This window comes from Phaseolus vulgaris, chromosome 4 (genome assembly GCF_051622355.1).
Source record: "Phaseolus vulgaris cultivar YP4 chromosome 4, ASM5162235v1, whole genome shotgun sequence".
NCBI lineage: Eukaryota > Viridiplantae > Streptophyta > Magnoliopsida > Fabales > Fabaceae > Phaseolus > Phaseolus vulgaris.
The window spans coordinates 37496772-37568860 of NC_143501.1; the positions used below are offsets into that span (position 1 = coordinate 37496772).

The 72089-nt window shown below is 34.2% G+C and overlaps 5 protein-coding genes, 1 non-coding gene and 2 pseudogenes across 6 annotated transcripts; 3 read left to right on the forward strand and 5 right to left on the reverse strand.

Moving 5' to 3' along the window:
• Positions 1-9013: 9013 nt before the first annotated feature.
• On the reverse strand, positions 9014-9086 carry TRNAR-ACG (transfer RNA arginine (anticodon ACG)). The gene has a single exon. It is a non-coding gene; the product is annotated as a tRNA-Arg (tRNA).
• Positions 9087-11677: 2591 nt separating this feature from the next.
• On the reverse strand, positions 11678-14676 carry LOC137838672 (cation/H(+) antiporter 3). Its single transcript, XM_068647905.1, has 3 exons — positions 14455-14676; positions 13060-14085; positions 11678-12805 (listed from the first exon to the last, which is right to left on the reverse strand). Exons 1-3 carry the CDS (start codon positions 14674-14676, stop codon positions 11678-11680), a joined length of 2376 nt encoding a protein of 791 aa, XP_068504006.1.
• Positions 14677-20221: 5545 nt separating this feature from the next.
• Positions 20222-21809, forward strand: LOC150028041 (uncharacterized). The gene is made up of 4 exons (XM_090301025.1): positions 20222-20269; positions 20355-20978; positions 21080-21214; positions 21312-21809. The coding sequence occupies exons 1-4, from the start codon at positions 20222-20224 to the stop codon at positions 21807-21809; spliced, it is 1305 nt and encodes a 434-aa protein (XP_090157151.1).
• A 2574-nt stretch (positions 21810-24383) lies between these two features.
• Positions 24384-27117, reverse strand: LOC137838671 (protein FAR1-RELATED SEQUENCE 4-like; annotated as a pseudogene).
• Positions 27118-28280: 1163 nt separating this feature from the next.
• On the forward strand, positions 28281-29357 carry LOC137838669 (uncharacterized). Its single transcript, XM_068647901.1, has 6 exons — positions 28281-28524; positions 28600-28736; positions 28816-28899; positions 28991-29056; positions 29126-29207; positions 29302-29357. Exons 1-6 carry the CDS (start codon positions 28281-28283, stop codon positions 29355-29357), a joined length of 669 nt encoding a protein of 222 aa, XP_068504002.1.
• A 2734-nt stretch (positions 29358-32091) lies between these two features.
• LOC137836478 (uncharacterized) lies at positions 32092-37732 on the reverse strand. The gene is made up of 12 exons (XM_068645171.2): positions 37312-37732; positions 34947-35012; positions 34226-34855; positions 34008-34133; positions 33546-33922; positions 33368-33449; positions 33202-33291; positions 33014-33127; positions 32797-32925; positions 32598-32701; positions 32423-32513; positions 32092-32340 (listed from the first exon to the last, which is right to left on the reverse strand). The coding sequence occupies exons 2-12, from the start codon at positions 34992-34994 to the stop codon at positions 32230-32232; spliced, it is 1902 nt and encodes a 633-aa protein (XP_068501272.1). The 5' UTR covers positions 34995-35012; positions 37312-37732; the 3' UTR covers positions 32092-32229.
• Positions 37733-38297: 565 nt separating this feature from the next.
• LOC137837535 (protein SGT1 homolog A) lies at positions 38298-43672 on the reverse strand. Its single transcript, XM_068646554.2, has 10 exons — positions 43300-43672; positions 42925-42994; positions 41850-41974; positions 41530-41656; positions 40569-40665; positions 40374-40439; positions 39955-40093; positions 38907-38989; positions 38734-38838; positions 38298-38621 (listed from the first exon to the last, which is right to left on the reverse strand). The coding sequence occupies exons 1-10, from the start codon at positions 43457-43459 to the stop codon at positions 38514-38516; spliced, it is 1080 nt and encodes a 359-aa protein (XP_068502655.1). The 5' UTR covers positions 43460-43672; the 3' UTR covers positions 38298-38513.
• Positions 43673-50663: 6991 nt separating this feature from the next.
• On the forward strand, positions 50664-52277 carry LOC150028042 (uncharacterized; annotated as a pseudogene).
• The last annotated feature ends 19812 nt before the right edge of the window (positions 52278-72089 follow it).

Below are 72089 nucleotides of genomic sequence, written 5' to 3' on the forward strand. Positions count from 1 at the left end.
CAGTAGCACTCCCAGCAGGAGGACTCACACGTAGAAACGTCCCCAGGTGGGCCGAAGCACCCCCAGATGGGGTCATGGCGTCGTGAGGCCCTCCACGTGTACGACAGCCATGCCGGAATAGAAACACCCTCTAGTCAGGTGCCAGGTAATTAAAGATATTCAATACAGTTTCCCTTTTGAGCATTCAGGTACTATTATGGCTCCCGAGCGTTTCAACGTCTTAAATGTGCTACGTTTCGTAATTAAGCGCTTTAATGAGTGCGTTACGTTTGTGAGTAAAAGCGCTTTAAGGCGCTTTAAATGCTGGGGCAGTTTAAATAGCGCTGAGAATGTCGGAAAAAGGGTTGGAACCTTTAGCAAATTTACGAGAAACTCTCTGGTGGCTTGCCCGTGCTTTAAGATTACGTACAAGTGACTGGAGAATATTTTTGCCTGAAGGAGACAACACACACACATATACACAGTTCTTTTACCACCTTCAGAATGCCACACGCGGTGCTCAGATACGTGGGTGGACAGTTTTTTGGTGTTTCTTGCTGGCTGACTTGAGCGTCGGAGTGCACACGGCCGCTAGGGCGCCTCTTTGTCCTCTTTTTTGCAGGAATCCGCGGGTAACCAGCGGGAAGGAGACCCCAGCTGACGATTGAGGTCGTGCACGAAGACGTCCCGGTCAACCGGACGGAACAGGTGATTTTTTAAACAATTAACTATATTAAAATTTAGTTATAAATGTATCTTTTCATACATTCCTTTTTTTTTTATAATCAATTTAGATGTTTTCTCAATATTATGTAATCTATGATGAACTAGTGAAAACACAACAAATCACAAAGAACACATGATTATCTTATTTTATTGAAATAGCTAGCTTTAGCTAATAATTTTAAAAATTAACATTTTTAAATATTAATTGCAATAAAATAGACACTATGAATATCGGTTTATCATGCTATCGCAATATGTATGATTTTCCCAAAGCATGATGTTCTTACAAGGACCAGGTTCGGCTCAATCTTTGATGTTTGATATTCCTCTGCTATTGTTGGTCCACCTTTTCCTATATGATGTTCAATCTATATGTTATTGGCCTTCCGGTCAATGTCCTTTCGTTTTTTCAGTCAACATGTTCTCGGTTTTCTGATTGCTTTCTTCTCGGCCAGATGAAGGGGAGGGTACGTGCAAAGATACTACAACGCTTTAGTCAGTCTATGAGTGTTTAAATGGTTCATAAATGCTATTTCACCTACCTTTTACCTGTTGCTTGAACTTCTATTTATACCCAATCATGATGGGCCTTCTTAATGGATTATGAACAATGTTGGGCCTTCACTTGGGTATGTGATGTGAGTTGATTTTAGGAATGCACATTTCATTGGTTGCTCTTTGTTTAAGATTTTTGAATTAGCAATTTAAGGTGAGAACCCTAAGAAGATTCTCACTGGACACGAACTTAACCAAGTGATTAAGTATGTGTGAAGGTTCACTTCGGAAGGGCAAAAGGAAAATATAATTATAAGGTGACAAATGATGCAACGGAATTAGAGATAAGGAACAACTAAAGAGAACCAACAATTTAAAGACAACATGAAGGAACATAGAGGAAGGGGAATGGAAGGCGCAAAAAGGAATTGAAAAGGGGAAGAGATGAAGAGAACTTATGGGGAGAAAGGAAATCGTGCCCCTTGGAGTAGAGGGTCTCCAAGATGAGTGATGCAAGAGCCGCCACTTGAGATATTACCCACCCAAGATAAGACCTAGAGCTGTCACTTGGGATATTACCCACCTAAGATAAGATCCAACATGAGCTCACAAGTCTGACAAAATTAGTCCTGCAGAGTTTCTTTACTTAAAATTTCAATGTGTAAATACATGGAGGAAGGCACCCTTTATATAGGAAGGAGTGACTTGGAGGGTAAGATGAGTGAGGGGTAGAAAAGGAAGGGGAGAGTGTTGAACCAAGTGGTGTTCAAGCTTTGAAGAATCCAAACCCTTTGAAGGATGTTGAAGTCTTGACTGTGCTTGGTGTTGCTGAGCTGGTTTAGTATAGTTCTGGGGTAGTTTGAGTTTTGTAATCCACCCTTTGATTAAATCTAAAGCATAAGCATCTCAATCTTTGTGAAAGTAAAATGTTTTCAAACTAAGTTAAAACAACCGATTGTTTTGTTGAAACAACCGATTGTTTATACTTAGGTGTTTTGAGAAAAAGATTGAAAACTGTTTTTCAAATGGTTGAACTGTTAAGAACCAAAACAACCGATTGATTCGAGGAAACAACCGATTGATTCGAGGAAACAACCGATTGTTTATTTTGGGACCATAACAGAAAAACTGTTTTATCTTTGACTGAGCTTTAAATGATTTAACTGCTTACGCTCCAGTCATTAAATGCTTTGACCAATCTTTTAATGCAATTTAAGAGTTTGTTAAGATTTGATAACAAACTACATCTTTGAATAAATTCAGAATAACAGATTTGAGAATCAATCTTTGACAAGTTTTTACTAAGAGTTTTTTAGTTTTTCAAAGAGCTGAGATTGCTAAGAGTTTGTGATTGATTAACAAGTGTAATCCTTGTACTCTGAAAAACAAGTTTCGTTTCTGTGTTTGCTAAGATTGGCTGTGTGTTCTTGAGGGGATCAAGATTAGCAATCTTGGTGTTGGTGTGTTGGCCAAGGAGAGTGTGTTTCTTGAGGTGTTTAAGGTCATTCTCTTGGTTGTTGTGTAAGTGATCAAGTTGTGATTGCTTAATGGATTTCCTCAGGGTTCTGAGAAAACTGGATGTAGCTCTGGGTTTGGAGTGAACCAGTATAAACATCTGTGTACAATCTCTCTATCTCTAACTCTTTAAATTCAGTTTTATTTGTTGTTTGCTAGTATAAACAACCGATTGTTTTTCTGGTTGTGCTGATTTTGTTTGCTGTTTTTGGTAAACTGAATTTCTTATCAATAGTTTCCTGAGATAAATTCATTCTTGTTTTAAAAGTTTACGAAAATCCTCTTTAAACAATTCACCCCCCCTCCCTCTAGTTTAAAGCCATCCATTCTAACAGAGAGGGGCTGCTTAGGGTGTTGATCATGGTCAAAACCATCCCTTACGCATAGCTTCTAGAAGCTAGGGCTACATTCTAACCATAATGGACTAGGCACAAGCTAAAATGATAAATACACCCCTTATTATGCTAAATGAACCTACTCTGGCCTATTCTACTATTTGGACCCCTAAAGTGAGTCCAAATTATTTACATAACTTTTCTTTGGTGGAAAGAAAAGAAGGAAAAACTTCTGATATTCTGGTTTATAGCTGGTTCTTCTTCTATTGATGCTCTCTCGAGGTTTGGTAGGATTTGGCTTTGTATACTGAAATGACTGATCTTTTTGTGAAGTGCTTGATGTGTCCTTAGTCATCTGATGATTGTTGTGGTTTGTATCAGTATGGGTGTTCTCACTGGCCCATATTGGTATTTTATTTGATTATTCTATCTTAAGTGTATGCACAGGTAATCCGTGAGACATGATTGTCGTTTGTAGGTCCATCCTAGCAGAGATGTTGAGACATGCTTGGCCAGGCGAGTTATATATTCAAATATAACTTTGAGCTGAGAGGTTGAAAGGATGAACGATACATATGATTTACAAGTTTAACTTTTTATTCACGGTTAAACATAATTCCAAATAAATAAACTAACTATATTTTTTATTGACTTTTATCACTCCCACCATCCTAAATCACCTTTTTAACTTTTATTTCTTCAAACAAATTAATCAATAAATCATTATCTCCATTAAGGATTATGACAAACTTAACTCCATTCTATAGAGTTCTATTATGTAGGAGCTCAACAAATTTGTTCATAATTCATAAAGAACTGTATGACTTCCCTTCTCAATGTAGTTGGATCGTCCACCCATTTATACTGTACCTTTAGTCTGATGAACTTATTCTTATGTCTTTTCCACTTCACCATTGAATGGAAGTACCTAGAAATGTTATCCCTCCGGACTTTTGTTTAAAAATAACTTATACATAGTTAAAGTCCACAATTGTTCTTACATTTCATTTTTCTTTTTACATTCCTCATTAGTAAGTCTATTTGTCCAACTCTTTTTATCCAACTTGTTTAAACTATCATCCACTTCCATATCTCTTTGGGCAACATTTCCAAAATCCACATTTATTCCATTCTCTAAACATGTTTTTTAACATCTTCAATTTTTCTTTGAATACGTATGCTCTTCAGCCATACACCTCTAGCTTTGATCAAGCTCCCTTGAAATGGTTTAAACCTTTTGTGTTCCAACCAACAATTAAGGACCTAAAAAGGTAATGATTGAGAAGGTTTTTTCCAACACTTTTTTATGCTTTTATTTCATATCTTCAACTATTCTTTTATCACTGTGATTTTGTAAATTATGCTTCTATTTTTTTCATCCGGCTTATAAAATGAGATTTTTCTATCCACTAAAGAAATATCCATGAGCTCCATTAGTGAACTCATTAAACCTCTTATTCTTTTATTATTGTCTCCTTTCTACTTATATCTTATCTCTCATGTTGTCATCTTATCCGACTGAAATCAATTGTTGTGTACCAATCTCTAGTGTTTGAGATGTACTTTCTCATTTTTACTTTTTCCCACATTCTTTCATTCTTCTTCAAGTCATGTGAAGCATTTCCATTAATAACGAATACGTTTATTTCCACTTCCCTCCATATGCCTTCAACCTCTAAAAAATATTTACCTATAAAAAATTGTATTTGCATACTTCTCACTCTTCATTCTTCTCATACCTATTATCTTCCTCATTTGGTGTGATAAAAACCTAAGTAGACGTCTTATAGATGTGATCCTTGTCAAATGTAGGATAATATACTTTTGATAATTGACAATGACTTCTTCCTTCTAACTGATTCTTCTACTTCCAACCTCATTTTCACTACCATTCTCACTTTCCTCCAGTAAGGGCTACTCATACTTCTATTTACAATAATAACAAGACTACCATGTTACTTCTTTTTCCATTCTTACGCTATAAATATCTCTTTCAATTCTTTAACGAGAGTGGTAAGATATAGAATCAATGCAAAAACTTTCACAAGCATCATTGCTACATCAATACACTTAAAGTATTTAGTATCCTTATTTAGGGATATATAGGTGCCAAACACACTCATAAGCTTTTCAAATAGCTTTTGCTCTAAGGACTAAAAGGTAATCTAGTTCATGTGAATGCAAGTTTATTCTCTGACACTACAAGAAAACCATGAAATAGAAACCAATTTTTAGAGACCAAAATAATTAGTTGTAATAGTAACTAAATTAGAGAACATTGTAGAAACTAAAAAAAAAATTGGTTTCTAAATTAGTTCTTATTATTGTTAAATAATTTCTAAATTGATATCTAATTAACAACCAATGTTTTAACTACCAATTATTTAGTTTCTAAATTTGGTAGCAAAAACTTTGGTTGCTAATTACATACCAATTTAGAAACTATTTAACAATAATAGAAACTAATTTAGAAACCAATTTTTTTTTTAGTTTCTAAAATTGTCTCTAATTTAGTTACTATTGCAACTAATTATTTTGGTCTCTAAAAATTAGTTTTTATTTTATGATTTTCTTACAGTGTAAGATGGATTTTGGGCTTGATATTTTGACTAACTAAAACAAATATGATAGTTTTCCATTGAATGAACAAAAAATCTCTTCTACCTAAACCTTATTCACCCGATCTCTTAACATCATATCATTTCCTATGTGTTCGAACTTCACATCCTTCCTTTTACTCAACAATAATCATTCTCTTATTATATGATAAGTTCATTTAACTATCACTCCCAATAGTTTGATAATTGTAACTTTAGTTCAACATTGATTATTATGTCCCTCCCTTTTCACATGTCCTAGAGATACTCCCCTCATTTTTTTTTCCATCTTCAATATTCATCTACATTTTAGGTTTTGAGTTAGTTACATAGGTCAAACGATGTCTTCTTAATTTCTTATAAAATAAAATTATTTTATGTCTCATATATTTAGTGTCTGGTATAAGAATATTATTATTCAAAGTTGTCTTCTTAATTCTTATTACATTCAACTCCATTTCTAACCTTCTAACATTCTTGGAAATCTCCCACATTCTCCTCCATTCTAGAAATACTTTGCATAGGTCTTACTCAATATTGAAATTCTAGAAAAGAAAAAATTGTAATATTTTTTTTCAATTCCCATTATCTACCGTTTCTTTATGCCAAACATGCATACATCATTATCTCTCCCACTTCTCATCATTATTTGACCTGTTTGTTTTCAGGTGAAGAAAACCACAATGGAAACATAAAATGATTTAAAATCACGAAAAATAATGTATTTTTATTCCTTCAAACTTTCTTTGTTGTTTTAAAGAGATTTGGAAGAAAGTGTTTTTTTTAATTAATTATAAATAAAAGTTATGTTTTAATGTAAATATATGTATAATGCTTAATATATATTTTTATATTATAATAAAATGAATAATTAAAATAATAAATAAAAAAGTAATTTAAAATTAATTATTAATATGTATTTTTATAATTATTTATTGATTTTTAATTTTTAATTTATTTTTATTTTAATTTATATTTCTAAATTTTTTATAATTATTTTAAATTTATTATATTTATCAAATCACTCACGAACTTTCATTTCACTTTCTACCTTCTTTCCCTTAATTCCAACCATCACTTTTCACTCTTTTTTCTTTCTTTTTCACTCCCTCAAACTATGTAACGACACTTTAAAAAAAAAAGAGCAGAAAGAGCGTGCCCACACTATCACTTTCTTCTTCATTCTTCCAAATCACTTTCTCTCTCTACCAACTTCTCTCCTCTCCCTTCTCTCTTAATTTCTCACTTCATACCTCATCTATTTTAGAATCTGATCATACCACGCTGTAGCAGAGGAGTTAAGGAACATTTCTACCCGATCAAATTTTCAAACAAAGTAAGTTCATTTTTACTCTAAATATCCTTTGTTCTCTGTTTTTCCTTAGGATTTAATCATCAATCTTGGTGGGGTCAAATGAGAAGTTTAATCCTCTCAACTTATTCTATTATATACTGAAATTTTGTTCTATTTGGATAATTTGCATTAGGCCCGTAAATCTTGAAGCTTATCCAAACGGTGGGGAATAAAATTCTAAAAGTTGCTTGGAAAGCAAGCAATTGAGGTAAGGGAAGCTAAATTTAATTTTTAATAACACCCTAGGATAGAAGATCTGAATGCGGAAGGGACGTGGTCCCAATATTCAATTTTTCTTACAGGGATGTTGTGTGTTATATATATTGGGTTGTTTGTTTATATATTATTTAAATTTGTAAAAATATTATATTTTGATGGTTTAATATTTAAGTGTTGTTTTCTTTATTTTAATTACGTTTTTTAATGTTGTGGATCGTGTTTGGAATGATATTGTATGACGGAATGGTATGGAATTGAATTCATACATTTGGGATAATGTATGGACTGATGTTTGCTGTGTATTAAGTATTGATGCCTATGTGGTAACAGAGATCTCCGAGCTTCACTGATGATCTAAGTCACATAGACTAAGATATCAGGTGGTGAGAAGCTGATGGGGAAGTTCATGCACATCGTGACATATGAGATGCACGGCTTGGGTTGTATTGAACTTACCCTGATCCTTTCTGTTGGATTCGCTGGTAATCTTTGGATAAGGTGTTAGTCTCTGGTAGGACTTACTTAATACGGGTCTTCCGGAAGACGTTGTTTGTTGAATATCTTGGATGTGTAGATCCATGTGAGATCTATGTGATTGTTTTAATGTTGGGATTTGAAGAAGATTGTATAATTTGAGAAATTGATCATGTAACTTGGTTTTCTCTTTTGATTTAATTGCGTATATTATAAAATTCTATTTTCACTAGCTTACCCTTGCTTTTCTTGTTGTGTTTGAACTGCGATGATTGTACTACGTACACAAGCAGATGATCTTACAGGTGTCTGAGGATCAGAAGAGTTTTAAGGCGTTGATTTTGAAACTTATATTGTAAATATTTGTATTTCTATATGTCCTAATCACGTATTAGGAATGTTTTGAAAAACTGTAAGCTTGTATAAAAATATGTAGAATCGGTATTGTAATAGTTATATGTAAATTATGGGGTGTTACAAACTATCCTTTCATCCAAACAAAGCACATGTCACTCCTTTATTTCTATTAATTTTGGTTAAGAAAACTCTATCAACAAATTTATTAGTCCAAATACTAAACTATAATTTTTAGTAAGATTTTGGTTTTAGTTTTATAAATGAAAATATATAATTGGAAGAGACCTTTCAAAAAAAAATAGTTAATCAATTTTCCTAACAAAATTTAAGTATTGACAAACCTTACATATATCACCCTCATGGAATAAAAGAAAATAGAAACCAATGATAATATGGTGAAGCAATAAATATTTTGAACACCATTAATGAATATAGTGAGCTTTTGAGGCACACTTATCCTAAGGGGAACTCTTGTGCCATGTGACTTTCAAAAGCATGGACCAATAATTGGTATTCATCTTTTTAGTTTTAAATGATTGGGCCATACCTGCTCTCTCACATGCATTATAAATTCACACTGTCTAGAACACTTAGTTGTCTTTGTTTATTTTTTATTTTTTGTCTTTTATTTGTGATGTATGAGTAAAGTGTTACTATAACAAGATAATTATTATTCCAAGACTTAATAACCATATTATACATGATTTATAGTTGAATGAAAAATAGAAAATTATTCAGTAATGTGAGTACATAACCTATTTTTTATAAACTAAACTCATATATAGGATTAATTGTGATTGCAATAATGCTAAAATATCTATTTTAAAAGGGAATTATATCTTCAATTTAAAATTTAAATTAAATTTAATGAAATATCTATTTATTAAGTGTAAATTTTCTTATTATATAAGTTCTTTTTTAAGTTTTATAAGTTCTTGTGAAAATATATTATTATTAAAAAACGACTTCACTGGGGATCGAACCCAGAATCTCTGGTTCCGTAGACCAGCGCCTTATCCATTGGGCCATGAAGTCCTTGTGATGGGTTATTACATATTAATAAAATAAAATATAGCTTAACTCATCCAGGATATTTTTTGCAATGGCAACAAATAATAAAAACAATATAAAAAAAATAAATGCTGATAAAATGAACTTCTTGTAACCACTACAAAAAATATTTATTTTCCTATATTAAAGGTAGCAAAAGATGCCAATTCCATCCATTTTTAGCCAACTATCATAAACATGTCAAAAACGGACTATGATTGGTAGAAAATCATGATCCATTATACTTATGCATGTCAAAAAATGAAAAATAAAATAAAATTCTAATTTCACTAAAGTAATCTAAATTGACAAATTTAATTAGATAACATAAAATATATTAATAACTTAGTTTATATTTTTAAATACATACTTTTTTTATTAATATTAGACGAACTGAGTTTATAAAAAAAATATAATCACAGTAATAAGCAAATATTTTATTTTAAAATATAAAAACATAGAGAAATTATACAGAATCCTGTGTTCTAACATTTGTTAAATTTATATTCTTATTAGTGCTGAATCTCGTGCACCATATCAATTCAAATTTGCACCCACCACCCAACACATTGGTGTGAAATATTCGTTTTGTCTTTAATAATTTAAAAGATTTTGTCTTCCGGATATTTATATCAATAAGTTAAATCACAAAGTTAGGGATATACAAGTCCGGAACTAATATGTCACTTCTGGATTTGACCATCTGGAAGCTTACTTGAATAACATAAATGACTTTTCGGATGCCAAGATCCATAAGTAAACATAAATGAGTTCTTGATCTTGATCTTCAACACCATTTACAATACACTATTCTAGACATGGAAATCTGAAAATCTGGAACTCATAACTCACTTTCGGATATGGTCATCCTGAAACTTAAATGAAACACGAAAATGACCTTCTGGATATCTAAATCCAGAGTATATAACAACCACTTCCGGATTTCTACATCTATAAACAAACATGATGGTAATGCTGAATTTTGAATTTTATATTAGGTGCATATTAAATTATATGCTGTAGGAAGAAATTGCCTCTTCTTAAAAGCGTGACCCAATCTGCCATATTTATCAAGACATTTCTTCCTCCACCTCCCTATTTTTTATTTTCCTCCTCCACCTCATATATATGTAAATTCTATTCCACCTCCCTATTTTCTATTTTATGTACTTTATAAATATTAAATTTTATTTTTGATTTCTTTATCACACAATCTAAAAGTTATTTTTACAAAAAAACTATTAAATTACATAATTTGAAATTTATTTTTGATTTTTGAATTATACAATTTGAAAAATGATTTTCCTTCAAAAGATAAAATTGTTTTTTAAAAAGTAAATAATGTTTAAATTATATAATTTTAAAATTAAAAGTGATTTTTGGATTGTAAAAAAATCAAAAGGATAAAATGAATTTTTTTTTATAATTATGGAAGTGTGGCACAATATATATGGAGGTGGAAGAAGAAATGTGATTCGTGAGACTTTCATGCAATTCATAGTGTCACTACTAACATAATAGGCTATTTGTTTTTTGCTTTTGTTAAAAAGTTATTTATTTTATCTTATCGTAAAATTTGATTTCAGTTTGCTTTGGATTTGAATTTATTCAAATATAATATTAAACCTGTGCTATTTTAATTAAAAACGGTTTAAAATTGAATTACATCTGATTTAATTTTTAAAATTTTCTTTTTATTTAATTAGAAAATGACATAAAAATCTTATTTTATTACCTCTTTGACCCTTTTAGTTAATTTTTTTTATAAACAATACACAATGTATTTAACATAAAAAGGTACGATAACTATTTTTAATTGATTCAAAACAAGCGAGCTTATAAATTCGTAAAAATAATAACATATATTCCTTGAAAAAGTAAAAGATTATGTGATTTAGTGATTAAAGTTAAGTTATTAAAAATAAAAGTTATTTAATAATCACATTACTACTTAGAAAAGTCACATTATTATTATTATTATTATTATTATTATTATTATTATTTTGTGATAGTATTCCTTTATTTAATCATAAGCATTGAAATAAAATACAATGCCCTCACTTAAATTTGTTATTTAATCTTAATTATTTATATATAATTATATGGTTAAGATTATTAATTTACACCTTCTCCTACAAACACTTTTGTCACTTAATAGGCCTCACACAAACAAATATATACTATCCACATCATCCCAACAATATGTAATTTTATTTAACTTATTTCACTTAAAATAATTTCTTGATATTGAATTTCTTTAATTCAACAGCTGGTTTGAAAGGATCCATTATGTATACAAAAGTTTATATAATTAATTAAAAATTAATAAAAACCAAAAAAGTTCAATTTCAGAACACAGCTTTTCATTTACAAAATGGAATGACATAGTTGACAACTAACTTCATCTTTTGAATATAAGATCAGAAATTTGATCTTCTATGCAGTTCAACTGTATGAAAAAATTACACTTGAAAAAAAATAATCATGCATGCACTTCACTCTACCAAGCTTCAAAGATTAATCTTTTTCAGCAACAAAAAATTCCATCCACACCAAACCAAAACCAAAATTTCTCTTTAAGCATCCCTGGCTGTTCTTTGTTGCTGCATCACAAACACAGAAGCCTTGCCAGCAGCATCAGTTGAAGCCAACAAATCACCAAGCACCCCAAGTTCTGGATACTCACTCCACTGCAACAACCCAGAAGTTTGAGGAGTTTCAATCCCAGCTTGTCTTCCAACAATGATCAAATCATACTCAGTCACCAAATTCCGAATCACCAAAGCCGTGTCAGGTCCGTCTTTCACACTCTTCTCTATGTAATTCACATAAGCCTCACCCACCTTCTTGTTCACCTTTATATCATTCAGAATCTCAGAGTCAAGCAATTCCTGGAAATCCCTTTTCTCCGAGTCATTGTTAGCAGCCAAAAACCTAACCACAGTGAGTCTAACATGTGGATTCTTGGTCATCCTCTTGGCAAAGAAAAGGGCTTCTCTATCATCTTTCCCTCCAATGAAAAGCATGCAAACAGTGTAAGGCGTCTCGGGGGAGAAAATATGAGTCATTTGCATTCTCTCAATCAATATCCCAACTGAACATGGAGCTCTCAGCATGACACGAAAGTTCAACTCTCTCAAGGACTCATCTTCTGTCTCAATGCAGTTCCCATCAGAAGACCACTTTTTATGAAAAGGAAGAACAATGAGTGAGGTGAACTTGTTCAACGCCAAAGTGCAAATATCATCGTACATCATCTCAGTTGGAGAGATTGATGTGAAGGTGTTCACCACCAGTGCATCCTTGAACTCTTGCTCGAAGTTTTCGAAGGCATCGATGAGTTTATCTGCCATGGAGGCGTTTGAGTCGTGTTCTTTCTTGGAATGGAGTTGGTGAGAGATGAAGAGAGGGGCAGCTCTTCCGATGAGTTCTATGAGCTGGAGGACGTAGACGCAGAGAGGGTTGTCTTTGGTAGGGAAGGTGGCTTCGAGAAGGTTGATGGTAGGGGGAATGTTGTCGGGTCTGTGAATGCATGTGAGGACTCGAAGCTCAGTGTTGCTTTTGAGGTCGAAGATGTTTCGCTTGGTGTAGTTTCCTGCATATTTCTTCATGGGGTCGTAGAGATATGCCAGAAGCATTGGCATCACTGTGGCATTCAGAATTATGCACACTATCACCAATGCCAACACGTTGGCTGGCATGCCCTGCATTACAAACATAACGAACACACACAAGCAAAGAAAATTTTCATATGATTATCTCATAGGGTAAAAAACAAGATATTGAAAGTAATTTGATATAATGATGAGAATGCAATGTTTGCAAAAAAGTTATTGAAGATTTATTTGTTTTATATCCTAGAATCATGATTCATTTGTTTTTGCTGTCAAACTTGTTTACAATGAGGATGTAACTAGAGAGGTGGAGTAATTAAGAAGATATGAAATGGAGTGCTCACCATGAGATCTCTGACTATAGAGAATCCAGCCAATTCGACAACGCCCTTGCAATTCATAATCAAGGAGAGAGACACTGCATCATTCAAGGGCATGTTGTTGTACAAAGGAAGTATAATGCACGCAACAAATTTGACAAAGCTAGTTACTACAATAATAATCAGGGCTTGCACCATGAACTGGTCAATTCCTCCACCCGTTCCGTTTCTCCAATTCATGAAGTCTCTGAGGTCCACCCTCATTACACATGTGGTCACAAAAAGAGGCATGAACATCCAGTTAACAAAAATGTCAATTTTTTTAATAATGGCAGTGCCTAATGGAGGCCCTTCTGGGGTAGCCATGCCCAATACAAAAGGGCCAAAGAGAGCCAAAAATCCAATGCGATGTGTGACATAGGATGCCAACAAAGCCATTGTGAGTATGAAATACACATAGTGATCACTAACAGGAGAACCCTCTGGGGTCTGTTTTATGATCCAAAACATGGCAGGGCGATAGATGAACACAACCAATAGCACAAACGAAGCTGCAATTATGAGACAAACCCAGGCTCTTGATGGATCTACAGACACAATTTTGGAGATAGTAAGGACTGTTGTCAAGATCACATTGAACAGCTCAGTAACCAAAGCTGCGGACTGGCCTAATCTTCCTAGCTCCGAATTCAGAATCTTGAGATCACTTAAAACTATGCAAATATTAGGGAAAGGGGTCACAGAGAACACTCCAGAGATAACTCTAATTTTTTCTGCCTGATCATAGTCTAGGTATTTTGTGGAGTAAAAATGCACAACAGCCAAGCTGCATATAAAGGGAGCCATTATGGCAATAGACCCTATGTTGGCGGCACTACTTTTGGTCCTGTGGATCACACTCATGTCTGTTTTCACCCCTGTGTAGAACAGGAAAAGCATGTAGCCAAAAACTGAGAGCAACCCCAGATTTGCCTGAGAGTCAAAAAAGAACAACTCTCTACACTTCTGAGCCCATTCTTCAGTGAAGCTGGTTGCAAATATTAGGCCAACCTGCTCAAAACATCCACCACCATATGTTAGTTAATATTCAAACAGTAACAATGAAGCATGCTATGTCATAGAGCAATTCTTACACCAGCACAATGCCTGTGATTTTGTAGACACGATCAACTAAAACTCTTAAAGATGCATTAAATAAACAGTATAAAAAATCATGAACTAAAAATGAATAAGTAAAATAAAACACCATGATATTCTTGCCATAAAAACGTATTTAAACCAAATAACAATAAATACCTCCAAGAAAGTGCATGTTAGTATTATCTTAATCTTATCATTGGTTCGTACTCATGCAGAAGTAGTTTGAAATTGACAAGCCTTGGCAAGATTAATATATCTGTTGAAGGGAAAAGGACTTACAATGCTCATGGAAGTGAATCTGGGCATTCCTAGACGACCCAGAATGGCGTGTAAGAGAAAGGTTGCAAGAAAGATAACACATATCTGCATCTGCAGCATTGGTAAAGCATTTTTTGGAAGCATGCCATCTATGGTGCACCATGGTGTCTCTGAATTCACCAGAGGGGGCAAGTACGTGCATGATGTAGCATAAAACTCTTTATCTTTCAATTCTGTTGTCATGCTCTATATATAACTGTGCTCTATGGAACGCTTATCTTCTTCTGGTTTTCCCCCCTGCAAGCATACGAATTCAGAAAGAATAGAACTCAAGAGAAAAACAATGAAGAGAAACTAGCACAACAATGGAGGCTCAATTGGCAGAAATTAAGAAGTTCACAATAGATATTTGTTAAGTTTTTATTTCCTGAATTTTCAAAGGCCAAAGATATAAATTTGAAGCCAATGGTAGAAGTCCTTTTGTATGATCATTGAAAACTAACAGGTTATTAGTCCTTGCAGTTTCCAGTTTCCATTCTAATAATACAAAATTGATATGTGTATTCTGCTGTTTGTACATTGTAATTGTTACTGTCAAATTATTATCGTTAATAAAACAAATCTTCTAAATTTAGATAAGATGAGGTAAACTAAACAACTGTTTTTAATAAAAAAACAATAACAGGGTGTACGATACTGTCACATAAATTCCAAGTCAAATCAATTAATTTTATCTCTACTTTTTCAAAATATAAATAAATTTTAATTAATTTAATGAAACAGTCTTTAAAATATTTTTCGTATAATTGAGATTGTATTTTCTAGAGAAAAGTTTTAAAATAAAATTAACGAAATCAAACCATGTTAACATTCTTAATTAGCGTAATCTTTTTACAAAGGATATTAGAGTGCCACTTAATATGTTGACAATTTTATTGGAGAAATTGTAGGTATATACCTTAATCACTACCACTTAATTTGTTAAGATGAGAAGTTTCACTTTTGCTAGATTTATCTTAAAAAAATGACTTGGTTTTTGTCTAACATGCTCAAATAGAACCTCGTAAGAGAAATTTGGTAACAATTGTTAGAACCAAAGAAGGGTGCATTGTTTAAATCTTTAAATGTTTGATGATAAATAAAATTAGTTATTAAAATTTGAAACTTAATTGTGTGTCATGAATATAAGAAAACCCGTGCCCAAAACATTATATATAGAAAGCGCCGGTTCTATATACAATAAATATTTTTGCAAAACTGAGTTCAAAACACTATTTTACATATAAAAAAAAGTTTAATTACTTTTTTCGTCCCTATATTTATAGCCAATAGTCAATTTGGTACAGTGGTTATTAAAAAATTTAATTTGGTCCCTAAGTTTTTTAAAATGTATTCAAAATGGTCATTTCTGTTAAATATCACCAAACGGCGTTAAGTGGTGCTTATGTGGCAGACACGTGTAAGTTACGTGGATTGTGCTTACATTACTTTGGTGAATACTGAATTAGGGTTTAGGTTATTCAAATTGGGGATTTCGAATTTCTGATTTAGGGTTTCTAATACGAGGATTGCTCCCCTGGTTGGATTATGTAGTGCGCTTCCTTGCTTCGATTCCATTCGGAGGTGTGCTCCCCTCATTCGATTATGTGGTGCGATCGTGAGTTACGATGGTGAGCTGCGTTCCCATGGTCGATTTGGAGGAACGATTATGTGGTGCGGTCCAGAGGTGGTGAACGGGCAGCGATTGCGATCTAGACCGTGGTGTCGTTTTGTGGTTGCTCCTTTATAAGGTTAGTAATTTTTGACTTAGTTTCAGAGTGGTTCTGTTCTGTTTTTTATTACTTTTAGAGAACATATACAGTTGTTTATGATGTAGGTCCACCATGTACAACATTTTTTTTATGTGTGGTCCAACATTTGGTCTCTGACATAATTTTGTGATGTGTGGTCCAACATTTAAATGAAGGTTTGGTTTGTAATTTGTTTGTTATTTGTGGTCAACCACAGAATCGAATGAGGGGAACACACGTGTCTGCCACATAAGCATCACTTAACGCCGTTTGGTGATATTTAACATAAAGGACCATTTTGAATACATTTTAAAAAACATAGAAACCAAATTGAATTTTTTAAAAACCACTGTACCAAATTGACTATTGGCTATAAATATAGGGACGAAAAAGGTAATTAAACCTAAAAAAAACATTCATACAACTTAAAACATTTTTTTTTACTAAAAAAAATCATTCATTATAAACTAATTTTAAAAATTAAAAATAATTAATTCAATTAAATAGTATTTTAAAAATTAAAAAAAATATTAATATATAAATTAATTTATACTATGGATAAATAGTTTTTAAATTAGTGTATCTACTTAGCTATTAAACTTTTAGGTAATATTTAGATTCTAAAATTGGTAACTAAAATCTTGATAATAAATTAGATACCAATTTAAAAACTATTTAATAATAGAAACTAATTTTGATATAAATAATATTTTTAATTCCTAAAATAGTATCTAAATATAAAAACTAATTATTTTTTTCTCTAATGATTTTGTTGTTGTGAGTGTACAAATCAAATCTAACTTAACTTGTATAATTGTTTAGTATTTCCTTAATTCCAAAACTATAGTTATGTTAGATTGTACACATTTATTAAAAAATATTAAATTTTACATTTATACACTTATTTAATTTAATATCTTCGAAAAATTTACTGCTTTAGTATATATAATTAAAGATATAACTGAAAAAAATTACTAATTTTATCTTAGATTTATAAAACAATTATAGTTTTGGAATGGAGTAAAATCCTAAAGTAGACTAAACTCTATGAATGTTTTGATAACAAAAATGTTCTAAGCCATGTCCAAACATATGCTAAAGAAATTCTTTGATATGTTATAATGTTCAATATATTTACATTTATTAAAAGATCACTTTTTTTTTTTTTAATTTGTCTAAGTACTCGTTTGAAACAAAGTAGTCAATTAATCAAGAGAAATTTAAATAAAGAGAACAAAAGAGGAAAATATCCTAACTAACAATAGCATGTTTGTGAAAGAAAATATATCACCAATCAGTTAATTTTCTAATATCTTCAAGTCTTTCATCAAAGTAGTGTATTGTTAGTTTCATCAGATGGCATGAAGAATTGTACATGCCTTCAAGGTTGACTAGAACTGATATCCAAAACCTATGAAAAACATCAACATTCTTGAGAAACTTATATATTCACTCAATCAAGTAGTTATATAGAAGTCTGATAAAAGTTCATCTTTTCAGAAATTGACTAGACGTTATATGAGACAAACTATTTACTTACATAATTTACAATTTATAAGTTATCTTATAATTGTTCTATAACTTATTTTCACTCTTTTTAAATTGATTTTGCAAACATTTTTTCTTGTCAAAAGTTGAGAGGCTTAGTGAACGAACAATATAGTTGGATAAGCAATTTTGGGTATAAAATTGTTCTCAAACACTTTTATGGTAGAAGGGATTGGAAGTTGATATTATATGATAAACCATTATAAAAGAAATTGGAATTGTTTTTTCTATTATGACGTGAGCCAAAAAACCTTATGTCTATATTTGAAAAGTTTTTGGAAAGTCTTAGCATACAAACATTGAACCTCTCTCGTATAATTTTTTCCTTCAATAATTATGGGCTATCTTCCACGATTATGTAGTAAAATTGGTTCAGTTGTATTAATATAAAGGACAAATTCTCTCAGCACCTCCATATTTTTCTTCTGCATCTTCATAATTATTTTTATTTTCAACAATACATTTATTTCTAAGTATAGTACAAAATATCATGACTTTTTCATTTCAAGTTACTTTTTCCATTTTCTTATTTAGACGGAACAAAACAAATTACTTACTTTTTGAATGCAATTTGTTTTAGAGTTATTGTATGCAATTTATTTGAGTTAGGAAAATGATATTTAGACACCCCAATTATTTTTTGCGCCAGAATACATCTGGATGACCTGGATGGATTGCTTACGTGGCATGGGTGTTTTTGTAAAATGACAATGAAAATTTGAATTTTGTTTCAGAACTTCCTGCGTTTCAAAACGTGCTGTATCTAGTGTGGAGTGTGGGTGTTTGCTCAAACAGAAGGAGACGGAGAGCGAAGCGATTGCGGACGAAGTGGTAGGAGTTTTTTTGGTCGTTGACGGAGTGCGAAGCGATTGCGGACGAAGTGGTAGGAGCGACGGGAAGGTGAGTGAAATTTTTTTGGTCGTTTTTTGAATGCATTGGTGTTGTGGGCGTTTTTGGTTTTCGAGTTTTTGGTTATATTGTGTGACTGTTTGAGTCTATGGTGGGTCGGCGAGATCACCGGCAAGGTCGGCCACAACTCACGAGGAAATCCTATACCCCGCCTCCGAAATTAGGGTTCACCAGGAGTGGATAAACGGCCAATGGATTTGCTCCAATTGATCAATTTACGTTTCAATTGATGAATTCGTGCAAGGAATCGTGGATAGATTTCTTGTTGTGGGTTTTAATTTGAATCTGTTAGAGAATGGAAGATGTGAACTGTGTCTTTTGTTGTTTATACATTTAATTGTACTTCCATTTGCTTATTCTGCTGATTCAAGTCCAACCTCAATTTCATTCTTGTCTTTTAATTGTGTTCTTTTATCTTAATCTTGGTGGGTTAGTTTCTTTGACTGTGTTCGTTTGTATGTGTGGTTTATTGAAAATCAAATTTCAAGGGAAAGAAAGAGAAAAACTGCAACGTTGCACAGTGTTTTGACCTTTTGGTTATATTGTGTGACTGTTTGGTTATATGTTTGTGGTTTAGGATTTCTATTTGAGTTTGAATTTTATGGGTTATTTAGGGTTCCGTTTTGTGTTTTGATTTTAGGGTATTGTTTTGGGTTTTGATTTTAGGGTATTGTTTAGGGTATTGTTTTGATTCTAGTTTGATTCATAAAAGAATAATGGTTCTCTGCTTTTGTAAACTATTTATTTTCATTGTTTAAAATAAAAAATTGTGGCAAAAGTTTTGAAAGATATATTGAAAAACTCAACACTTATTTTGATTGAATGTGTTAAGAGAGATCTGAAGAAGCAGAAAACATAGTAATTGATAGTTTGATAATCCAAATTCAATGATGGTGGTATAACAAGTCTCAGAGTGTACACCGAGGTATCATAAATAGGTCGAAATAGGAAATGACATAAGTTTTGAAGGGTTTGAGCAGAATTAATCAGCAGCAGCCATTAATGTACATTTCTTTCTCTAGATTTGGTGTTAGGGTATAGCTGCATCTGGCATAAAGGGAATTCACTCCCCTTAATTATCATCTTCTCAAATCCATTGTCCATGCAAGTTTCCCACACCTTGTAGTGCCAAATGTTGTTGCTGTAATACATAGATAACAAGTCAAATAATAGAAAGAGAGACAAAAATGGAGGTCATAATGCTAATATATGTATTAAGATAAGAGAGAGACAATAATGATTGCCTTTAATTTTGGAACATGACACAAGTTTGTCTTATTAGATTTATTTATATGAAAACTATAAAACTCAACTTGTTCCATATGATTAGGTTCCGTAATATATACGAAGGGAAAGTAAAATAACATATCCTATTCAATGCATGTTAAGTATGGTAAAAATAAAAGAAATAGAGAAGAAATAAACCCGGTTTCTTTAGGTGGATAAATAGTGAGGGCAGACACCACCTAGGCAGAAGTTATATATATGAAAAATCAATGTTTCTTTAGGTGGATAAATACATGTTTTTTTTTCAGGATATAATGGAGGGAGATGCAGGTCAAGTCGATGATTTGGTTATGGAGCACAAGGTCTGATTCAACAAAATCATAATTTGTGCACAACGCACACTGATTTTTGTTTTTTGATGATTTCTTTTTTCGATTTCATATGTAGGTGTTTCGACATTATTGTAGAACAACTTTTCTGGGTGTGGTGAATAAGAGGTTAACTGATGAACAAAAGACTTTCATTCAATCAACCCCATTTGCATGGGTAATGTTGTTGGGTGACAAGGTAAAAATGAGTCGAACCCTACTTAGGGAGTTGTGTTCAAGATGGGTGGAGAGAAGACAAAGTTTCCTCATAAGGTGTGAAGTTGTCCCGTTGTCCTTAGTAGATGTTTGTTTAGGTTTGTGGTTCAGAGTTGTGGGAGAAAAAATAGACTTGCACAAAGCAGCAAACGAAAGTCATACTAAGACTTTATTTCAAAGTAATAATGTCAATGTCAAGATGATTTTTGAAGAAATTATGAAGTTTGACAATGATGGTTGCATTGAGGACTTTTGTAGATTGTACATATTGTTAGGGCTTTCTGAGTTTTTACTACCAAATAGAATGGGTATTGTTCATTCTGGGTTGTTTAGCGTTTTGGATGATTTAGGGCAACTAAAAAAGTTTAATTGGGGTTTAGTAGTTTATGAGTACTTAGTAAATAGTTTGTGTTCAGCTTCGATGTCTATTACAAACGAATCAAGTACATCACATATCCACATTGCTGGATGTGTATACTTATTACAGGTACTTTGAAATGTTTATGTTTATATAATTTAGTTCATATGTGTAATTTATTTCATATTTTATTGAGCATGATTGAAATTTTTAATATTGATGGTATATAGATATGGGCATTGGAGCATTTGTTCTCATACAAGACAAAAGTGCATCCCAGAAGAATAAAATTTCCTAGAATTTTGAATTGGATGGACTTTAAATTGGGGGACCATGAAATTGCATATGCGTTGGAAAAGAATTTGGTAAGGCATCATTTTAATTCAAATATGTAGGGCAATATTGTTGTTGATGATGTAGTAATGCATTGATTTATGTTTTCACTGTTATTTACATAATCAGGTTATTATTCATTTGCCTGTGTCGAAGGAAGAGTTTGAGAATGTAATTGTAAAAGAAGCCTTTGAAGAAGGTCGACGTGCATATAACATCCTGAAACCAACAAAAGATGATATTGGTAAAATGCTTAAAGAAACTGCAGCAATGGTTCATCGAGCTAAGGAACAAGATTATTTGATTACCAATGTTGAGAATGTTGTGAAGCAGTTAAAGCAATGCATAAGTGAAATGCACAAGTCTGTTCCAGAAGATTGTCCTTCACCTCTACTTGAACCACTATCAGTGGATTATACATATAGGGAAAAGAATGAGTTGAATGATATTAATGCAGGACAACATGAACAAGAAGATGGGGGAAATAAAAAAGATGAAGAAAATGTGCCAAATGAAGAAAGTAACATGATATCACGCATGAAACGTGAACCCAGAATTCGGGTCAAGGCTCCTATTTTGAAAACACCTTGGATGACGTATTCCAGGAAAAGATGGAAGCGTTTGTAGTTGTATATGACTGATTATGTTATTGTTAATTTTAGTATGCTTTTGGGACATTCGACTATTACACAATAAATATTGTATGTTTTAACTGATATTCATAATTTGAACAAGTACAAAATTTAGCAACATTACCGTATTAGTCATTACAAATTCATTGTCTATTAATATTTATTTTGATGTTAATGTAAAATTGTATATTTATTTACATGTCATATGTTTATGTTGTTTTATAAGCTATGACAAATATATTGTATGCATAATTTTTAACTGTCACAGTGCTCATAGTTTTTGGTGATTACTGTCTACATAAGTGGTGATCACAGTATAATTTTCTGCCCCATGCACGAATTGTGGATTTTTTTAACTTGGTATATTTTGGAAAACCAGGATGAATTGTTGGACATGTGGGAGGTGGGTGGATGGTCCCAAGGTTATTTTTGCATTCCCAGTTGGTCATGGGTAATGTGGTGGTCATTTGGGTTTTGATCCATAAAAAGTGGGGATGAGGGCACCAATAAGTGGTGATTTCAGTAATAGTTTCTGCACACCGAACCAAGTGTTTCTGAATTTCACTTAAATTGGTTTAGGCTTGACTTTTTTAACTGTCACAGTGCTCAGAGTATGTGGTGATTACTGTCTACATAAGTGGTGATCACAGTATAATTTTCTGCCCCATGCACGAATTGTGGATTTTTTTAAGGGGGTATATTTTGGAAAACCAGGATGAATTGTTGGACATGTGGGAGGTGGGTGGATGGTCCCAAGGTTATTTTTGCATTCCCAATTGGTCATGGGTGATATGGTGGTCATTTGGGTTTTCATCCATAAAAAGTGGGGATGAGGGCACCAATAAGTGGTGATTTCAGTAATAGTTTCTGCACACAGGACCTAGTGTTCCTGAATTTCACTTAAATTGGTTCATGCTTGACTTTTTTAACTGTCACAGTGCTCAGAGTATGTGGTGATTACTGTCTACATAAGTGGTGATCACAGTTTAATTTTCTGCCCCATGCACGAATTGTGGATTTTTTTAACTTGGTATATTTTGGAAAACCAGGATGAATTGTTGGACATGTGGGAGGTGGGTGGATGGTCCCAAGGTTATTTTTGCATTCCCAGTTGGTCATGGGTGATGTGGTGGTCATTTGGGTTTTCATCCATAAAAAGTGGGGATGAGGGCACCAATAAGTGGTGATTTCAGTAATAGTTTCTGCACACAGGACCTAGTGTTCCTGAATTTCACTTAAATTGGTTTAGGCTTGACTTTTTTAACTATCACAGTGCTCAGAGTATGTGGTGATTACTGTCTACATAAGTGGTGATCACAGTATAATTTTCTGCCCCATGCACGAATTGTGGATTTTTTTAAGGGGGTATATTTTTGAAAACCATGATGAATTGTTGGAGATGTGAGAGGTGGGTGGATGGTCCCAAGGTTATTTTTGCATTCCCAATTGGTCATGGGTTATGTGGTGGTCATTTGGGTTTTCATCCATAAAAAGTGGGGATCAGGGCACCAGTAAGTGGTGATTTCAGTAATAGTTTCTGCACACAGGACCTAGTGTTCCTGAATTTCACTTAAATTGGTTTAGGCTTGATTTTTTTAACTATCACAGTGCTCAGAGTATGTGGTGATTACTGTCTACATAAGTGGTGATCACAGTATACTTTTCTGCCCCATGCACGAATTGTGGATTTTTTTAAGGGGGGTATTTTTTGGAAAACCAGGATGAATTGTTGGACATGTGGGAGGTGGGTGGATGGTCCCAAGGTTATTTTTGCATTCCCAATTGGTCATGGGTGATGTGGTGGTCATTTGGGTTTTCATCCATAAAAAGTGGGGATGAGAGCAGCAATAAGTGGTGATTTCAGTAATAGTTTCTGCAAACAGAACCTAGTGTGCCTGAATTTCACTTAAATTGGTTTAGGCTTGACTTTTTTAACTATCACAGTGCTCAGAGTATGTGGTGATTACTGTCTACATAAGTGGTGATCACAGTATACTTTTCTGCCCCATGCACGAATTGTGGATTTTTTTAAGGGGGGTATTTTTTGGAAAACCAGGATGAATTGTTGGACATGTGGGAGGTGGGTGGATGGTCCCAAGGTTATTTTTGCATTCTCAATTGGTCATGGGTGATGTGGTGGTCATTTGGGTTTTCATCCATAAAAAGTGGGGATGAGGGCACCAATAAGTGGTGATTTCAATAATAGTTCCTGCAAACAGAACCTAGTGTGCCTGAATTTTACTTAAATTGGTTCATGCTTGACTTTTTTAACTGTCACAGTGCTCAGAGTATGTGGTGATTCCTGTCTACATAAGTGGTGATCACAGTATAACTTTCTCACCCATGCACGAATAGAACATAATTTTCTTACAAATATTATCATTGACAAAGTTCATATCAAACAACATTGCTGTAAGCATTAACATCCCATTTTAAAAGGTGGGATACACAATAACCCACCACAATTGCAAACTAAATAAAAATGCATGACGGATTGGTCACAATGTGAAATTCTTTGTTAATATCATTCCAAAAGTTTGAACTTCTAACGTTGTGATGTCACTTTAAATTATGGCCTGCAAGGAAAGCAACATGCTTAGAGGTTTAATTTAAGTGTAAAATAATTGTACTGGGTTCAACATAACACAAGAACAATTTTTAATGTACAAACCTCTTCAATTCTGCTGCACGTGAATGTTGTGAATTATTTACACTATTATCCAATGATGTCAAAAGCGAAAGGAATCCTATTGAAGCTCCGATTGGAACCTACAATCGCAAACAATTGAATGAAGGAAGCGAAAACATGAAACAAACTTTCACACTTATAACAACAACAATAACTTACAGAAGGCCCTTCACTTGCATGTGTTATCCCAATGCATGTCTTCATATTCACTTGACTTTCAACACACACCCGAGAAGGAACATCTACAAAATTTCTTTGTTCATGCCTCTCCTATAAGAGAAATGAAAAAATTTAATTCCAAATAGTTGGCCTATAATATGTTTCATATATGTGATATTCCATTGTATTCATAAATGTGATACATGAACTCGAAATTTAGATTCAAATGTGGACAAAGTTTGGCATTGCACTAACCGAATTACGCATAATGGCAACTTGGTGTGTACTAGATGAAGTTTTGACTCGAGGACCTCTCTCAGTCCATGACTTCTTTCGGGTAGATCGTGGACGTCCCTTTCTTTTAACAGCAATAGGGCTACGAACTTGGTTGTTCATGTTCAAAGTGATATGATTAGGTGACATCGGTGATGGAGGAATGCCAGACAACACTGGTTGGGTCACAATTGTACAAGTTTGTTGATTATCCATGTGTTTGGCCAGAAAATCATCAAGACGCTTATGTAATTGTTCTGTTCCACTTGTTGAGGCACTTGCAAGTTCAGCTATATCATAAAATTTCTTGCACAACCCGTCATATCTATGAATTTGTGGATCATTGTCTTTCATCCCTGATGAAGCTCTTATGTAGGTGTGTTTTCGACGAAGATTTTTACTCCATCTGCTCAACACATATTTCATTGGTACTTGTGGGACTTTTTCCTGTGCAAGAACAACCAAGCAGTGTCGACACAAAATTCCCCTAAACTCAAATAACAAGCATGTGCAGGAAATATCAAAGTTATCCCGGTTAAAAGACACTTCAAACTTCATGTGCTTAGTTCTTTCATTACAAAAGGACTCTTCAACAACATCGAACCGACAACTTTGTCCCTCAGCAAGCACATTATGAGCAACACAATTCATTTTCAATCTAAATTCTACTTGTACTTCTTTGAATTTGGCATGTGTGTACTCCATTTGGAATTGTCTTTCGATGCTAGACTGGGACGTGCAAGGAATAACGGTGTTCATCGAAGCAAAGTCTGCTTCACATTCTAATTGTGCTTTTCTTTTGTAGTGCATTGTTATATTGATGTACAAATTGTTGAAGTGTGGTCATCGAATTGATATAGCCATCAAAAAAGGCGTTCATGCTCTCACTCCTTTATGTTGTTGACATCCCTGCCCAAAAGAAATTCTTAAGAAAACATGGCACCCAGCGTTGTCGTTCTTCGAATAGGGTAGTCAACCAAACATTGTTACTCAAATCATATGCAGTAATGAAATTTTCCCAGGACGACAAAAATTCATCAACATTGGTGGACTCATACACTACGATCTTCATTGCATGTTTGATTTGTTTATATTGGCCATAGCCTTGTAGCTTCTCAGGTATTTTCTTCATGATGTGCCATAAGCACCACCTGTGACTTGCATTAGGAAACACAAATTCAATTGCATTCTGCATTGCCCTGCATTGGTCAGTCACAATGCCTTTAGGTGGCCTATTTGACATACATCGCAACCAAGTTTGAAAGAGCCAAACAAAAGCATTTGTGTCTTCTGAAGATAGTAATCCACAACCCAACAAAATTGATTGCCCATGATGATTAACACCCACAAATGGTGCAAATGGCATGTCATATTTATTAGTCAAATATGTAGTATCAAAACATAGAACATCCCTAAAGCTTTCCCACGTAGCCCGACTTCGTGCATCGGCCCAAAAAATGTTACGGATTCTGTTATCAATGTCGAAATCAATGTCAAAGAAGAAGTGCTCATTAAGCTCCCTCATACGAGAGAAATGAGTTAACAGTGCTTTCCCATCTCCTTCCTTTCCCAAAGCCCTCCTTTGTTTCCCGACATAGTTTCGCACATCTCGTTCAACAAATTCTAGATTATCATAACCACCAGCTGCTGAAACAAACGACTGATAACTCTTATTAATTCGTACCCCAGCATCGTCATTCATATCAAGCATCCTCTTTGTGTGTAAATTGATTCTTCTATTACCCCGAAACAGCCGTGACTTTGTTGGACTTAGGTCATGTGAATGTTCTTCGTGCACAGACATAATATACCACTTTCCATTTTTTATCCCAACAGTTATTCGAGCTGGACATTCAATTCTTTGAGTTGGTTGGGTATTAACTTCTGTCGGAATAGGCGAGACATATTTTCCGGCTCTTGCACACACCAACATGAAGTACCTTAGCTCTTTGTTCGGTCCTTTCTTAGAACTTCGTGTTCTGATGCCAAAACCCTTTGAAATGGCATATTGTCGATAAAAATTTTTAACACTATCAGCACTATCAAAACACATGCCCACTATAGGAACCAAATCATCATCATCATTAATTCCTTTGCAATTAACTGTGTCAGAAGTCTCACATTCTTCAAACAAGGATATGTCATCAAGGCAAATATTCTCCACTTCGTTAATGTTCTGCATTGTTAAAAACATTACTGGATGCAAGTATTAATATACTACATTGTAAAATAAATTAAAGAATAATTTTCCACCTTGTATGCTATTCAAAGTAAAATAAAACAAGTAAGAAGACAAACAAATATTCTCCATTTTGTTCAAAGTCTATAATTTTTAAAACAAGGATGAGCTATTACTACATTCTTTACTAAATAAAACAACATTATCCCACATTGTATGATATTCAAAGTCAAATAAAACAAGGATGAGCTATTACTCAGATATGAAAACTGTAATAAATGGAAAAAAATATGACAAACCGTGACTTTGGGTTGAGGTATTGAATGTGTAGGTGAAGAAGTATCCAAATCCATTGAATGCAGCATTTGAAAATGACGTTCACATTGATTGCAAAGGTTGAAAAGCACCTTCTTGTAGGTGTGTACTGAAAGAAAGTGTTAATGGAGTAAATGGGAGCATTCCACCACCGTCCTTGTGGGTATGTAATAAAGGAAGCACCTTCAAAGAATTAATGGAGTCATAACACCGTAGTTATTGTACCTTAGTGATTTCAAATAAACTTTTTCCTTACTTCTCTTTGCCTTTTCAGTCAATCAAATCATAGTAGTTGAAATGCATTAATGAGAGTTAATGCCAACACCTACCAACCTCGTCAAACGTGCTTTTTCAAAAAATAAGTACAAAAGTGCACATAACTAATGCTAATATCTTCAGTGAAAAAGATTATTTTAGCTACAAATAAAATAATAAAAATTTAATACTAATTATACTTTACATATAAAACTTTCATTTATTATTGTGAATAAAATAATAATAATATAATATGAAATCAAATACAGTTTAAGAAAAGAAATCATACATTATTAATAAAATAATAATAATTCACGAAAAACTTCACTGATAATGAAAGAATAATAAAATAATAATGTAATATCAATTCTAAAGGACTTTACGTAAAAAGTTCATTTGCCGTAGTAATAAAATAATAACAATTTAATATGAATTGAGCAATTCCTACTGACCATGTGCCAGGTTCATAAAAGGTTCATAAATTTAATATATACTAATGACCATGTGCGAGGTTCATAGATTTTAAGCAATTCTTACTTTTCTATCTTTCAACATCAACTTCATACAACATTCTTTCTTGGAGAAAAACATTTCTAATGGAAGAATGGGAGGGTCTTGATATTGATACAACTGATATTGCATCATTTATACGAAAATGCAATTCCAACACAAATGTAATACCTGGACCTGCAGGTAATGTGCAAGCTGTTATTCTAAACCGCAACTCTGAAGGCCCTGTGAACACACAAGAATTTATAAATCGCATAGGTGACGAAAGTGATCGGCGTGATTTTACCTCCAATCCATGGAGGTGGGCAGAACAATTTCTTCAATTTCATGGTAATGTTCATCTTCTTTGCAAATGTTGTGTTACTCTAATAACTAAACTTATATTTTTACGTGATTACCTTGAAGGAGTAATTGATGGACATGATTGTGGCCAACTGTCATACTTGAGTGAAATCAAACAATCAAATGTATTGCCCTTGTTGACTTGTGTCATCAAATCTTGCCACCGGAACGTAATAGGAGGCATGTCTATAAGTTTAAAGGTATGTTATCTACTATTGTTGTCCATGTAAAACTAATGCATTTCAGACTAAAATTGTGTTCAAAACATATGCATTACAGGATCGAAAAGGGATAGCAAGCGCAAGTGTTCACCAAAAAGTGTTAATTGATGCAGAATTTGGAGCTGACATCGTTGTAGGATCTGTATTAGTTTTGAAAAAAGTAGGTCATCTGAATCATATGTTGTTTAACACAATTTTACTGTATTTGAATTTATTATCATTTATGCTTTTAGGTAAAGATTTTTTCTCCGGATCAAAGAGTCTTCTATCTTCAAATAACGGTCAATAACATTGTTAAGGTATTTCACTTAAATGACATAAATTTACAATTTCTTACATTGTTGCATTAACATATTGATAATAATTAGGTTTTCAAATTTGACATATGTCCACCAACTGAAGAACTAATTCGTGCTTCCAAGCCAGTCATACGCGTTCCACCCATTCTAGGTACATGTACACCATCAGAAAGTTTACATATATGCAATTATGTATATAATGTCACAGTTGATATTTATATTTTCTTTGGTCTCTGTATTATCAGATGCAAAGTATTTAAGATTTTTCAATGAAGAAGAAAATCGCAAAAACAGAAGCTGAAGAGGTTGTTTATGACCATGGTTGCTTTCCATTGTATGACATGAAAATGCATTAGTAACTTTTAAAGTCATTGTATGAACATGATGCTTATTAATTATGTGAGTTAAAGTTTGAATTTTCGCGTTTGTTATTTTCCAACAATTCATCCTGGTTTTCCAAAATATAACCACTTAAATATACTGTGATCACCACTTATGTACAAAGGGATCACCACATACTGTGAGGACTGTGATAGTTAAAAAAGTCAAGCCTAAACCAATTTAAGTGAAATTCAGGCACACTAGGTTCTGTTTGCAGGAACTATTACTGAAATCACCAGCTATTGGTGCCCTCATCCCCACTTTTTATGGATGAAAACCCAAATGACCACCACATCACCCATGACCAACTGGGAATGCAAAAATAACCTTGGGACCATCCACCCACCTCCCACATGTCCAACAATTCATCCTGGTTTTCCAAAATATACCAAGTTAAAAAAATCCACAATTCGTGCATGGGACAGAAAATTATACTGTGATCACCACTTACGTAGACAGTAATCACCAAATACTCTGAGCACTGTGACAGTTAAAAAAGTCAAGCATGAACCAATTTAAGTGAAATTCAGGAACACTAGGTCCTGTGTGCAGAAACTATTACTGAAATCACCACTTACTGGTGCCCTGATCCCCACTTTTTATGGATGAAAACCCAAATGACCACCACATAACCCATGACCAATTGGGAATGCAAAAATAACCTTGGGACCATCCACCCACCTCTCACATCTCCAACAATTCATCCTGGTTTTCAAAAATATACCCCCTTAAAAAAATCCACAATTCGTGCATGGGGCAGAAAATTATATTGTGATCACCACTTATGTAGACAGTAATCACCACATACTCTGAGCACTGTGATAGTTAAAAAAGTCAAGCCTAAACCAATTTAAGTGAAATTCAGGAACAGTAGGTCCTGTGTGCAGAAACTATTACTGAAATCACCACTTATTGGTGCCCTCATCCCCACTTTTTATGGATGAAAACCCAAATGACCACCACATAACCCATGACCAATTGGGAATGGAAAAATAACCTTGGGACCATCCACCCACCTCTCACATCTCCAACAATTCATCCTGGTTTTCAAAAATATACCCCCTTAAAAAAATCCACAATTCGTGCATGGGGCAGAAAATTATACTGTGATCACTACTTATGGAGACAGTAATCACCACATACTCTGAGCACTGTGATAGTTAAAAAAGTCAAGCCTAAACCAATTTAAGTGAAATTCAGGCACACTAGGTTCTGTTTGCAGAAACTATTACTGAAATCACCACTTATTGGTGCTCTCATCCCCACTTTTTATGGATGAAAACCCAAATGACCACCACATCACCCATGACCAATTGGGAATGCAAAAATAACCTTGGGACCATCCACCCACCTCCCACATGTCCAACAATTCATCCTGGTTTTCCAAAAATATACCTAGTTAAGAAATTCCACAATTCGTGCATGGGTCAGAAACGTATACTGTGATCACCAATTATGTACACAGGGATCACCAGATATTGTGAGCATTATGACAGTTATCACAATAGTTTCACGGCTAAATTTAAATAAAAGATGCAAAATTTATTGTCTATTAATATTTATTTTTATGTTAATGTAAAATTGTAAATTTATTTACATGTCATATGTTTATGTTCTTTTATTGGCTATGACAAAGGAATTGTATGCATCATTACATTTATACTAATAGGTTATTTCATTAATATGTACAAAACTAATGGCCGAGTTCACGAATTATTCATGTTTTGAACTGAGTTCTGTTAAGAATGAGGATGAATTCATGGACATATTGTTGGTTAGTATAGGATTTCCCAGGGTAATTTTTCCATTCCAAGTTGACGAGGGTGATGTCATTGTGTTATCTCACACAAGAAGTGGGGATGAGGGCATGGATAAGTGGTGATATGTGTAATACTTTCTACATACAACACATGGTGTTTTGGGATTTAACTTGGTTGGTGAAGGATTGAATTTTCTAGTGTCACAGTGGTCTTGCTAAGTGGTGATGCCTGTCTAAATAAGTGGTGATTAAGGTATAACTTTCTGCCCAATGGACGAATAATGCATCTTTTGAACTGTCGTTTTGTAAGAATGAGGATGGATTGAGGGACATATTGGTGGTGGGTTTATCAGGGTAATTTTTGCATTACCAGTTCATGAGGGTGATGTGGTGTGGTGGTCATTGTGTTATCTCACACAGGAAGTGGGGATGACGGCATGAATAACTGGTGATATGTGTAACACTTTCTGCACACAACACATACTGTCTTGGGATTCAATTTTGTAGTGTCACAGTGGTCCTGTCTTGACGTTTTAAATGCCAAAGATTGTATAGACTGACACTTATATAACATCATTTTTGTGCAAATATTATGATTGACAAACTTGCTATGAAAGAACATTGCTATAAATATTGACATCTCATTTCAAAAGCTGAGATACAGAAAAGGAGACCACAAAAGCAATCAAAATAAAAATGCATCTGAGATAGGTCACAATGTGGAATGAAATACACTTCAAGAAACAAAATAAAAAATTATTAATAAAATAATAATAATTGAATATAAATTAAAAAAGAAAATAAAAAAGTTCACTCTTAATGAAACAATAACAAACCAACGAAAACTTCAATAATATAAAATAAGTACTCCATTAATGATCATGTACTTGTGCATTTAACACAACGTTACCACAGTCAATTTAAAATAAAAGATGCACAATTTTTTTCAACTACAACTGTAACCTCTGTTACATGGTGCATGTAACTTTAGAATTGCAAAGTTTGTAAAACAATTCATATGAATAACTTATCATCAATGTTCACCATTCAACTTCAAATCCGTCAAAATATTATCTCGATATATATTTCGAGGATCAAATAGCCACTTGCACAGCATTTCTCGTCGCAAAACTTGGAGATCCTCCTAAAATGTACATGTTTAATTCAGTATACCACAATGTAAATGTAGAGAATGAAACTGTGAAATCTATAAAATTAATAAGTACCGTAGTGTAATGTGGCATCGTCTTGCCATCAAAGTCATCTCTCCCATTCCATATCTCCATATATTTGATTACTATAACCCCAAAATCATACCTGCATACATGATACAGGAACACATGAATTAATACGATATACATATGAATCAACATAACAAGTACGGTTGTTTTATATATTTACGTGTTTGGTTGGGAAGGAAGACGTTCATATACAATTTGAATAGGAGGACTGGTTGTTTGAGCAACATTGTCAACATAAAGAAACAACTGTTCAAGTTGATTGACCTACACATATCAACATTATGACAATCCTTCACATTCAACACAAATGAAACACAATTATCAATTCATTCACCCTTAAACATACTCCAAGTACATACCATTGCTTTGTCAATTTCTGTACGTTCGACAATACATCCAGGAAGGGAATCCAAAACATGCAGTTCCATAGTATCACGATTCAGGACGTAGCACCACCAATGGTCTCTATAAATCGTGGGGACAAACACCTACATGTGTGAATATATTTTAAATTTAACGTAACATGAAAAAAAACTCATTAACAGGTAATTAAGGATAAATAAATAAACCACTCACAAATTCACACTGTGATAGCCCTTCTAATTCAAAGAAACCCTTTTTATAAAACGACATGTAGTCCTTCTTCTGCCAAATTGTGGGACTCATGGTCATTTCTTTGATCACGCGACTCTATAACAAACAATAAGTACTGTTAACATTAACTCCATCAAAAAAAGAACAATAAATTCACACAGTTGACTTACCGCAAAGAAAGAATTAAAGCAAAAGCGGTCAATCCCTCCAGTTCTATGATATTCATCAAGCATGAAGAAACCAGTTGCAAATAACATAACCTAAAAATACATTGCAAGTATTTCAATTTACAAACTATAATTCAATACAAATCAAAGGTTATAGAAAGAAATGTACCATGTCATTAACTCTTGACCTGGGACTTAATGAATGCAAGTCAGCCCCAGTCAATATCAGGTTTTTGATGTCAACAACAACACTGCAACAGGACAAAAAATAAAAGCTCAAAGTAACTGACTTAAATAAGTTAATTAAGTAATGGTAATTATCATCAGTTCACTACATATTCACTTACCGGTTTAAGTACAGTCCCTGCAATGAACACATTATTGTATATATCTTCATTTCATCAAGGGGTATGTCTTCAGCACCACTGCCTTTGTCTTCAGCACGAGCACTAGGTTGGTCTTCAGTACAAGGAATTACTAATGACCAATGATTTACTTGGTGCACTTGTTCTTGCAGAATTCTAATTTCCTTCTGCAGATCACATAGCCTCTTGTCATTGGCCATAATTTGCTTTTGGGAAAGTTCATGTTGTTGAACAATTGTTTCCCATTCACTAAAAGAAGGGCCAGTACATTCATGTTTCTCATGTGAACTAACACGTACGGCTTCAATAACAATATCCAGTCGTCGTTCTTCTTCAGTCAAGGGCCATTCCCATGAAATCTGAAATACAAAATTATTTATTATGATAAACAGATAAACAAATTAAGCCAAAATTATCAACCACAAAGTTAACAATATAATCTACCTCAGCTAATAAAAAAGCATCATGTATCTTTCTTGACCGAAGGTTTACACACGACCATTGCAAAAATCGAGGGAAACGAGAATTATTTCCCGCTTTGCCCAGCCCAACATGTTCAACTGCCCACAGCTGTTGCACAAAAACATTACTAAATAAAAACTTTCATTTAAAGATGATGAACATTACATTATATCGACCATTGTCCTGAATTTTGAACATACCTGCAATACAGCAACACAACCAACTAAGTATATCTCACACGGATTCTTTTGTTGGTAATATACTTTGGAAGCCCGAGTTATACTGGAAACAACTGATTCATGAACTGCACCCCCCCAATTGTACATGTGGAGTGCATCTAAATTGTCTAAAAGTCTAAAAGGAAAGCTACAAAAATTCTTATAACTCCTAGGAAAATAAAAAACAACAAATGAAAGCAAAATGTATAACCTACAAAAATCATCAACATTTTGTCTCAGCCTAAATTTTTCATCACTCATTTTCTTCATAATATTACATACATTAATGTCCTCTCCGGCAAACAACTGATTCACCAACCCTTCTGTATCATCCTCTAAATTTACAACTTCCCCCCCAACACGCAATCCCAGCCCCACACAGATATCCATAAGTGATAAAGGAACTAATTTTTCCCTAAACATAAAACTTTGCTTACTCCCATTCCATCTACTTAGGAGTTCTCTTAGAACGGTACTTGATATTTGCATTATGTCTTCTACTTCAGCAATCCACTTAAAAGGAGTTTGTTGTATCTTTTCTCGTTGAAAAGAAGTCAACCTACGGTTCACTTCAACAATGTACTCTATTTGCACTGTGTGTCTCACTCTAACCTAGAAATTCAAAGCACATTATAACTAATATTTAATTCATTTCAAAAATAAATAAAAACTATTAACAACCTTACAATATAACCAATCTTACATTGAAGTCCTTTTCTTCACCATCACTTTGTCTTGAACTTGAAGTCATGTTGCAGACAATAGGAAACTGGTAATTTTACAAAAAATTTCATCACATTAAAGTATTGAACTACTTCCAATGACCTATTTTAGTATTACATTACACCCTCCAAACATTATATTATACGTGTACACTAAAACACATATATTAAATAAGGTCAACCATACACAACATACATTCAGTGTGCCTCAGCTAAAAACAAAAGCAAGTGTTGATATATTTATTCCTATTTTCATATTCTAACAATACGAATCATTAATTTTTTTTTGGAGCCTTGATATACCTACATTTTTTCTTCCCAATGTTTTGTGTATTGGGTGCGCCTACTTTTATGGATTTTCAATCACTACTAATTCTTTGTGTTTTAGATAACAAATGAAGCTCAAGCTAAGATTAGTATTTGGAATGCCTTTATCTTAGTAAGTTGACTCTATGTACCATCATTATACAATGTAGAGCTGCAATCCAGTTTTTGGCAATGTATTTCTTGTTCTGCAGGAATGAAAACTTTGATAACACTAGTACATTTTGTTCATGTCATCTCAGTTTGTCTAGCTGATATATTTCCTAACATTTTCTTTCATGTCATTTACTAGTCACTTTTGGGTTTTATGAACTCAAAATATTAAAAAATGAGTTTCCTATGGAACATGAATAACCAAAAGTAAATGAAGAAAGACATCTTAATTTAATCATGTTCATCTTTTATTTTTCATAGTATAGTAATCTTACAAAATACAACCTTTTAATACCCAACTCAGCAGAATAGTATATTTGGCTTACTTCATAAAACTGATTTCAACAATCATGACGATAACATTTTCAAACACATTCCTAAAAAAAGAAAATTCGTTTTATATAGTAAACAACTTTATATAACAAAAAAATGCTTTCAAATAAAGAGTTGATCTCCACCAGCATACCTTTCCAAACTTCAGGATAAAACTCTTCACTAAAGAGCTTATCTCTTTCTTTCATGTGTATAACATCTCAAAGTTTTCTACTAATGCAGAGATTTATATAGTACTTCAAATATCATACTTAGTTTTCCAAAAAACTCAAAAGCTCCAGATCAATTTAAACAACATATATGTTCTTCTATACACTCTCGTAATATCCAATTTCGTTTTTCTTTTTTCTTCAACATTTTTTAAGTTGATTGGTGTGCCTTATGGACTATGTATTCAACAATTACAATATCTATGGAATCAAGTACATGTTGATGCAAATGGTGTTATCGACGTTCACGAGTTCAAGGTAATATAGCAAGCCTTCATTTTTGGATGATATTTAGGAAATCCATTCACTTGCATGTGCCCAATGCATGTTCAATTTTACCATTGTAAAGGCGTTAATCTTAATGGTATTCTGATATAAAAAGTTAAACATGAAACATAAGGGTGGGGACATCCCTGAAATCTTTCATTTTATTTTATTTATTTATTGTAAATAAAAAAATATTTGATTTATATGTATAAAAAAAAACTAATGAAAATAGGAACCATGAAAAAAATTCATCTTACAATACCCTCCTAAATTTGAAGATTTCTTACACAGTATACAGAATATGTATTAAACTTGGATATCTTCATACAAGAACTTTTACAATTTAAGAACTTAAGGATTGTATAGTAGTTAGGAACAAAATCATTATGAACATAGAAAAATGGGAAGAATATGGACAGTGAAGGTGCAACGAATGCAAATCAGAATTCACTAAAATTGCCTCATGAATTGGGAGACGGATAGTGGGATGAAGCATATATGAATTGCAATCTCACTTTCTGCCACAGTTTTTTATTTTAAACAAAGAAAATAAATAGTTTACAAAAGTAGAGAACCATTATTCTTTTAGGAATCAAACTAGAAAACATTGAAAGAGAGTTTTCTCATGTGACATGCCTACTTCAGTTGCTTATTGCTTACACCATGAATTACTTAAAAGAAATAAACCATTCTATCAACTTCAAGTGGTGGCCAAAAGTCTGGGTCCCAGTCAATTACATGAAAAATTGAATTTCTCTAATGGTTCTGATGCACGTTATGTAAGGGAAAATCATTTTTAGACACTCCAGTTTTACCACCATCACTATTGCCATTCACATCACTATTTTTACCATACTTTATATGCATTGAATAGGATAACCCAAAACAAAACCCTAAAATCAAAACCCAAAACAATACCCTAAAATCAAAACCCAAAACGGAACCCTAAAATCAAAACCCAAAACGGAACCCTAAATAACCCATAAAATTCAAACTCAAATAGAAATCCTACATAGCTACTATAATGCAATAAAATCTTAAACCCTAAACAAAAACTAACCTCCAAAGAAGCCCTCAAATCGCACGCACACCAATTGCCAACCCAGATTGAAGGCGTAATCTTGCACTGAATTGAAGGCACCCACTTTTTCTTGCGCCAGAAGCACCGCCGATAAATGAGGAGCACCAAGCTTTCCAAAACGAAAATACCCAGGAGCACCAAGCTGTCCAAAACGAAAATACCAAGGAGCACCAAGCTTTCCAAAACGAAAATACCCAGGACCACCAAGCTGTCCAAAACGAAAATACCCAGGAGCACCAAGCTTTCCAAAACGAAAATACCCAGGACCACCAAGCTTTCCAAAAAACGCGTATAAGAATTTTTTAATTTTTTTTAAAAGGACAAAATTGCCCCTGCCATGTCATTAAATTTGCCACCTATTTGCCACCTAAGCAAGTTGTATCCAGGCGCAGAGTTGTTCACGTATCACTACTCATTTGAGTTATTGTGTTCCCAAGTTGTGTGTGATATGACAAGATCTCACCTTCCTATTCCATTCTATTAGGAATAAGACAAAAACTTACACTCCCATTATTATTTTTTTTTAATTTTATGAATTAAATTTTGAATCAAATAATACGCATATTTTAATTATGATATTATTTATTTTTAAGGAAAAAAAATTAACAAAGATAAAGTACAAAACTCAAAAAGTGTTTTCACTTTACAATAAAAAATATAGAATATAACAAATCTTCTTATCAACTTCTTGAATGATAGAAATGCTCACTCAAATGTTATGTTTGAGAAAGAATAGAAACTTCAAATGTTATGTTTGAGAAATAATAGAAACAATATGACTGAAAGATGGTATGAAGGTATCGGGATTCCAGTTTAGGTTATTTAAAAATTTAAAAATGTGAGAGTATGTTTCATTTAGGGTAATTTAAATTTCTTAAAAAAGATTAAAACTGACAATTAATATGGAGGTGAATTAAAGGTATGGAGGTGGTGCCAATGCCATTTAAAGAAGCATTTAAGGGAAGGAGAATAAAACAGAGAGTTGCATTATATTAACCAAATAGACCTTGTCCTCAACAAACAACCATGAATTCAGGTCCCAGCGAAGACAGACAAACCTCGTGAAAATAAAATAAAAATTGAAGAAAATAATCTCTAGTTCACAGTCAGCTAAGCAACAGAAAGCATTCAAAGTATAATCTCACACCAAATTATATGAAAACATAGATTCAGAAAATATCTTAATATTCCCATTTCTTCAACTCCATGCCATCAGGAGGACTTCCCTCCACCTTCTTTGACCCCACTTCTTTCCAGTTTGTAGACAGCACAGTTCCATTAGACTCCACCTATACAATATAATTGAAGAGAGGTGAGGAGCAGTGAGCATGCACTGAAGACAATTTGCTGCCATTTTCTAAATAATAGTTGTGAATGATAGATGAAAAATGCAAAACTTACAAATGACTTTTTCATTGCCCTTCTTGTATCCTCATCTGCATCTTGGTATATTTCCCGGAAAAACTTGTTCAATGCAGCATCACCATCAAGTTTTTCATCTTTCTCCTGAAATAAAGAATGTTAGGAGCAAGATTTGCACAACTAAAACACAAACAATTAACACATTTACAAACCTCTTTCTTGACTTGAGCTTCGATCTTGTCCCAATCTCTGGTTTGTTTTGAGGATGGATAAGAAGGTCTTTGACTTGCAGTAACTGCAAAATTCACAAAAAGGGATAAAGCATTTTAGCATGAAAATAATGATAAAGTTTATGGAGGGGCATAATTAGATCGATATGCCAATAATAAGGTCCATCAGATTCAGGAGAAACCCTATTACTTGAAATGAAACAACTCCATGTTCAACAAACCATTGGATGTACTATAAATGAATGTTTTTACTAGTCCTAGCCATACAAAGGTTCACCAGTATTGTAGCTAGAATGTGTAGCCTTTGGTAAAACGGTTTATATTCCAGCAGAGATGAAGTCTCCAGCCTTTTTCAATGACTTTCTAGTTTTACATTTTCGTTCTTTAATTCACCAAATTCCCAATTCCTCTCCTTAACTTTAGCAATTTCTAATCCATCTTCCTTAAACACAGTACACCCTCCCACCCTTCACTTGTACAAATTGTAGTCCCATGTTTCTGCTCTCAATACATCCATCACATTCCCACCTTCGTAATAGAAACCCATGGCATGCAGAGGGATTTTTACCTTCTACACTCAGAAATACAAGTTCAGTCCTCTAATGCAAATCCCATTTCCTATCTCATTTTCATCCCACTACTATTGTTTCTGCCAGGTCCCAGTAGCCCATGGATAAATATGTCATGATGTCTCACCTTATTTGGCTAGTTCCTTGCGCTGTTTCAGTGTTCGCTGATCAATCCCACCTGTTTTTTTTTGTGGTTCTTGTTATTGTTAGCTATTATTTTGCATGTCACTGTTATAGCAGCTGCTCTGCAATCTGCTTGCAACTAGCAGATTTGGGTCACTCACTTTAAACCACTATCTAGAATTAACTACTCTGATACATATCAATAGGGTGGGGAGGGGGATTTCACTGTAAACAAACACCACATAAAGAAACAGGAAACCATTATACCAAAGACACCAAACAAGTCATAGAGGAGGAAACAGAGGGAAACTCTAGAATCCAAATAAGTCTCAAGTTACCCGAAGAAGCATTAACCCTCAGTGGAACTATAACGTTTCTGGTGAATTCAAGAGATGTCCAATGAATAGGTTCTGCTTTCTCAAGGCGAATTTCAATTTTGGTTGACAAAACTTCATACCGGCAATTGGAGGGTAGAATCTGATAGAGGGAAACCAAAGATCAACACTGTATACAGAACAGAATAACAGAAAACACTAATATAAACCATGCAAAGGAGTTTAAATGCAACTTTGGAAATACAGGGGCTTGAGACAAGCAAAAAAATAAAAACAATAGGACAAGATAACCAAGGCTTAAACTATCTTCAGTATCCACCACATTAGAACACAACCAAAATTATACTATGCACGAATAAGGCTATAAGATACATTTCCCAGTGATCCAATCTTCTATGCTGACAAACCGCTCTTGTTCATACCTTTCCAAATAAGCGAGGTTGAAAAACATATGCATCTTCCCCTGGGACATTAATACTAACACTTAGCTACAAAAGAGAAAAAAAAAACAAGGAGGAGGAAGTAGGATTAGAATGTGATTCACCAAAATGAATCGAGGAGTATTAAAAGCCAGCAAAGACAGAATTGACTAAATACTATTATGATGTGAACCATACTATTTGTTCGCCGAACTCAACAGTAATGCTTTCTTTGGGGATTTTCTTTGCAAATATGGTTACAACCACCTGATCATGTTTCTGGTAGAATTCATGCCTGCATAAATTTTATTTTCAAAAGGTGAAAGCCTGAGCAATTAGTAATTTAGTTTCTTCCTTCAATAGAAATTTTTCAGTTCACATAGTACAATATTATCATAAGCAAATAATGCGACGTTGAGCATTACAGACTCAAAATAGCCTTGTTTGCAAGTTCTCCCTGTCAGATACTAAATTAAGAAATTGTTAAAAAATAAATAAAAACTGCAGGAATATCTTCTCTATAAGCTAATTGATAGATATCAAATAATTCAGGATATTTAATTGAACAGTGGAAACTTTTCGGATTGTTGGTTAATGGCTTTGTATGAGAACCCACCATGACCAAGCACTTTAGACATTGATCCTTATCACTTGACTATTCTAATATAAAGCTTAATTTTTGCATAAGGAGGATGGAACTGTGGCCAGTGTAGCGTCCATACTTCAAGCCCAAAGGTCTCTTGAATGAAGATATGTGCAAGGACATTAAATATATAAAAAAAAAATCATTCATTTGACTTTATCCAAATCTTTAAATTTTGGATGATTAGTTCAAAAACACAGCATCAAAGTCTATAATCAAGTGGTCAAAAATTAGATCTTTCCTCCCCTCATTCTTTTAAGGAAAAGATAAATTTCAGCAGAAAAAACTCTGGGTTATGCATTGTTCATGCTAAAGCCCTGGAAAATGTTAGACAGAAAACTATACATAAACTTCATCTAATAGATTAAGCATTTGGAAGTGTTAATTTTTAAGACATAAAAATAACAAATACCAAAACATAAGCAGGATAACTACAGCAGCAGAAGCACTGTTAATATATATAAAAACAATCCTAGAAATGAATATGCACAACCATAAAGTATAAGCATGTTTGACCTATATTTAGGTTTATTCACTGCAACTGGTGGCTGCTCTGGAAGATCATCCTGTTGCTGAACATCTTTTGGATTAACATCTTGTGCTATGGTTTTTTCCTGTATAGGTATGGTGGTATAAGATTCTTCTGTTCAACACAACATGTCCATCAAGATCAAGTCAGTTTCCTGGCTAAAAATGACATATTTACTTCCAACAGTCAAGACACAGTCCTCAGTCATACATAAAACAAAATCTAAAACATGAAAATTACACCCCCAAAGACAAAAAAAGTTTAATTAAATATGAAGGGTTTTAACATCAAAAAGAACAAAGTTCACCTTCAATGAGCTTATCACACTCTTTGATTAAATTAACAAATCTTGAGTTGTCTGGAGACAACGAAGCACCAGTCTCCAGAGCAGCCTTGGCAGTCTGATATTCCTCAAGCTTCATGCATGCAGTACTGCAATTGAAACCAACAAATCAAAATTAAATCAAGTACAGCATGCTGATAAAAAGACAAGTACATCACGGTTGAACAAAGATAAAGAATTGAGAACATCTTATGTCAATATAAAATAAAATATGATCTGGTGATGTACAGAAAGCAATTTCAATAATCTTTAACCCCAGATATCCTTATTAATAATCAACCATCACATAAAACATTGTCATATTTAAATTTAAATAAATTTTATATTCAAGTATAATAATCCCTTCATTATTCAAGAAAAAAATGCAATTAATGGTTTAAATATAAGGCAGAAATGCTTTGATAAGAAAGCAATTATATAATATGCATACTAGTATCAGATATATGTACACCATGCATACATTGTCAATTTTGAGGTGGCTGTGCATACACATATAGTGCCACCTTCAATCACTGTTTCTCCTCAACTGAATCTCCACCTTTCACACTTTTCAGCTTAGCATTAATTTATACAAAATGAGTATCCCATCTGTTTCCTATTGTTATCCTCATAAATAAGGATCTATCATTTACTCTAATAGAACACCACAATTGGATTAAATATTCGTTGTCCATCTAAGAGGTTGCTTTTGACAACAGTTAGCAAAAGCAACAATATTTCTGGATATTATATATTTGAAAAGTTAGATTACTCACTTGGTTCAGCTCAATCTTTTGAAATTTAGTCCTGCACCTTAAGAACTACTTATTTCAGTACTCACATATTACACTTTTAACTCACTCATTCCGTACACATACACTTACAATTTTGGCCAACAAAGACTAAAACTGATTAAAAGGTGCACCTGCGTAGGGACTAAAACAAATGGTTTCTAAGTAGGGACTAACACATAGATTATGCAGGTATAAGAACCAAATGGATAATCAAACCTATAGAGAAAAAAAAAATTGTAAAGACTACGTGGTGGCGTTGTACTTACCCTTTCCGCAAATATGCTTTTGGCAGAGAAGGATTCAATTCAATTGCTTTGTTAGCATCAGCAACGGCCTCTGTACAAAAGAAAAAAAAATCAAAAAATCATAATTTAGTAAAACATTACAACCACATATCTGCAGTGTGCAGGCAACCATGAACACAATTCTCAAATTTATTTATTTTTTTATGAAAAAACAACCACATCAAAGACAGACATCAGTCGATAAAAACAATTTAATCTTGGTCAAACTCCCAACTCCTCCAAGATTACCCAATTGAACACAGATTTATTTGTAACAAAAGCCCAATGATTCACACAGAACAGACAAAAGGGTATTCAAGAAACACAAATTCTTTAAGGGAGGAAGTGAGAGTGTACCAGTCAAGTTGTTTAATTTGATGTTGCCTTGAGCGCGGTCCGCGTAGAGTTCGGCTTTGTTTGGTTCGAGGTGAATTGCCTGAGAAAGAAGGTCCACTGCGAGTTCGAAGTGATCTTCGACAAAGGCCTCTTTGGCTTTTGCTTCAAGATCGGAAGCCATGGGAGCAAGGAAGAGAGGAAAAAAGAAGGTTTGAAGAAAGAAGAGAAAGAAGATTCTAGAGAGGATGTGAGTGGTTTGGAATTGGAAGAGACAGAAGAAGGAATAGGAATGATGGATTGACCTGAGAGAGAGATGTGGGATGGTTAATATGTATACAGGAGAAATGGAACAGGCAAACTGCAAGAGAGACCAAAGGAGTAGACTTTCACAAGTCTTCCTAAAAAAAACCACTATATTATTATAATTATAATAAAAAATAATAATCATTATATTAGTAATTATTACTATTAGTAGTTAGCACTTGATCATTATTTTTTTCTTTGAAACATAAAATAACTATAAAACATTACTTTCTTCATTTGTTTTATATTTGAATTAGTAAAATTAAAATATACAAAATTATACTTATTATTATTATTAAGATTACATGTCTTAACCTATAAAAACATAATGAGAACCCTATTTATAGTTAATTATGAATATGTATTTTTATTGGGCATTTGAATAAGTTTAGATTTAAGAGTTGAGATATTTTTCATTAATTATAATATATTTAAGATTTAAATATACAAAATAAAATTTAGGTATTTTAGTTATATTTTTATTAAAAAGATTCTAGTAAAATTTCAAAATATTTTTTATTTTTATTTAAATACTTCTTGGTTTAATTTGACTGTCAATAAAATATTAATGATATAGTTTTCACTTCTATTTTTTATCTTCAATTTATCCATGGATTTAATCAATAATTAACAAATTAAAAAGATATATAAAAAAGGAAGAAATAAGTTGATAAATTAATTAAAAAATAACAATAAATTTATCTCATTAACACAAATAATAAAATACTTAAAAAAATTAAAAAATATTTTAAACATTTAATAGAATAATTTTTTTAAGAAAAAATTAATAAAAAATAGTCTAAGTTTTGAGATTCTTAAAACTTATTTCAGCCACTATGGAAATTAGATGAACAAAATGCATTTGTGTGCATGTATATTAAGTTTGATTTTTTAATTTATTAAATTTAATTTGATATATTTTATAATAGTTTTTTTATTAAATTAATATACATTACTTCTTAAAAAGTATATAAAGGGGAAAAATAATATAATAGTATTTAAAAGTGAATATAATGAATTTAAGAATTATAATAGTTTGCATTGTTTTATTGTTAATTGTTTTAATTAATATATAAAAAATTATTTATAAAAGTTAAAACTAAAAATATTACAATTACTTCATCTTAACAAGACTTCTGTAATTATGAAATAAATAAAGGAATAAATACTTTAAAATGATATAAATAAAAATGATATCAAATTTATATATTATTATAAATAAGTTTTATGGATCAAATTTATTTAAGAGATAACGCTTTACCTACACAAATAGGAATATTGGGGAAGAACAATGTAAGTTATAAAAAAACAAATTTTAATTGAAATTTATTAAATTTATAATTTTTTATATTAAGGTAAAAAGATATCTTTATAATTTAACACTACCATGTTGTGTGCTTGTTGATGTTTTTTTTAACAATATAGTATTTTAGTATATAAAAAAATAATTTATTTATCTTTTTATATATTATAATAATTTATTTATCTATATAAGTTTATTTTTATTTCTTTTGTAGTATTTTGATTTCAAATTTGAAAAAGTATTTCATATGGAATTCTACGCCTTGTTGCACTGGAACGTAGCTCCGTTGAAACAAAGGGGTTCTACCTATTGATCACACTCTGATGATCAAGTGAGTAAGAGCTTACTAAAAATTAGAGATGTATTTAGTTTCACTCTCAAACAATGTACCTTTACCTGGAGTCTCAAGTCCCTTTTATAACTTATCTCTTGTAAGAGCTTTCTTTCATGAGAATCTAATCTCAACCGAAAACATATGTAACAGAAAAACATTTTGTTTATTGGCACCTTCACTCACGGTGCTACAAAAGAAAAAGAATCTTACCTCTACTAAAAGCATAAAATAACAACAAAAAAAAAACACTTGCCAACAGGGCACCGCCTTAGGCGCTAACAACAAGAAGATACTTTGTTTACATGGGCACCCCTACTCACGGTGCAATGTTATCTTCCACTATGGATGCAACTTAACCACTACGTGCCCTAAAACACACACTTAGGTTAAGTAGCATCAGCATTCTTAAGGCAGTCTTACTCTCGTCTCTGGGAGTGGGCAAGAATCCTTGGGTTAGGCCTTGTTCAGGTCCGTAAAGTTGACGCACATCCTCCACTTCCCATTGGCCTTCTTCACCAACACCACATTTGCCAACCACTCGGGGTATTGGATTTCTCATATGAGGCCAGCATTCATTGAACTTTCTCCTCCTCTGGACTACCGACTTCACTTTCTCATCCATAGTAAGTCTATGGCATAGAAAATTTGGGTCTATCTCGGGCATGTCCGCGGATGACCAAGCGAAAGCATTCATGTGCTTCGATATCACCTTGGTTATCTTGTCCTGCAACTCTTGACATATCGATGTGCCAAGCTTGAACTTCTTCCCTCCTATTTCTTTTCATGAACCTCACTAGTAGGTTCAGGTCGCCTCTCACTAGCGACTCCAACTTGTATAATCTCCTCTGACTCTCCCGCCTGAACAATGATTGAGTACGTTCCCCTTTTACTTTTCAAACTAGTCTCGTAGCACTTCCTTGTCTTCTTCTTATCAGACTTGATGGTGATCACCCCTCCATCAATGGAAGGCAACTTCATCTTCATGTGCCTCGTCGAGGACACCGCACCCGACCTGTTCAAAGAAGGTATCCCCAAAAGCAAATTATAAGCTGAAGAGGCATTAACTACAATGTACCTGACGTTAATCGTCTGAGCTGAGGTGCCATTAGTAAAAGTCGTCCTTTGTATCCTCGCACTTCCACTTGATCTCCTACAAAGCCAAACAAGCAACCATCATACGAATTTAGCTGGTCGGGGGATAGCTACAAATTGTTGAATGTTGACCAGAAACATCACATCAGCTGAGCTCCCCTGGTCAATGAGAACTCGGTGTACCTTCCTTCCCACAGTGACAACATATATCACCATTGGATCATCCTCATGAGGAACCATGTCCTCCAAGTCAAAGCTCGTAGAACAAAGGGCGAGCTCTGATGGACGGTTAGGCCTCCTTGCCTCCATAGTCATCACTGCTCTCGCGTATCACTTACGCTCAGAAGCAGAGCTCTCTCCTTTAGAAAATCCTCCCGAGATGGTGTTCAACTCCCATGGACCGATATCTCATGTGCTTGGTCCCTGGGAGCAACCTCTCCCTTCGGCTCTTCATGGTCCGTCTCAAGGTATTCCTTCAAGAATTCGTCCTTCACCAAACCTACCAATTGGTAACCCAAAGCTATACATCTTTCAACATCATCCCCAAATCCCTTGTGGAATTCGCACCAGACCTCCTTTCGTGGCCCTAGATTCCTGTCAGACTTCTGAGGGAACTTCAGCTTTTCCACGACCCTAGTACGCTCAATAATTCCTTGTAAGATATCAGGAACTTGGGTCGAAACTCCAAGTTCTCTCAAGCCTTCGCCTGAGGCACGTTCTTCCTGGTTGGGTATGGTGTGTGCCTCGAGCTTGTCCTTTTTTTGGTCGTGGTTTTGTTGACCCTCAGAGGTCGGGATCGGCTACCCTCTTTGGGCTTGGTCTACCCTGGATACGAGGTGTTGTTCTTCACATACACTACTTCCTCTACGTTGATATGGGCAACATCCCGCCATCGTATTTCGGCGAATGTCTTTGTTGGATTCCTGATCAATGAGTCGCTAAATGGTTCTGCCATGATTCCCTGTTCGAAGGTGTTGACCATCAGGGCCTTGTCATAGGTATGGAGCTTCACTGTAAACGCCCATAACCTGTTTAAATAGTTTTTTTAGAGACTCCCCTTGTTTTAGTTTCACTCTAAAGAGGTCATATAAAATCGGAGGTTTGACCTGGTTGACAGAGAACTGTTTTCTGAACAGCTCGAAAAAATGGTCGAAGGAGGTGATGTGGCCATCAAGAAACCCACTAAACCATTGTAGGATTGTACCTAGGAATGTACCCATGAACATTTTGCAACGAATAACATCTATTTCTCCAAAAAAAATCATTTAGGCATTGAACGCCGTAAGATAGCTTTCAGGGTCTTCTACTCCTGTGAAAACGATCTTAGGAATGATGTAGTGTGGCGGGACAAATGCATCCATGATCACTTGCGAGAATGGCTTGGGAAGAACTCTCAGGGGCGCATTCAAACCTTGCTCCCTTGTAGAGCGTTGATCAAGTTGTTGTAGACTCTTCGCAATTCCTCGTCGGCCTTTTGCAATTCATCACTGTTTGCTCGCGAAGCATCCATCTTTGACATCAGTTGATCTTGCCTAAGCACTTGTTTAGCTCGAGCTTCGACAAGAAGCTTTTCCTATTAGACTTTAGCCTCTGCCATTAGCCTTTCCTGCTCGGCTTTGGCCTCTTGTTGGATCCATTCCTGCTCTCGCTTATACTGCTCGTTGGCTTCTTGGAGAACTCTCACGGTGTCCATGAGTTGTTGTAGGGTGGGGGAGTCGTTCCATTCAGATCCCAACGGTCCTTGCCTAGTGTTCTTCATATCGCTGGAAAACTCAAACACAATTGTGGATGGGATCAAGTTTTATCTGGCCCCACGGTGGGCACCAAATGTTCTCGCCGGTTGACTCTGGTGACAAGCTCTAGCTCCGGTCTGTCTCCTCTGAAATTTTTTCTACATCTGTTGCACTAGAACGTGACTTCGTTGAAAAAGAGAGGGTTCTACCTGTTGATCACACTTCGACGATCAAGTCAATAAGAGCTTACTAAAATTAAAGAAGTATTCAGTTTCAGTCTAAAAAACAACGTACCTTTACCTGGGGTCTCAAGCCCCTTTTATAGCTTATCTCTTGTAACAACTTTCTCTTATGAGAATCTAATCTCAACCGAAAGCATACGTAACAGAAAAACATTCTGATTATGAGCACCTTCATTCACGGTGCTACAACAAAAAAAGAATTTTACCTCTACTGAAAGCATAAAATAACAACAGAAAAACCACCTGCCAATAGGGCACCACCTTAGGCGCTAATAGCAGGAAGATACTCTATTTACATGGACACCCCTACTCATGGTGCAACATTATCTTTCACTATGCATGCAACTTAACCACTACGTAAAACACACACTTAGGTTAAAATATATTTACGTGACTTTAACCACTACGTGCACTAACACGCACCATTAGGTTAAGAAATATATTTTACTAATAACCTTATATTAGCGTATAAAAGTATTATTTTAATTATTCTCCAATAGGCTTACTAATATAATTACTAGGCCAAATTGATGACCCAATCGAGCTGACCTGCCCACACCCGTGCACCGAGCTTCGAGCACTGAGCACTCTGTCTAGTACACACATCTTTTTAGAAAAAACCTCAAAGAGAAACTACAAAACAAGAAAAAGAACCAAACCAACACCTATAGATGAAGATCTAAGAGAAAACATACTCAAAACTCATGCCTTCTTAGCAGGCCTCTTTCTAGGACACTCAAACTTCCTAGTAGTTTGAACAACATTGTCTCCGTTGTCACTAAAGAGAGTCTTCTACATCGACTTTACCATTCAAATACTTAACAACAATTTCACATTCTTTCAGGATGTTGTTTTCCAAAGGATCAACAACATCCTTCACCAAAGCAGCAGCTGAAGAGGGGGTAGCATCAGGCTCCAGAGAAACATTCGCATAAGGTGCAGTAGTCAAAAGAGGAGTATACTTCTTAGCACCATTACATCAGACACAATAAGAATAACAAAATCATAAAACACTTGTGTTCTCGAACTAGTAGCAACACCCAAAGTAACATCATTTAGACCATGGGATGCAACATTTTTATCCAAAGTTAGCTTAGCATGGGTATTGTAAATAGTCACTTTCACAACATTCTCCAAATTTGAAAGGGATTCAAAACAATTTTGCAATACCAAATCATTAGAAACAGTTTTTAAAAGGAACAACTTGTTTGTCAGCAACAAAATTATTAGTTGCAGACTTAAGTTGAGTGGATCCTTCAATAGGTAAAAAATTATCAATCGGCAAGGAGTCCCTTCATTGTAGAAAATCTTCTAATTCATGAACACTCTCCAACGAAGGCATATCAGCAAAAATATCATCTTGAGATCTGGACTCAGTCTCTATATCATCAATAGGGTTATCAACAATAAATAAATCTTTATTAACTTTATGAACAAAAGCATCCTTAACAAATACACAAATATCAAAGATTTGAACATTTTTTAAAATCGAATTTTCTCCAACTTCCCGATAAAAAAAATCTAAAAATTGTGTAAGTATAATAATCTCAATAATAAATAAAGATTTGATGATATTGTAGTTGAATGTTTGTCTTATAAATTTAATTGAGTAAATATTACTTGAGTTCAAGTTATGTAATTTTATTAATAATGGTAAAACTCATTTATCTCAACTAGTCATTACAAAATTAATCCAAATATTTATAATATGAAATCAAATAGATTATATTGATGAAATTGAAAAACATGATTTTTATATTGTTTTGGTGTGATATTATTTTACATTATATTTGTTCATACTTTCCTATTTTACTTATTTTATATAATATAAAAAACATATAAACCTAAATAGATAGTGGCGCCAAACTTCCTTAATTCCTTATATGTAGTTATTATAACAATTTCCCTCATACCAAGTTGGAACACATATTATTGCTAATTTCGTCACCTTTCATGGGACAAGCCTATCAACCTCTCATCCATTTCTAATATGGAAGCCCCGGTCATCTAGAAGAACTAATAGTGATAACTTTTTATATGCCCCATACCATCCATTTTAATCCCTTTATCAATATGTTTCCATTGACTAACATAAAGAAATTCCTAGCATGAAGAAAGGAAAAAAATGTAAATAGGTAAAACCCTACTCTCTCTCTAAGCAATAAACAAATATGCATGTCGAATAGAACAAGAAAGTATAACGTGAAAATTGTAAATAAAAGGGACGTTACAATAGATGGTATAAAAGCAAAGTTTCATGTAAGACTTGTGAAACAGGTCCATCATAAGATTTTTATTAATACTAACTTGTATAATTCTAGATGGAAAAAAATAAGAGAAATAATGAATTGAAAGAAGTAGTACAAATTATCATAAACATGGTCATTATACTATTAAGGAACCAAGGACCTGAAGGAACAATTGAATCACAAGATTTACTTGAATTTAGGAGAAACAAACCTCCAACACTGTTTGAGGTTATAACCCATAAAAAGTTGAATTGTGGATTAAGAAATTGGAGAAAATATTTTGATTTATGAATTGTTATCACAATCAAGAGGTAAATTATGTTGTCTATATGTTGATATGAGAGGTTCAATATTGGTCAAATAGTATTAGGAGATTACTGGAAGGAGGAAGAATAATCAAAACAAAATTTTAGAAAAATATTTTCCCAATGATATTAGGAGACCAAGAGAAATAGAATTTATGCAATTAAAACAGGGAGTATGATAGGAGGAGAATATGACTCTAAGTTTGAAGAATTAGGAAAGTGTTATACATTCTTTTATCACCTAGATGAGAGAATGAAGTGCATACAATTTGAGAATAGACTTAGGATTGAATTGAGAAAAGTAGTGGAAATATTAGAAATTTCTAATTTTCCTATGCTTATTCACAAGTGTAGATTTTGGGAAGATTTTGAAATTTGACAAAATAATAAACCAAATTATTTTGGACCTCAGCCAAATAAACGAAGACATAATAAGGGAAAACCGTACAACTCCCCCAATGGAAATCTCATCCCAACCAGTTTTCTTCAGGAAATTCCAACAGACTTATGAATAATTAGATTAGGTTCCTTAAGTGTGGAAAAAAATATTATGCTAAAGATTGTCATCTTAAAAGATCTGTTTGACTCAAGTGTGGAAAACTTGGTCATGTATTTTTCAAATGTGAGAAACATAAACCATATCCCAATCTTTTTGCATTGAAGGCAAGACCTACGACAATAAGGAAAGTCTACACTATGATTGGAGTTGAAATCACTCAAAACCATGATTTGATTCAAGGTTTTTGTTTCATAGAAGGTAAAACTTTAAATGCATTGTATGGCTCAAGCACAACTCATTCATTCCTTTCTAATGATTGTGTCCAACACCTTAAATTACCAATCTCTTTGATAAATGCTAGATTGGTTGTTTCAACTCCTACAAGTAAATATGTAACTACCAATAAAGTCTGTTTAGATTGTACTTTGTTTATAAAAAATAGGAAATTTCTTGTAGATTTAGTTTGCCTATATGTAATCTTAGGTATGTATTGGTTATCTTCCAATCAAGTCTTTCTAAATTGTACATAAAAATTGATAATATTTTCCAATTGTGAAGCATAAGTCATCAATGACAGGCGCCTTACCTGTTGGAGGGGTTCAGGAAAGGGAGATAAAAGGGAAGAAGTTCAAGCTTGACACCTCGGTGTGCAAGAAGTTAGAGGATAAGATAGTCGACGTGATATCAGAGAATATGGATGTTTTCGCATGGTCATCCGTAGACATGCACGGGATAGACCCAGACTTCCTATGTCATCGGCTTACCATGGATGAGAGAGTCAAGCTCGTGGTCCAGAGGAGAAGGAAGTTCAATGAGGATAAGCGCCTCGTCATCCAAAAGGAGACTAGGAAGTTGTTGGTTGCTAGCCACGTAAGGGAGATCCAATACCGAAAGTGGTTGGCAAACGTTGTGTTGATAAAGAAGACCAACGGGAAGTAGAGGATGTGTGTCGACTTCATTGACTTGAACTAGGCCTGTCCCAAGGATTCGTACCACCTACTGAGCATAAACTCCTTGTTAAGGTCCCTGGATGCGTTCTTGAGATACAATCAGATTTGTATGCACCCGAAGGACGAGAGTAAGACAACTTTTATGCTACAAGGTCTTGTCCTTTGGCCTTAAAAACGATGGTGCTACCTATCAAAGGCTGACGAATCAGATTCTTACCTCAATACTCGAGTGAAATGTACAGGCGTATGTAGACGACATGGTCGTCACGTCAGAAGAGAAGGACTAGCATATTGCCGACCTGGAAGAGTTATTTAGAACAATAACAAAGTACATTTTGAAGCTTAATCTAGATAAATGCGTATTTAGGGTGGAAGCTGGGAAGTTCCTTGGTTTCTTGCTAATTGAAAGGGGCATAGAGGCGAACCCCAACAAATGTGTTGCAATCATAGGAATGAGGAGCCCAACCAATGTGAAAGAGGTCTAGCAATTAATTGGGCCCATGGTCGGCCTGTCTCGCTTTCTGTTAGCCAGTGGCGATAAGGGGTGTTCTTATTTCCAATGCCTCAAGAAGAAGAACCATTTTGTATGGACCAAAGAATGCAAGGAAGCCTTCACCAAGTTGAAAGAGTAGTTGGCCAGTCCCCCTGTTCTTGGTAAGACAATCCTAGGTACCCTTATTCGTCTTTAGTTTGCGATTACAGATCTCACAATTAACTCGGTCATTTTGCAAGATCAAGATAAGGTCCAACAACCAATCTACTTTGTGAGTAAGGTATTGCAGGGACCGGAAACTCAGTATCGAGAAAGCTGCCTTAGCCGTGGTGTTTACAGCTTGGTGACTTCACCACTACTTTCAGAGCTTCACCGTGATTGTGATGATCGATCTGCCCATTCGCAAGATCCTTCAAAAGCCTGATATAGTAGGTAGGATGGTCCATTGAGCAATCAAGTTATCTGAGTTTGACGTACAATATGAACCTAGAGGGCAAATTAAGGGTCAGGTATACACTAACTTCATGGTAGAACTTTCATCTGATGACACCCAACTCGATCCCAATGATTTCCAGTGTGTTCTTTCGGTAGATGGATCCTCCAATTAGTAGGGGAGTGGGGTTAGGGTCATTTTAGAGGGACCAAACGGGTTGTTGATCGAGCAAACCCTTAGGTTCGCATTCAAGGCGAGTAACAATCAAGATGAGTATAGGCCTTGATAGCAGGGTTGTTGCTAGCCAAGGAGTTGGAAGCTCAGAGTTTGTTGGTGAAGAGTGACTCGTTCCTTGTCACTGGGAAAGTCACGACTGAGTATCAAGCTAAGGATCCGTAACTAGCCTTATATCTCAGGTATGTAACGATCTTGAAAGTAGCCTTCTCTACGTTCGACCTCGTAAACTTGTTGTCTAAGTTGGCTAGTTCTGGGAAGGGAGGTCAGCAGAGGTCACTGATTCAGGAGACATTGAAGTCGTTCAGGACAACTGAAGGAGGACCAACCGAGGTTAGCCACGTGGAGGACCTGGGGATCAGCTCAGGAAAAGAGAGAAGGCATCGGTTGATGACTCAAGAGACCCTAAAAGTCCCAAGGATAACTACCTACAGGTTGTTGGGAGATGAATTTCTTGAGGTTTTGCAGGTCAACACCACAGAGACTTGGATAACACCTTACCAGCGTTACCTAGCTGATGGGTTACTTCCTGCTGAGCCTACGGAGGCTAAGATGGTTAAGAGGAATGCGGGGAGGTATACCCTGATAGATGGCAAACTTTTTTGTCATGGCTATACCCACCCAATCCTCACTTCCGTAAGTGGAGACCAGTGTACCTGCATCATGGCCGAGCTCCATGAAAATATTTGTGGTAGCCATATCGAAGGACGAACTCTCTTGTTGAAGGTCACCCGAGCTAGGTATTACTGGCCAACCATAAAGGAGGATTGCGTGAAGTATGCCCAATGTTGTGAGCAATGTCAAAAACATGTTGATCGGTGCCACACGCCAGCCGAGGAGCTGATGTCCATTTATAGCCCGTGGCCCTTCCATATATGGGGAATAAACATTCTAGGTCCTTTCCCTTTAGCGATACGTCAGATGAAATATCTCATTGTGACCATTGAATACTTCACCAAGTGGGTTGAAGCTGAGTTAGTTGCACAAATAACTGCTCACAAGGTGCAACATTTTGTGTGGAAGAACATTGTGTGTCATTTTGAGATCCCGAGGCACCTAGTTTCCGACAATGGAACTCAATTTGCTAGTCAACAATTGGGTAAGCTATGTTCAGAGCTCGGGATAAAGTAGATATTTGCCTCAGTAGAACACCCTCAGACGAATGGTCAAGTTGAATAAGCTAACAGAGTCTTATTGAGAGGGTTGAAGAGGAGGTTGGAGAAGGCAAAGGGAACTTGGTTAGAGGAAGTTCCTAGAATCCCGTGGGCCTATCACACCACCTCTCAATCAACGACCAAAGAAACTCCCTTTAGTTTGGTATATGGGTTAGATGCCATGATACTAGTGGAAATACAAGAGAGTTCTCCTCGGTTCCAAAACTTCATTGTTGAGGAATCCAACGAAGGAAGGAAGGTGAACCTAGACTTGCTAGATGAGGTCCGTGAACATGCTCGTATTAACTCAAAGGCCTTGAAAAAGAATGGTGGAGCCGAGGCAAAGGACCAAGACGAGACCTCGACAGTTCAAGGTTGCTGACTTGGGATGCGAAAGGCCCATCCTTACCAGTTAGAAAACAAGTTATCTTCAAAGTGGACTGGCCTGTTTTGTGTAGTCGAGGTGCTCGGGAATAGAGCGTATAGGCTAGAAACCCTGGAGAGGGGAGCCATTCCTTGAACGTGGCAAACCTCAAGTTTTACTTTAGTTAAAACATTTTGTTTTAATGCTTTCTTTTTTAACAAAGTGATGATTAAGATTATGCTCTTTTTCCCTAGAAGGGTTTTTTTTAAAGAGGTCATCTAATGATAAATTTTTTGTTGTAAGAAGGTGCATTAGTTTTGTTGATTTACTTGAATTAGCACAGGGTAAGTCGACCTAGCTCAGCATAAGTACGTATGCCCGAGTGTCTTACCTGACACTGAGATTACTTTGTTTGTTGATCTACTTGAGTTAACACAAGCTAAGACGACCTAGATCAGTGTGAGTATGATTATCCGAGGATAGGCGCCCTGTGTATAAAATTGATGAAGATAAGTATATGGCAGGGTAAGACGACCTAACTCGGCGTAAGAACGACTACCCGAGTATAGGCGCTCTGCAATTTGATTTTTTATGACTAAGTTGTTCAATTCGAGGCAAGGTAAGATGACCTAACTCGGTGTAAAAATGGTTACCCAAGTATGGGCGCCTCGCATATATGTGTTATGACCAAGTTGTTTAAGTGCATGGTAAGTTGGGTTAACTCGGTGCATGAACAATCACTCGAGTCCAGGCACTCTGTGAAATGATTAAATGATGTATTGTGAAATCATTCGATTACACATATGGTAAGTTGGGTTAGCTCGGTGTCAGTATGACTACCTGAGTATAGGAGCCTTGCGCATAAATTGGTTATCTAGTGACAGATAAGACGATCTAGCTCGGTATCAGTACGACTACCCGAGTATAGGCGCCTTGTGCGTAAATTGGTTATCTAGTGACAGGTAAGACACCCTAGCTCGGTGTTAGTACGACTACCCGAGTATAGACGCTTTGTGTGTGAAATGGTTATCTAGTGTCAGGTAAGACAACCTAGCTCAGTGTTAGTACGACTACCCAAGTATAGACGCCTTGTGCGTAAAATTGATGTATAGGAAGTATTTTGCAAGGTAAGACGCCCTAACTCTGTGTAAGAACGAAAATCTGAGTATAGGCACTTTGGAAATTGATTTGTTGTGAGTAAAATGTTTGATTCGATGTAAAAGTGTGACGACCTAATTCGGCGTAAGAACGTCTATCGAGTATAGGCGCTATGCGAATTGGTTTGTTATGAATAGAGTCATTCTTACAAGGTAAGACGTCCTAGCCCGGAGTGAGTAGAGTCACTCGAGTGTAGGCGCCCTGTGATGGTAAGTTTGTTAGTTTTGGTATATGGTAAGTCGACCTAGCTCGGTGTAAATACGACTACCCGAGCATAGGCGCCATGGGAGACAAATTATTTGTTAAGTTATGTAGTTTGGCATACGCTAAAGTAACTTTGCATATGATGAATAAGGTCGTTTGAGTATGGATACCTTGTACAGATAAAATTACTTGATAAGCATAAAGATGATGGCCGAGCTTGAGACAAAGGCAACTACATGGGTAGGCACTCGACGAGGTAGGGCATCGTGACATCAATATAGTAATCATACCAAGGATCGTCAAGTATGGTGAGACGTCTCATCAGAAACGCTTCGGCAACCACGCCTCACCTATCTGCTGGGGGAAAAGTAATGTCAGCCGCCAAATGCTTGTAAGCCTCTTCACCTAGTCAAGCTCAACTCGAGACTGTGGGGGCTTGTGTATTGGGAAGGAATGATCGGGACCTCGGTCCAAGCATTTGGCTATGGTCAGATCGGCTTTGGACCCAAAAGGCGGGTCATGGGCTCGACCTAGTTTTAATGGTAAGCTCGGTAAAGAATAATTAAAGAACATAAAATATTAAGTTTGGTCATATGTTATTATACTGCATACGTTAGTTAAATATATATATATATATATGTGAATATAAAGTTGTTAGTTGAATATATATTAATGAATATATAAGTTGTTAATTGAATATATATGTTAATAAAGCTGTTAATTAAGTTACAAGCACACGTGAATAAAGGTGCACGAGATTCTCTTATGTTGTTAGCACCGTGAGTAAAGGTGCCCGTAGATAGAATATCTTTCTGTTATATATGCTCATTTGAGATTATATTCTCGTGAGTGAAAGCTATTAAAGGGATAACTATAAAAGGGGCTTGAGACCCTCAGAAAATGTACGCTGTTTCTGAATACATGAGACTGAAACTGATTATTATTTTGTATGCTCTCACTGACTTAATCGTTGAAGTGTGATCAACAGATAAAACCCATTCTGTCCCATCGAAGCGTTGTTCTAGTCACCAAGAGGAGACAAACCAAAAGGGGAGCTCTCCGTTCAATCCAATTGAGGTCAACCAACGAGAACAATTCCAAATGTGAAAGTTGATACTTCAATATTGTGATTTGAGTATCTTGAATGTATGCTTCATTGGTGTTTACTTTTCGTCATCTTCTTCTTATCAAATGTTGAATATAGCAACTTTTGCTTTAATTTGATTCTGCACATCTTTGAGCATGTGAAACAATTTGAATTATTTCCTTTTAGATCTTTGATGTGAAAATTAACCTTTTAATACTTTATGACTAATTCTTCAATCATCTCTGTCACGTTGTGTCTTCATAAATGCAATAGACGCTTGATAAAGAAACTTTAACTTTATTGATATATGCACATCTTTGCACATTGAGTTTCTTTTTATACTTGTGGTTGTGTGAACATTGAAGATATATTTGTGAAGACTTGAATCATGTTCTCCATTTCTTCATCTTGTACTGCTTCTTTTAAAATACTTTGGTTAACTAACTGAATAAGAACATTGTCCTTGATATGTTTGAAATTGTATCTTCATTGTAGCAGACACTAGATTAGGAATGTCTTGATACAAGCTTTGAATACTTCTTTGCCACATGTTTACTCTTGGAAATAATTTGTTGCAAGTGCTTCCTCTAAGCACTGTTTGGATGACACTTTAATGCTTGATATGCCCAATTCTTGTTCATCAGTCTTCTTGACTTCTTCAGTCAGACGTGTTGAACAAGGTACTTTGATGCTTCCAAATTTGATTTGAAGACTTGAAAAACCTGTTGCTATGTGTATGTTGTTTAGTAGCTTTTGAACTGTCAATTCACATCTCGGATTGATCCAATCTCACTTAATTATGTATCTCTTTTAAAAGAAGTGTTTTCTAAAAAACTGTGAAAATTTAGTTAGTTGTTTTTCAAATCAATTTGTTGAAAAAGCTGTTGCTCAAGGTCTTATGACTACAACAAGTTTTTTATCTAGTTGATTTGTCGAAACAACTGATTGTTTGACATTTAGTGATTTTCAAAAGGTTTTGAAAAAGCTTTGCTTTACTTTGTCTTTTTTGCCAAACTGAAACAATCGATTATTTTGATAAAACAACTAGTTGTTTAATGTGAAATCCTTAACAGAAAAATAAATCAATTAGTTGTTTTTCAAATCAATTAGTTGTTTTTTTAATAGAATTCTTTTATGAATTCTAAACTGATTTTAAATATTTCTAACTGCTTTTGATTAATGATCTAACAATTTTAACCACTTCTCTGAGTCTATACAAAGTCTGTTTTATGATCTTTTCAAGTACCTAAGAAGGAGAGCTTATTAAAAATGTTTTCAAAAGAATCAAGAGCCTTTGGATCATAACTTGTGTTTGAAATAGGAACTAGGTTTTCTACCCATTTGTATTACTGCTTTGAAAAGCCTATGTGTATTATATTTTCTTCTTTAAATACTGTAATTATGTGTAAGTCAGTTTCAGAAAGGGTTTTTGGGAACTGTGATGTTGTGTGTTCCTGAGGGGTTTAAGATCAACATTCTTGGTGTGGTTTTGGCTAAGAAGTGTTGTGTGTTGTTGAGGGGTTCAAGATCAACATCCTCAGTGTGTTTTATAATCTAGTTTTGATTGCATAGTGAATTCTCAATGGTTAGCTGAGGATTAGATGTAGCTCTTGGTTAAAAGTGAACTAGTATAAACCTATTTGTGTGATTCTCTCTATCCCTTCTCTTATACACTGCGTTGCAATCTTTTCATTTGTTTAATGGGTATAAACAACTTGTTGTTTCTAGAAAACAACTGGTTGATTTTTTTATAAAGAACTATAAAATTGAAATTTTATCCAGTTGAACAGAAAATCAATTGGTTGATTTTTCAGAATTTTTCACTCTACTTCTAATCTTTGCGAAAATCTTGTGAAAACAATTCACCCCGCTCTTGTTTTGGCCACACATTCTAACAAGACGCTAGTATGGAAACTCTGGACATTGACTTGGATGCATCTTGATGTTTCTAGTACATATTTAGAAACCTTTTGTGAATCTCAGTAATCAATATATTCTTTATATTAAAACATGGGTATCACTAGAATAATATATTCTAATATATTCCAAGTCGTTTTATTTTCGTATATTAATTTGGATTAACTTAAATTAAAACATGTGAGCGCCATTACATTTAATTTGGTCTTATATCTTTGTGAATATATTTCGAAAAAATCTTTAACACATAATTAGTTATAGGCTCTATTTTTAAAAATCTTTCTTATACAATCTTTCAATAAGATCAATAAAAGACAATTATATTAGAAATTAATTTATAAACACTTAGTATTTTCATAAAACAATCGTGCCATGTATCATTTTAGTAAACACTTATATTCTCAGTTTTAACTATTGATTTTTGATTTAAAATGTTCTTAATGAATTTTTTTTATTTCTAAACGAGTATAGATAACATATAACATATGTAGAATGGAAATATTAAGTTTGGAAACCTCCTTGTCCAATTAGTGTCCAATGTGCACCATCATTTATCTCACTATGACTTGATCTTCGTCTAACGCGTTACTGAAGCTTTCGTCCTCTGTCCATAGTGTTAGCTTTCTCTAACACTGTATATTGAGCTTGGTCCATTGAGTTCTTTTGTAGACATCGTCTACCGTCTTTATGAGACCTTTGTATAACTCCTTTATAGATTGACCATCATCTAGCAAGATCCTTGAGACATCGTCTAACATTTCTAGCTAGTACTGTATTTTCTCTTTTCATCGTCTGTTACACAATGTTTGACATCGTCTTATGAATTGTGTAACATCATCTTTCACTTTGTTGAGTTAATCATCTTGTATCTGTATTCATTGCATCATTTGAAGTATTTTGGCAACTTGTGCAACTTATCATTATAGATTATCTTCTATAGATTTTTGTTGTCATCAAAACATGCTTGGAATCTTTTTCACGAGATCATCTAAGATTGACTGAATCGTCTATAGTCTTAACATGGATAACTTACTTTGTTAAGTCAGCAAACAATTCAATACCCATCGGACAATCTCATGATATTAGCGTCTATATGTTTTAATGATAACAAATATTATAAGGTGTATTGTGATATGATAAAGCTTAGTAATGTGCAATAAAAGTTAAGATGAAACAAGAAGACTAGACGAACAAGACTCACTAGATGATACAACAAAAGTTGTTAGACTAAACAATGGCACACGATCAAACCTTCATGTCTATTCTCTAAGCGGATAATATATTCAAAGAGAACATTGGAAAAAAGAATATTGTGCATATACAAGAAGAACATATGAGAAAAGTTCATATTAGACGAAGCTTTGGATACACTATAGAGAAACACAATGCAGATGCACATGTTTACAAGCACTAGACGCACACTAGAGATTGCACAGATTAAACTATGCAAGCCTCTTCAACACGACAAATGAACCATAGTGTTAGGAAAATGTCCATATTAACTTTCTTATTATTTAAATAATGACATTGTCTATTGATTTATGAATCTCGTTTTGCAATGATCGTGTGTTGCACATGAACATATGATGTTGCAAGTTATGAGACTCTAAAGTAAAAATAATGAATTTTTTCTTTTGTTTCTTTCAATATTTTGTTTTGGTGATATGTATATATTGTTGGGAAAAACGGGTAATTTTCCCACTAAAACAAAACCCTAACAGAGCTACCCGACAAATAATATTGAATAAATAAAGCGGAATAATAAAAGAGATAAAGAGAAAAAAACACACCAGAAAATTGTTAACGGAGTTCGGCCAAATTAGCCTAATCTCCGAGCGCAGCAAAAACAACTCCTTTTATTATTATGGGAGAAGATATTACAAATTGGGATATATAACAGTGAAGGAGGAGAGTTTAATTTATAACCCTCAAACCTCCTTCCCAAACAATGAACTCACCGATGTGGGACTTGGGATTAAGCCAAAATCAACAAATCTCCACCTTGGCTTAATTTCAAGTCCCACCTAAAACAAATCTTCTCAAAACATAACAAAAACAAACTTTACAGTGCTTCAAATTTGCGCCTCCGGGCGCCAACTTCAAATGTGCAAGATATTAACTAAGTCTAAACAGTGTTCAAACTTGGTCCTTGTAACCACCTTGGTGAGCATATCTGCAGGATTCTCCGTAGTGTGAATCTTCTGGAGAACAATCTCCTCTTCTTCGAGAATCTCACGCACAAAGTGATAACGAACATCAATGTGCTTCGTTCGTGCATGAAAGACTTGATTCTTTGCTAAATGAATAACACTCTGACTGTCAGAATATAACTCAAGTTGTTTCTGACCAACTCCCAAGTCTTTAAGCAACCCATGAAGCCAAATTACTTCCTTCACAGCCTCTGTAATCGCCATATACTCTGCCTCTGTCGTAGACAAAGCCACCGTAGACTGCAAGGTAGACTTCCAACTAACTGGCGCTTTTGCTAAAGTGAACAAATAGCCAGTTGTAGACCGTCGCTTATCCAAATCACCTGCATAATCAGAATCACAATATCCAACTATGCATTGACCAAGTGATTCATCTTGCTCAAATGTCAATCCAACATCTAAGGTATTTTGGAGGTACCGTAGAATCCATCTCACAGCTTGCCAATGTCCCTTGCCCGGATTATGCATGTACCTGCTAACAACACTCACAACTTGTGAAATATCTAGTCTTGTACACACCATTGCATACATCAAGCTTCCAACTGCATTTGCATATGGGACTTTCGCCATGTATTCTCGTTCTTCATCAGTCGTTGGAGATAAACGGCTACTCAATTTCAAATGAGGAGCAAGTGGGGTACTTACAGGTTTTGTATCTTTGTGTATACCAAAACGTTGTAGTACCTTCTGCAAATACTGCTTCTGTGACAGCCAAAGTTTTCCCCTCTCTCTGTCCCTGTTTATCTCCATGCCGAGAATCTTCTTGGCTTCCCCCAAATCCTTCATCTCGAACTCTTTACTCAACTGAGCCTTTAGCCTATCAATCTCAACTTGGCTCTTTGCTGCAATCAGTATATCATCAACATATAAGAGTAAGTAAATGTAGGAACCATCTTCAAGTCTGCGCAAATACACACAGTGATCATATTTGCTTCTCTTGTACTTCTGATCCTTCATGAACTTATCAAATCGTTTGTACCACTGTCTCGGAGATTGTTTCAGTCCGTACAACGATTTGCTAAGTTTACAAACCCAATCTTCTTTACCATCAACCTTGTATCCTTCTGGTTGAGTCATATAGATTTCCTCCTTCAAATCACCGAGTAGGAACGCGGTCTTTACATCAAGTTGAGCAAGCTCCAAATTCAACTGTGCTACCATCAACCTTGTATCCTTCTGGTTGAGTCATATAGATTTCCTCCTTCAAATCACCGAGTAGGAACGCGGTCTTTACATCAAGTTGAGCAAGCTCCAAATTCAACTGTGCTACCAAGGCCAACAAAATTCGAATGGAGGAATGTTTAACAACTGGAGAAAATACCTCATTATAATCAATTCCCTCCCTCTGAGCAAAGCCTTTAGCAACCAACCTTGCCTTGTAGCGAACATCTTCTTTATTAGGAAATCCTTCTTTCTTTGCAAATACCCATTTGCACCCAATTGCCTTATTACCTTTTGGTAATTGTGCCAGCTTCCACGTCTTGTTCTTCTTCAAAGACTGCATCTCCTCTTCCATCGCACCTGCCCAATTACCACTCTCTGAACTCAGAATGGCTTCTGGGTAAGTGGATGGAATGTCATCAACAACTGGAAGTGCATAGGCAACCATATCCATGAAACGAGCAGGCTTCTGAATATCCCGTCTCTGTCTTCTAACTGTAATTGGCGCTGATTGCTGTTGAGATTCTTGGGTAGGAACCTCTTCATCATCTGACTCTTCTTCTGCCATAAAAGAGTCACTTGTAGTATCTCGTGTTGGGATCACCACTGTCTGCTCAAACTCCACCTGCTTCCGAACACACTCCACCTGTTGCAGAGTACTATCAGCTCCTTCTGGATTTACCTTCTTTAACATGGAAGATTCATCAAAGGTAACATCCCTGCTGATAATCGTCTTCTTTGCCTCTAGACACCACAAACGGTATCCCTTCACTCCAGGACTAAAGCCCATGAAAAGAGCCTTCTTTGCCCGTGGATCCAACTTTGATTCAATCACATGATAATATGCAATAGAACCAAAAACATGCAAAGAATCATAATCAGTTGCAGGTTTTCTAGACCATACCTCTAACGGGGTTTTGCCATCTATAGCAGATGATGGCAAACGATTAACGAGATGTTGAGCGTATGTCACAGCCTCAGCCCAAAACTTTCTGCCTAACTCAGCATTAGACAACATACAACGAACTTTCTCTACAAGTGTCTTGTTCATACGCTCTGACACCCCATTCTGCTGTGGTGTTTTCCTGACAGTGAAGTGCCGAACTATGCCACAATCTTGGCATACCTTCATGAACGGATCACTCTTGTATTCTCCACCATTGTCTGTTATGAGAACCTTGATCTTCCTTCCTGTCTGGTTTTCAACTTGAGTTTTCCACTTAAGAAAAATTCCAAACACCTCATCTTTCTTCTCCATGGTAAACACCCAAACTCTCCTGGAAAAATCATCAACAAAAGTGACAAAATAATGCCTACCTCCAATTGACGGAGTCTTGGCAGGTCCCCACACATCTGAATGCACATAATCCAAAATACCCTTGGTATTGTGAATTGCAGTGCCAAACTTCACTCTTCGTAGTTTTCCCAAAACACAATGCTCACAAAATTCAAGTTTGCAAGTCTTCGTACCTTTCAACAGTCCATGCTTGGCAAGAATTTGCAAGGATTTCTCTCCAGCATGTCCCAACCTCATATGCCACAGCTTCGTTGCCTCAGCATCCTTCTTAGTGCTAGAAGTTGTTGCCACTACTGTCCCCACCACTGTACTACCTTGGTAGTAATACAAATTGTTCTTCCTCACACCTTTCATCATCACCAGTGCTCCTGAAGTTGCTTTAAGAATTCCATCTCGCATCGTCACAACTAGGCCTTTAGATTCTAAAGCCCCCAATGAGATGAGATTCTTCTTCAACTTTGGCACGTACCGTACATCCCGCAAAATTATGGTGGATCCATCATGATTCCGCAGCTTGATTGAACCTATCCCGACTGTCTTACATGGATTATCATTACCCATGTAAACAACCCCGCCATCGAGTTCTTGAAAATCAAAGAACCATTCCCGAATGGGACACATATGATAGGTACAACCTGAATCCAATATCTACTCATCTGGATGCAATGATGCTGAAAGCGAGACAATCAACACATCACTTTTGCTTTCTGCAACATTTGCATCTTGCAGAGCCTTCCCTTCTTGATCTTTATTTGCCATTACAGACTCACAATATAATATTCAATATTACAAATAATTTCAAACAACCCAAGGACGAACCTTCGGCTCTTGATACCACTTGTTGGGAAAAACGGGTAATTTTCCCCCTAAAACAAAACCCTAACAGAGCTACCCGACAAATAATATTGAATAAATAAAGCGGAATAATAAAAGAGATAAAGAGAAAAAAACACACCAGAAAATTGTTAACAGAGTTCGGTCAAATTAGTCTAATCTCCGAACACAGTAAAAACAACTCCTTTTATTCTTATGGGAGAAGATATTACAAATTGGGATATATAACAGTGAAGGAGGAGAGTTTAATTTATAACCCTCAAACCTCCTTCCCAAACAATGAACCCACCGATGTGGAACTTGGGATTAAGCCAAAATCAACATAAACACTAGATTATAAAATGTAAAGAAAGTCTTTCAAAGCTAAAGGAATGGAAAATAATAAAAGATTCTCAATATACTCAAACAGATCAGGAATGAATTCGCAAAAATAATAGTTAGTGAAATATAATGACCAACCAATAAATATCTATATTGCCATAAAACCATCATGATGAAAGAGGCATATCCATAACGTTTGAAGGTAAATCACTCCTATAGTACTGAATGTTATAATCACACTGTGATTGAAACTTGAAAATAAAATTTGGAGTGAAAATTGCATTATATGAATTAAAAAATTTATGTGATGTGACTCTCTCTCTCTCTCTGTGATACATTATATATAATTTATAATGAATTGTAATTAAAATGAGGGGGTTTTATTCAATTGCGTTGAAATTGTTATAATGAATATTTATAATATTAGTTAATTCTAAATTATATAGTATATTTCATCATTAAAAAAATTAGTTACTGTTTGATATATGATTGTATTAATTGATATATATATATATATATATATATATATATATATATATATATACAAAGAAATAATTAAGAAAAGGAAAAACCATGCATGCTTTTGTGGCATGTGAGTTATACCCAGGATCTCCCATTTGTTTTCTTTGGTAAATTCTTTTCTTCTTCTCTTAGCCCTATGAGGAAGTGAAGAACCAAAGCCTTTGTTAACGCTGTCATCTTCTCTTTACAAAGAAATCGAATTCCTTTTCTAATGCAAAAGTCATATCTATGTTGGTATTTTCGTGGACATACTCCAATCCCAATTTCTTCCTACTTTCTCTTTTATAAAAGTCTGCATCACCTTTATCTCCCTCGAAATTAGTGAGACACGTTTTATAACAAACCATAGTTATCAATTTTATAAGACATGTTATATATTTTTTAGACTTACTTTCTTTATTTATCACAATTAAATATTATGAGTATTTGTATTTTATATTCATAAATAGCAAAAGAAATATTTAAAAATTATTTAGAATAAAGTTAATTTGATAAATTGGTAATACTTTGTACAAAAACTTAACTAAATTAATTCATTAATAATAATAAAAATAATAAAGTATCTTATATTAACGATGAAAGGAGTTTATTTTGTTATTTCGATTGTGTTATTTCTTTTAGAAGTTTATTTAATATTTATATAAATTTGTGTCCTTAGACTAAAATACTTTTGCTTTGAGAGACAATAATTACACTTCCTTTACTAAGCTATTGGAATTGCATTCGTATAGAGATAACTTTATAGGATTTTTTAACAATACTCTTGTCAATATTTCATTTTGTTTATCAAATGAATGTCAAAAGCCGTTTCATAAATAAAATGTCATGGATTTGATACAAAAGCTTTATTCAATTATAATTTTTAATGTTTTTCTGTTTCCATCATATCTCTTTTTTGATAACTTCTTAATCATTCATGGTAACTCGTCATTTTCAATATAAACATTAAATTTTATTAACTGAAAATTATTCATTTTTTTTAGAAAACAAATGTTGCTGTCATAGTTAATGTTCACAGTAAAAATTGCACGATTTTAAAAGTAAAATATAATATTTAACTAAAATTCTTGCAAAATTTACATCGAGGTGAGTAAAGTTGATGCATTTTTAATTCTTTTTTTGTGATGCTACGCATAGGATCTCCATTTCTTTTCTTTTTCGTAAATTCTTTTCTTCCTTCAGTCTTTGTTACGAAGGAATAATAGTATTTTGTTGGCATGTCAAGTATCCAATTTTGTACATTGATTCTCTTACTAATAATTAAAAGTAAAATTAATGTTCCTTTTTTTTTTCTATTGGTAGATTCTCTACAAATAGAAGTAAGTATATGCTTCCTAAAGTATCATTATATTAAATATTAAAATATTATTTATTTTGAAATTTTCTTTTCGAATATAGACTTGTTAAAACATTGTTTCTCTTACTTAAAATAATTCAGAGATATAACTAAAATGTTTTTATTATTAAAGTGATTATTAGCTAGACACTGCATGAATTTCAATTCAAAAGTAAATGGCGTTTGAAGAAATACTTGTTAACTAAGTAAATGGCCCTAATACTTTACAATGAATAAAGTGTTTTTTTTTTAGTAAAGTGTTATTCATATTTAATTTTAAATATCCAAGAGTTCAAAAAACTGATATTAAAAACTTATGTGCTTAAAAATTTGTTCGTTTAAAAATCATAATAATGACTTAGGGTATTCACTTATATGCAGTCTAGATTATTTATTAATAGAAAGTCACTATAAATATTACAAGAAAACGTGAAGATAGTTTTTAAAGTTTAGTATTTATTAACGTGAGACATTATTAAAGTCGACTAAATTCACTGTAACGCATAAAATAGTTATTTTTTTTAATAAATAATATAATGTATAAAATGAATATAAATTTTAGTGTTCTATTTTTTTATAAATATTATCAATATTAAATATATTTTAATATTAAATAAATATTAAAGAATATCTAATAATACTAAATATATTAAAAAAAATTAAAGTCCCTTTAATCAGCTTTAGTAATATTACTAATAACATTAAATATATTTTAATAATAAATATATTTTAAAAATATATATTATTAATAATATTAAATATGATTTATTTTTTATTTTTTTACTATTACATGTATGATTTAACTTTAATATTTATTTATGTTAATATCGGTTAAACTGACGCTAATTTATATGCTATGAATGTGTGTTCACGAATAAGAATAATAATTATTTTTAATCTAACTGCTCATATTTAATATTAACAAATTTCCTCACTCACAATTTTCCTTTTTTACTATTTATATAAATCTTCTTACATTCATCTCTTTCGTCCACACTTTTCTCATCTCTTTCGTTCACAATCATCCACACCGACCTCCTTCTCCCACAATCATCTCCTTTGTTCATACTCATTTTCTTTGTCCACATTATTCTTCTCGTCTCCTTCATCCACACTCATCCACACTCACCTCTCCACCCACAATCATCTCCTTCATCCACTACATTTTTTTTTATATTTTATTTTAATAAAGATGAAGATGTTGTATGAGATTTTTTAAAATACTATCATTAGCGTATGCCAAACCAACCCAAACTAAATATTAAAAATATATTTTAGTTAACATCGTCTTAGCTGATTCTATCTATTAATAAATAATTAAATTTTATAATTATTAAGTTGGTCAAGTGATACTACCCTCAAATAATTAATTAATATTCAATCTACAATGTTCCATTTAGTGTGGATTTAGTTGGCATCCCTACTTAGATCCCACACAATGCAATATACCTCTTAGTTTAATTAACTATTGAAACTTAATTAGACAAATTTTTATTAAAATTAAATATTTTTTTCTTTTCTTACTTTCAAATGCATTCTTCATAAAGTCCATAGATAAAGGAATTGATTGCGTTAATGATGTTGGATTTCATACTAACTTATCTCATCCACTCCTTTTCCATCTTATAATTTTATACAAAATCGATGACAAAGTAGATTCAAATTAATGTAAGATGTTTAAGGAACTAATGTTTCACAGTCGATTCCGTGACAAAGATTGCTTAAATGAAATAATATGCTCGATAAGAAATAGATTTGGATCCCGAAGCTCTTAAACATCCACACTCACAGCAACCTATGTATGAATAAGTAGCCATAAAATCAATAAAAATAAAAGAAAAATTTATATTAAACGATAAATCCAAAATTAAGATCACTATGTTAGAATGTATGACTTTAAACTAAAGGGGGTGAATGGTTTAAAGAGGGTTTTCACAAACTTTTAAGTCTAGAATGAAATTACTTCGAGAAAAACTTGATTAAGAAATCAGTTTGCCAAAACACAAAGCAAATAAGCACAACACCAGAAAAACAATCGGTTGTTTCGCAAAAACAATCGGTTGTTTATACCAGTTCACAAATATAAAATTGAATTTAAAGAGTTTAAAGGATAGAGAGATTGAACACACAGGTTTATACTGATTCACTCTTAACCAAGAGCTACATCCAGTCTTCCCAGAAACCACTGGGAATCCACTAAGCAATCAACCCTAGATTACTTACAACACCACCAAAGAAGTGACCTTGATCCCCTCAAGACACACACTTCCTTTGACTCAACACAACAACACTAAGAATGCTGATCTTGACAACCTCAAGAACACACAACACTTCTCAGCTTCACACACAGAGTTTCTTCAAAGGTACAAAGGATTACACTTGTTACAGAAAATATCTGAAATCAATACAAGATGAAAATCCTATATCACACTCTCTCTTTGATCCAAACAATCTCAAAGCAAACTTCAACTCTTCAAAAGCAAAATCAGTGAAAAACTTAAATATGTTTTTCTTTGATTAAAACTAAGTTCTTGTTTGTTACATAATCTGAACAAACTATTTATTGCATTCAAAGACTGGTCAAAGCATTTAAAACTGGATGTAATCAGTTATAAAATCATTTAATGCCCAGTCAAAGCACAAAACAGTTTTCTGTTATGGTCCCAAAACAAACAATCAGTTGAATGCTCGAATCAATCGGTTGTTTTGGTTTGACAGCAAGTCAACCATCAAAAACAGTTTTCAACCTTTCTAAAAACACCTAAGTATAAAACAATCGGTTGTTTTGACAAAACAACAGGTTGTTTTTCACTTAGCTTGAAAAACATTTTTCTTTTAAAAGGTTTGAGAATGCTTAAGCTTTGGATTCAATCAAGAGTGGATTTACACATATAATCTACCCCAGATCCTATCTAAAGACAGCTTAGCAACAACAAGCACTTCCAGTCTTCCATCATTCTTCAAAGGGTTTGGATTCTTCAAAGCTTGAACACACTTGATTCAACAATCTCCCCCTATTTGATGAAGACAAATCCCTGATTGCTTGTGTTGGATTTGATTGAATCTGAAGCAGTTCCTGCAAGACAAAGTTTAAGCAAAGCACAATATCTCTTATATAGGGTTAGAGTAAAAACAGAAATAGTATATCAGCAGTTCTAAAACCAGCAGAAATAAGGCTTACTTAAACATCCATAAACCACATAGAGTTTTGCAGAAATTAAAAGATAACAAAAGACAACACAACATAAATCTCCCCCTATTTGTGTTCACAAATAAACAAAAAGAAGAGATAGAAAGATAATTGTTCCATATCATACAAAAATTTAAAACAGAAGCAATTAAACTGATACAAGATAATAAACAATCGGTTGTTTCATGAATTCAACCGGTTATTTTTCCTTTAATCTTCCTTGCCATACTGAAATTCAAAAATCTGATTCTGAACAACTTCTATCTGTTCATCCAAGGTCATGAACCGTGTATCCATGCTGTTGAACCTGTTGTCTATATTCTGGAAGTTGCTTACACACAAATCATGAAGATTTCTTTGATTCTCGACAAATCCATCAAGCCTATTTATCATGTATCTTTCAAAAGAAGACATGAATGACATTTCATCTTCTTGATTCCCTGCACTGGTTCCAACACCTAGATTGGTTTCGTGTTGCTCTTCATGGTGAAAATCCATGTCAGCAGCTTGATCTTCCTAATCAAAATCAGCAGCTGCAGCACTTGATGAAGCACCATGATCACCATCTTTGCTCACCCACTTGCCACTTATTTTGGTGAATCCCATCTTGCTAAGAGAGCCATTGTTCATGTCTTGTGTTGAATTGACAAGCTCAGATGTCTCATCTTCCAGATTCACTTCAAAATGAAGCAGAAATTTAGAGATCAAAACAGTATAGGGATAGTGATAATCACTTAACCTCATGGCTTTTTGCATGTGTTCTTTAATGATGTGGATCTAATTGATTATGATCTTCTTCATGATGCAGTAGATGTACACTAGGTCCTTTTTTGTTAGGAAAAAATGATTGCTCCCCCTTGGAGTAAGAATCCAAGTTACAATAAGAGCAAGCAACCTTTCATCTAGCTTTAAGCCTCCAACCGAACAAGTTCTCACTTGGGCATTTTGATTCTTCAAGCAACTCTTGTAGTATTGGACTTTTTTGAAATCCTCCACTACTCCAAGATTTCCCTTGTTGATTCTTAGGCCAACATATTTCAAACCAGCAACAGCAATCCACACATCATAAGTGATCTCCATGTCAACTCCCTTCACATGAGAAACAAGGTTGTTTCCCTCAAACTTGAGATTGGTGTAGAACACCCGAATCAAGTCAGGGTAGATGTTTCCCTTCATCTCCAAGAACCTTCTTAGAGACTGATCTTTGAGCAGCTTCCTCACATTATCTAGCTTTTGGCTTTTCAGCCAATCAAAGGAAACAACTTTGGGGTTGTTGATCACCTTTGTGCTAGTTTCAAACCTATACCATTCAATGAGCTCATTGTCTCCAGAAAACCAACCCTCTAATCTCCCTCCAGACCTCACTGCTATGGTTTTGACCCTCTTTGATGTAAGAGGTGTTGATTCCATGACAGCAGAAAAAGGGGCAAAGAAGACTCACACAAGGAGAGCAAGAGTTGTTGCAAAAGATGACTCAATTGGTTGTTCTTGGGAGAGTGAATAACTGCAACAAAATTTAAAGAAAACATAGAACCAAACTGCATTCAATGATGTGAGTGGGTTTCAGTTTTTCAGAGAGAAAATACTTGACCAAGACCTGCACAGGAAACGTCAGAAAAAGCATAAAGTCACATGGTCATCACATGTGATCTTTGACTAGTCATAAAGGCTCTTAAATTTTCAATATTTAGGAATATATTCCTTTATGACATGTTGTAACTTCCTTTAGAACATAATCAGGCTTTCAACACAACTTTATTGACCCAAATCCTTTCGTAATTGATATATGCAACAAACAGAAATTAAAAAGAAATTAAATCCATTCTTTCACAGTGCTGTCAGATACAAAACAATCGGTTGTTTCGAGGAAACAATCGGTTGTTTCG

Coding starts and splice junctions, on each gene's coding strand:
- LOC137838672 (XM_068647905.1), bottom strand. CDS start 14,676: ATGACAACAGAATTGAAAGATAAAGAGTTTTATGCTACATCATGCACG. Junction 14,086..14,454: donor GATTCACTTCCATGAGCATT/GTAAGTCCTTTT, acceptor TGTTTTGAGCAG/GTTGGCCTAATATTTGCAAC. Junction 12,806..13,059: donor CTATAGTCAGAGATCTCATG/GTGAGCACTCCA, acceptor TTTGTAATGCAG/GGCATGCCAGCCAACGTGTT.
- LOC150028041 (XM_090301025.1), top strand. CDS start 20,222: ATGGAGGGAGATGCAGGTCAAGTCGATGATTTGGTTATGGAGCACAAG. Junction 20,979..21,079: donor GATGTGTATACTTATTACAG/GTACTTTGAAAT, acceptor GATGGTATATAG/ATATGGGCATTGGAGCATTT. Junction 21,215..21,311: donor ATGCGTTGGAAAAGAATTTG/GTAAGGCATCAT, acceptor TTACATAATCAG/GTTATTATTCATTTGCCTGT.
- LOC137838669 (XM_068647901.1), top strand. CDS start 28,281: ATGGAAGAATGGGAGGGTCTTGATATTGATACAACTGATATTGCATCA. Junction 28,525..28,599: donor ACAATTTCTTCAATTTCATG/GTAATGTTCATC, acceptor ATTACCTTGAAG/GAGTAATTGATGGACATGAT. Junction 29,057..29,125: donor CGGTCAATAACATTGTTAAG/GTATTTCACTTA, acceptor GATAATAATTAG/GTTTTCAAATTTGACATATG.
- LOC137836478 (XM_068645171.2), bottom strand. CDS start 34,994: ATGACTTCAAGTTCAAGACAAAGTGATGGTGAAGAAAAGGACTTCAAT. Junction 34,856..34,946: donor GTGAAGAAAAGGACTTCAAT/GTAAGATTGGTT, acceptor TTGAATTTCTAG/GTTAGAGTGAGACACACAGT. Junction 33,292..33,367: donor GGTCAAGAGTTAATGACATG/GTACATTTCTTT, acceptor ATGTATTTTTAG/GTTATGTTATTTGCAACTGG.
- LOC137837535 (XM_068646554.2), bottom strand. CDS start 43,459: ATGGCTTCCGATCTTGAAGCAAAAGCCAAAGAGGCCTTTGTCGAAGAT. Junction 40,440..40,568: donor TTGAGTTCGGCGAACAAATA/GTATGGTTCACA, acceptor TCTCTTTTGTAG/CTAAGTGTTAGTATTAATGT. Junction 38,839..38,906: donor AAGCTCAAGTCAAGAAAGAG/GTTTGTAAATGT, acceptor TCTTTATTTCAG/GAGAAAGATGAAAAACTTGA.